This window comes from Lactuca virosa, chromosome 5 (genome assembly GCF_052849685.1).
Source record: "Lactuca virosa cultivar CGN04683 chromosome 5, Lactuca_virosa_CGN04683_v6, whole genome shotgun sequence".
Classification (NCBI taxonomy): Eukaryota; Viridiplantae; Streptophyta; class Magnoliopsida; order Asterales; family Asteraceae; genus Lactuca; species Lactuca virosa.
In genome coordinates this window covers 428,241,549-428,313,185 of record NC_136430.1, presented here as the reverse complement: position 1 = coordinate 428,313,185, position 71,637 = coordinate 428,241,549, and the positions used below count along the sequence as shown (strand labels likewise).

At 38.0% G+C, this 71,637-nt stretch overlaps 7 protein-coding genes, 1 long non-coding RNA gene and 1 pseudogene across 8 annotated transcripts; 4 read left to right on the top strand and 5 right to left on the bottom strand.

The window, feature by feature from the left end:
- Positions 1–17,667: 17,667 nt before the first annotated feature.
- Positions 17,668–20,098, top strand: LOC145114140 (factor of DNA methylation 3-like). Its single transcript, XM_079050141.1, has 7 exons — positions 17,668–17,736; positions 17,930–17,997; positions 18,674–18,855; positions 19,031–19,102; positions 19,185–19,493; positions 19,560–19,763; positions 19,865–20,098. The coding sequence occupies exons 2-7, from the start codon at positions 17,934–17,936 to the stop codon at positions 20,096–20,098; spliced, it is 1,065 nt and encodes a 354-aa protein (XP_078906267.1). The 5' UTR covers positions 17,668–17,736; positions 17,930–17,933.
- An 8,191-nt stretch (positions 20,099–28,289) lies between these two features.
- LOC145114731 (uncharacterized) lies at positions 28,290–28,689 on the top strand. Its single transcript, XR_013711178.1, has 3 exons — positions 28,290–28,321; positions 28,446–28,529; positions 28,611–28,689. It is a non-coding gene; the product is annotated as an uncharacterized LOC145114731 (long non-coding RNA).
- A 1,805-nt stretch (positions 28,690–30,494) lies between these two features.
- Positions 30,495–31,138, bottom strand: LOC145117261 (uncharacterized protein At4g14342-like; annotated as a pseudogene).
- A 7,954-nt stretch (positions 31,139–39,092) lies between these two features.
- On the top strand, positions 39,093–40,196 carry LOC145114137 (factor of DNA methylation 5-like). The gene is made up of 3 exons (XM_079050140.1): positions 39,093–39,560; positions 39,644–39,865; positions 39,987–40,196. Exons 1-3 carry the CDS (start codon positions 39,093–39,095, stop codon positions 40,194–40,196), a joined length of 900 nt encoding a protein of 299 aa, XP_078906266.1.
- A 2,364-nt stretch (positions 40,197–42,560) lies between these two features.
- Positions 42,561–44,346, top strand: LOC145116838 (factor of DNA methylation 1-like). Its single transcript, XM_079053155.1, has 7 exons — positions 42,561–42,602; positions 42,676–42,776; positions 42,911–43,092; positions 43,205–43,279; positions 43,347–43,631; positions 43,708–43,893; positions 44,004–44,346. Exons 2-7 carry the CDS (start codon positions 42,680–42,682, stop codon positions 44,238–44,240), a joined length of 1,062 nt encoding a protein of 353 aa, XP_078909281.1. The 5' UTR covers positions 42,561–42,602; positions 42,676–42,679; the 3' UTR covers positions 44,241–44,346.
- A 939-nt stretch (positions 44,347–45,285) lies between these two features.
- Positions 45,286–47,530, bottom strand: LOC145116682 (factor of DNA methylation 3-like). The gene is made up of 6 exons (XM_079053016.1): positions 47,328–47,530; positions 46,981–47,084; positions 46,463–46,644; positions 46,291–46,365; positions 45,919–46,203; positions 45,286–45,832 (listed from the first exon to the last, which is right to left on the bottom strand). Coding segments are annotated over exons 1-6 (1,071 nt in total). The 5' UTR covers positions 47,330–47,530; the 3' UTR covers positions 45,286–45,409.
- Positions 47,531–61,002: 13,472 nt separating this feature from the next.
- Positions 61,003–61,664, bottom strand: LOC145114136 (uncharacterized). Its single transcript, XM_079050139.1, has 2 exons — positions 61,539–61,664; positions 61,003–61,461 (listed from the first exon to the last, which is right to left on the bottom strand). The coding sequence occupies exons 1-2, from the start codon at positions 61,662–61,664 to the stop codon at positions 61,003–61,005; spliced, it is 585 nt and encodes a 194-aa protein (XP_078906265.1).
- A 44-nt stretch (positions 61,665–61,708) lies between these two features.
- Positions 61,709–62,656, bottom strand: LOC145114135 (uncharacterized). Its single transcript, XM_079050138.1, has 2 exons — positions 62,095–62,656; positions 61,709–62,013 (listed from the first exon to the last, which is right to left on the bottom strand). The coding sequence occupies exons 1-2, from the start codon at positions 62,654–62,656 to the stop codon at positions 61,709–61,711; spliced, it is 867 nt and encodes a 288-aa protein (XP_078906264.1).
- A 23-nt stretch (positions 62,657–62,679) lies between these two features.
- On the bottom strand, positions 62,680–63,408 carry LOC145114134 (uncharacterized). Its single transcript, XM_079050137.1, has one exon. The coding sequence runs from the start codon at positions 63,406–63,408 to the stop codon at positions 62,680–62,682; it is 729 nt and encodes a 242-aa protein (XP_078906263.1).
- Between the last annotated feature and the right edge of the window lie 8,229 nt (positions 63,409–71,637).

The window sequence follows — 71,637 nt, the reverse complement described above, 5'->3', positions numbered from 1 at the left end:
ATTGCTGATCGGCTCCTGAAGTCATACTTGCAGTTATAGTTATTAGACATATCCACGTGGGAGACTGTTGTATAAGGTTTCTAAGTCCATAACTATTTCTGGTATGTACTTGACCCGACCCGGCATGGTCCATTTGGGTTGCATGGCATCATGCATTTGGATAGACTTAATGAGAGAAATAACACTTGTGGTTTATTAATATTATAAGTTCATATATATTAATAGTATTATTTAATTAGTATTGATCAAGAATTAATTTGGAATTAATTAAGTGATCAAAAGATGACTAATTAAATATATGGGTTGATTATGTAAATCATCCATAACTTGTATAGTGGGCTAAAAGGCTCCATGGATTATCAAGTTGGGTTAAACCCATTGGATGCTCCATGAAGGCTCCATGGGAGTTACAAACCTATGGGTCATGGAAATGAAGAGTAATGTCACATTAGGGTTTACATGGTGTAACCCTAGATGTGACACACTATATAAGGAACATGATACTCACCAAAATCGGCTACACTAAGAACAAGAGAGGGCAACCCGATTTTACAAGTGTTATACATTCTCTAAAGTTATTCCAAAGCATTTGGTGTTGTGTGAAGCATTTGAGGCATCACACTTGGGGTGCTAGGCTCTCAAGGTTTTTCAAGGAATCATAACAACTACAAGGTATGTAATTCTAGCCATCTTTTATGATTAAAAGTTCCCCATGTATGCTACATAGGATTATGAACCTTGGAAATCATATTTTGCATGTATTTTAGACAAACGTAGATCCAAGGTTTTCTAGGATTGCATGTACACTTAGGAGTGTTAGAATGCTCAAAACCCATCAGTTGGAAGCTTGATTACCAGAAAATGCAGTAAATGAAGTGTAGCTCCTGGATCCACTTCTTCCCCTTTGAGCCTTCTATCTTCTTCTTCTCCCACAAGCTTCACAATGCACAAAAACACTCAAAAATGGCAATAACCAGCTCAAGATCACTTATGGCGGATTAGGGTTTTGATAATAGGGCTTGGAGGTGATGGAGGTTGGGGTGGAGGCCAGATATGATGTTTAAATAGGGTGCAAAACCCTGAAAATTAGGGTTTCCTCCTGATAGACCTACTCGCCGAGTCCAGGCTCGGACTCGTCGAGTAGACCATTTAAATCCCGCGACCAAGCCAGCACCTACTCGACGAGTTAGGGCTACCAACTCGTCGAGTAGTTCTTACAAAAATGAATATTTTAATAAATTAAATGCATACCAGGAACGGGGCGTTACAGTTCTCCCCCACTTGTCTTAGACTTCGTCCTCGAAGTTTGTTGCGTCTGAAAACAACTTCGGGTAGTGTTCCATCATCTCCTCCTCGGGCTCCCATGTCCACTCTGAACCCTTGCGGTGCTCCCACTGCACCTTAACTAACCTCACCCTCTTGTTCCTCAACTCCTTTGTCTTGCGATCTAGAATCGCCACTGGTCTCTCGATGTAGTTCAGGCTGTCATCAACCTGAATATCCTCAAGGGGTACCACTGCTGAATCATCCACTAAGCACTTCCGCAACTGAGAAACATGGTAAGTGCTGTGAATCTGGCTGAGCTCTGCTGGAAGATCTAACCGGTAAGCAACCCGACCCACCCAGGCCAACACCCTAAACGAACCTATGAACCTGGGGACTAGTTTTCCCCGCTTCCGGAACCTGATAACACCCTTCCAGGGTGACACCTTCAGGAGGACCATATCGCCCACCTGGAACTCCAAGTCTGAACGCCGCTTGTCGACGTAGCTCTTTTGCCGACTCCGAGCAGTCTGGAACCTGCTCCGGACCTACTGGATCCGCTCTATGGTACCTCCGTACTCCCCATAACTCTTTGACCGACCTCACCCCAACAGATTGGGGTCCTACAATTCCTCCCATAAAGCATCTCAAAGGGAGTTCGGTCTATGCTGGTATGGTAACTGTTATTATACGAAAATTCCGCTAACGGAAGATACATATCCCAAATGTCACCGAAATCTAACACGCATGCGTGTAGCATGTCCTCGAGAGTCTGAATCGTCCTCTCGCTCTGCCCGTCCGTCTGGGGATGGAAAGTGGTGCTGAAGTGGAGACAAGTACCTATCTCCTCGTGAAACCGCTTCCAAAATCTGGAAGTAAAACGGACATCTCGGTCTGACACCACCGAGACAGGCACTCCATGACGTGCCAGTACCTCTCGAACATAAATCTCGGCTAACTTCTCAGCCGAGATGCTCTCCTGGATCGGTATGAAATGGGCGCTATTGGTCAACCGATACACGGTGACCAAGATCGCATCAATCCCACGTGCGGTCCTGGGAAGCTTAGTGATGAAATCCATAGTGATATCCTCCAATTTCCACATGGGAATGTCTAACGGCTGCATCTTGTCGTGTGGTCTCTGGTGCTCTGCCTTGACCTTCCTGCAGGTCAGGCATCTCTCCACATACCAAGCTACGTCCCGCTTCATGCAGGGCCACCACTAATCGGGTCGAAGGTATCTGTACATCTTCGTCGCCCCCCGGATGGATGGAGAACCTGGATTTGTGGGTCTCATCCATCTATACATATCGTACTCCGCCCCAATACGGTACCCAGGCCCTCCCATGCATGGTCAAAAACCCCCGGCTGTCGTAATCAAACGAGGCCACCTGACCTACAATCCACTCACACTTCTGGCGCTCTTCCTTCAGGCCCTCGACCTGCGCCTCTCGGATCTGATCCAGCAATGGAGTAATCACTTTCATCCTCAGACAGATGTCTCGAATCGGGTTCGCTACCGCCTTGCGGCTCAGGGCATCGGCCACTACGTTGGCCTTGCCCGGGTGGTAAAGGATCTCACAATCATAGTCCTTCACCACATCTAACCACCGACGCTGCCTCATGTTCAGATTCGGCTGATCCATGGGGTACCTCAAACTCTTTTGATCCGTGTAAATGGTACATCAGACCCCATAGAGGTAATGCCGCCAAATCTTGAGGGCGAACACCACTGCCCCTAGCTCTAAATCGTGCGTCGAATAGTTATCCTCGTGAGGCTTCAACTGTCTCAAGGCATAAGCTATCACATGACCCCGCTGCATCAATACTGCTCCCATGCCTGTGATCGAAGCATCACAGTAGACTACGAAGTCATCTACTGTTGGATAAGGTGTCTAAGTCCATAACTATTTCTGGTATGTACTTGACCCGACCCGGCATGGTCCATTTGGGTTGCATGGCACCATGCAATTGGATAAACTAAAATGAGAGAAATAACACTTATGGTTTATTAATATATTATAAGTTCTAATATATTAATAATATTATTTAATTAGTTTGATCAAGAATTAATTTAGAATTAATTAAGTGATCAAAAGAAAACTAATTAAATATATGGGTAGATTATGTAAATCTTCCATATCTTATATAGTGGGCTAAGAGGCTCCATGGATTATCAAGTTGGGTTCCACCCATAGGATGCTCCATGGATGCTCCATGGGAGTTACAAACCCATGGGTCATGGAAATGAAGAGTCATGACACATTAGGGTTTACATGGTGTAACCCTAGATGTGTCAACACTATGTAAGAAACCCATTCTCCACCAAAATTGGCTAGACATAAGAAACAAGAGGGCTAGGCCGATTTTAGAAGTGTGTATTCTCTCTAAAGTCATTCCAAAAGCATTTGGTGTTGTGTGAAGCATTTGAGGCATCACACTTGGGGTGCTAGGCTCACAAGGTTTCAAGGATCATAAGCAACAACAAGGTAAGTTATTCTATCTTTCATGCAAGTTAAAATTTGCTCCCCATGTATGCTAGATAGGAATATAACCTTGGAATTCAACTTTGCATGATAATTAGACAAACATAGATCCAAGGTTATTAGGGTTGCATGTACACTTAGGAAGTGTTAGAATGCTCAAATCCCATCAGTGGTATCAGAGCCTAGGTTTGTTTGTTGTTTTTTTTTGTGTGCAAACAGCTTGAAATTTTTTTTGTTAAATTACAAGTTTTTTTTTAAGTGTAATTTTTGATTCTTGAAAGTGTTCATATTCATGTTCTTGAACTTATGAAGATTAGATGATCATAGGAATTGTTTGTAACCTTCATGGTAGTTTAATTCATGATCATAATGTGTTTTAATGGAGTCCATAACTTGTCCTCAAGTTATGGAAAACCAAAAGTCTCACTTTTATTAAAGCCATTAAAAGAACACAAGAGTTATAAAAATGAAGAGTCTTCATTTTTATTACTCAATTAATTCATAAGTTATAAGAAATGAAAAGTTTTGGAAGTTTACAAAACTTGCCCTCAAGTTTTGGAACATGTAAAGTCTTGATTAAAACTTTAGTTCCAACCCTTAGAATTTTAAAAGTTAAAATTCAACCCTTATACTTTATAATATTATAAGTTACTAATATATATATGTATAACAACAAGTCGTCTTACCGCTAGTACGCCTCATTCACGAAGCCGGTCTATAAGGGGGGTATAAGGTTGTTGCCTATAAAATGGCAACTTAATGGGTGTCCACTCTCACCCACCGCTTCCTTGATCGGTGGAGGGTCGTTAGCCGAACGGGTAAGACAAGGACTTATAAATTCTCATTAAAAGTATGATGAATATTATAAAGTAACTAAATGCTTTTATTAAATTCCCAATCTTAGTTACTTTAGGAAAATGTGAATAAGGTGCTAATCCATGAAATTACACTTTACACTTTGTTTAAGTCGTTGGTGGAGCGTGTGTGGTTAACCGGCACACTAACTTGGACTTAACAAGGTAGGTAAAGGGTGACTTAAGGTTTACCATAGCATCGGTGGAGCGTGTGTGGTTTACCGGCACATCGATTGAGTGATAAACCTTGAGGGTACCAAGTGATTTGCATGATTACTTCACACCTCGTTTTGTGATCCTCGGTATCCCAGTCACAAAACTTGGAGGGCACACTCGAGATTGAAACATGCCTTTGAAAAGTTCATTGAATCTCAAAAGAATCTAGGAATTTCTAAGAACCAATTAAAAACCTAATATTTATATTTCGTTTTTCATGGTGGAAATTGGTGAATCGTCATTCACCTACCTTTCAAATATGTTATAGCTTGGATTACGGCATACCTCTTCTAAGTTATAATATATTGTGATTGGATCCTAGCCTTAATATTACATTTGGGTGTTTTATTAAGGACTCTCTTAATATCTAAACTAATCTTGTTCTCTTCTTTCAGATGTCTTCAAACAATGCTGCTTCTGGCTCTAATCCTAATGGCTCCTTTACCCTTATGAACTTGTGTGGGAAAGTCACTTTTGATGGATCCAACTTCAATGAATGGATCAGAAACATCAGGATGATTACCCGCTACTAGGACAAAGAATATGTCCTTGACAAGGAGCTTAAGGAGATTGATGAGACCACTGCAACTCCCCAGGAGATCGCTGACTTATGGGCACATGAAAGGGATGCTACAAAAGTGGCATGCATCATGTTGGCCACCATGACAGCGGAACTCCAAAAGTCCTATGAGGACTTCTACCCTTTTGAAATGCACCAAGATCTGATGGAAAGATACCATCAAAGTGCACGACAAGAGAGGTATGAAATCATATGCTCTATCATAACAACCATGATGAAGGACGGGGAATCCGTCACGAGCCACATGCAGAAAATGCAAAGGTATGTAGATCGGTTGCTGAAGCTTAATGTGAACTTCCCTGAGGAGCTTGCAATAGGTATCATTTTGCACTCCTTACCATCATGCTATGATCAATTCCGCATGACATATCACATGAATAAGGAAGAGGTCACACTCAGCAAACTTCAGGGACTCCTCAAGACCGCAGAAACAGGTCTTAAGGGTAAGTCGGTTGTTAACACTCCTACTCCAAACTCCGCCCTGGTTTTGGCAATCGGGAAAGGTAGAGGGAAGAAGAGGAAGAGCTCTTCGAAGGGTACCAAGGCTAGGACCCTTGATGGCTCTTCTTCAAGTGGAACCAAGAAAGGTTTTGTCACTCCTTCTTCTGACCCTAAAGAGGCTGAATGCTTCTATTGCCATGAAAAGTCACATTGGAAGCGGAACTGCCCAAAGTACCAGCAAGATGTGAAGGATGGGAAAGTTAAACCCAACCATGCAGGTATTTACACTATCTTATCTAATAACTCACCCCATTCTAACTCTTGGGTCCTTGATACCGGTTGTGGTATTCATATTTGTTCTGATTTGCAGGGACTAAGAAGAAGTGAGAATGTGGAGCATGGAAGAATAAACTTAATCATGGGGAATAGGAAAGTTTTACCTGTCACCAAGATTGGAGTTTATACTTTATCGCTAAGTAGTGGGTTTAGTTTAGATTTGAATAAATGTTGTTATTCGCCAGAAATGGCAAGAAATATTATTTCCTTTCATGCATTGTATAAACAAGGTTTCACCTTTTCATTTGATAATGAAGTTGGTTCGATTAATGCTTTCTTTAATAATGTTCTTTATTTTAAAGCATTACCTTGTGATGGTGTGTATGAAACTGTATCTGTGGTTGATAACTTAGGAAATAATGTATTGTGTATTGATTCTGTTAATGATAATAACTTGGATAAAGCATCATTATAGCATTGTCGTCTTGGACATATAAGCAAGAAACGCATAGGCCAACTCCAAAAGGATGGAGTATTGGAGTCATTTGACCTAAAGTCAGATGATAGTTGCGAATCATGCTTACTTGGAAAAATGACAAAGTCACCCTTCACAGGTTCTTGTGAGAGGGGTGAAGGTTTGTTGGATCTTATACACACGGATGTGTATGGGCCCTTCAAACATGCCACAAGGGATGCTAATCGTTATTATTTGACTTTTACTGATGATTACAGTAGATATGGATATGTCTACTTAATCAAGCATAAGTCAGAGACTTTTGAGAGGTTTAAAGAGTTTAAACAGGAAGTCGAGAATCAATTGGGCAGGAACATTAAGATGCTTCGATCCGATCGAGGTGGTGAGTATCTTAGTTCAGAGTTCCTCGACTATCTTAGGGAATGTGGGATTGTCTCACAATTGACACCTCCCAGGACACCGCAGTTGAATGGTGTAGCTGAGAGGCGTAATCGAACCTTGTTGGATATGGTTCGTTCCATGATGAGTCGAGCTTCGCTACCAATCTCATTTTGGGGGTATGCCTTAGAGACTGCCGCCCATATCCTTAATCTAGTTCCCACAAAGAAAGTTGCCAAAGGGTTTCTCACAAAGGGTTTCTCACAAACTCCGGGAGTTGATTATGATGAGACCTTTTCTCCAGTGGCCAAGATTAAGTCTATTAGGGTTCTGTTAGCCATAGCCGCATTTCATGACTATGAAATATGGCAAATGGATGTCAAAACCGCTTTCCTTAATGGAAAGTTGGCTGAGGATGTTTACATGAGTCAGCCAGAGGGTTTTGTCAACACAGAGTACCCTAATAGAGTGTGTAAGCTTGAGAAATCCATTTATGGGTTAAAGCAAACACCTCGCAGATGGAATCTTTGCTTTGATGAGAAAGTCAAGGAATTTGGCTTTTCTAGGAGTGAAGATGAATCTTATGTATATGTCAATTCTAGTGGGAGTATAGTTAGCTTTTTGGTATTGTATGTGGATGACATACTACTCATAGGAAATGACATCCCAACTCTGCAGGAAGTTAAGTCCTGGCTTGGGAAGTGTTTCTCTATGAAGGACCTAGGAGAAGCTGCCTATGTTCTAGGGATAAGGATCTTGAGAGACCGGAGTAAAAGACTAATTGGACTTAGTCAGAGTACTTACTTGGATAAGGTGTTGAAGAGATTCGGCATGCAGGACTCCAAGAAAGGAGAGTTACCCATCCAGAGTAATGCCAGATTGAGTAAGACACAAAGCCCTAGTACCGAGGTTGAGATAGTAGTCAAAGTACATACTTGGATAAGGTGTTGAAGAGGTTCAGCATGCCGAGAGACCGGAGGTTCAGCATGCCGAGAGACCTAGGAGAAGCTACCTATATTCTAGGGATAAGGATTCTGAGAGACCGGAGTAAAAGACTAATTGGACTTAGTCAAAGTACATACTTGGATAAGGTGTTGAAGAGGTTCAGCATGCAAGATTCCAAGAAAGGAGAGTTACCCATCCAGAGTAACGCTAGATTGAGTAAGACTCAGAGCTCGAGTACCGAGGTTGAGATAGTAGAAATGAGTCGAGTACCTTAGGCTTCTGCAGTAGGCTCGATCATGTTTGCTATGACCTGCACTCATCCTGATGTAGCCTTTGCTTTGAGCATGGTTAGCAGGTATCAGGGGAACCCTGGTAAGGCTCACTGGACGGCGGTAAAGAATATTCTCAAGTACCTACGGAGGACTAAGGACTGGGTCCTTACCCTTGGTGGGAGTGATGACTTGAGAGTTGTAGGGTATAGTGATGCTAGTTTCCAGACTGATAGGGATAATTTTCGCTCTCAGTCGGGCTGGGTCTTTACCTTAAACGGAGGAGCAATTTCTTGGAAAAGTTCCAAGCAGGAGACAGTGGCTGATTCAACTTGCGAATCAGAGTATATAGCAGCTAGCGAGGCAGCAAAGGAGGCGATATGGCTGAAGAACTTCATTGGAGACCTTGGAGTTGTACCAGCTATTAAAGAGCCAATGGAAATTTTCTGTGATAGTGAAAGTGCAGTTGCCTTAGCCAAGGAACCAAGGGATCACGGGAGATCCAGACACATCGACAGAAAATACCATTTCATCAGACATCGAATAGAAGAAGGACTCCTCGTGGCAAAGAGGGTATCATCGGATGAGAATCCAGCAGATCCCCTCACGAAGGGACTGACTCGGGTTAAGCATCTCCAGCATGCTCGGAGCATAGGGCTGAAGGATGATATTAGATTTAGTAGTTAGATAACCTTGAAATTTGTAAAGTGTAATTGACATTAGATGATGAATAAAAGGTGTTTTATTTATGAGTAAAGTGTTGCTATCTCTTGTCGATCGTTTACTATATTTCTTTTGCATGTTTTGACTTCCAGAATAATTATGTTTGGTATATCATATTATTCGAACCTCCACAGTCGGTCATATGTCGGAAGTAGGTATGAATCAAGACTGTCATGATTGGTTGTAGAGGTCTAAGTTGTTGGACATGGCTACAACACTCATGAGTGCTCATAAGTTCTGAGCATTGGACTCAACCCACGCTCACTGGAATCACTTCATGGAATTTATCTCGAGTGATCGTGAGACGGTAATATCATATAAGTCTTCAAACCTAGATATATGATTTGTTACTTATGAGTTGGTTATGCATTGATTGTACGAAAACGCATTGGTAACTCGATGTTATAAAACGTGCTCTTGTGTATAATTCAATGAGTAGTAGAACAAACATATGAGTCGAAGTTTATCTGTTCCTTCTTGGATTAGAAGCTGATATCTGGCCCCCTCGATGATTTTGTTTTGACCTATGTACCGGGCCCGGTCAGAACTAAGTTGATGTGTTCAATTGAGTTCTATGTCAAACAAATCGGAAATCGGGAAACAAACTGATGGACACAAAGTAAGACACTGTTCCATGTATTTGTCTGGCTGATATCTAGAACAGAGGATTATATGATCACTTATCTTAAATGGCGTATCATCATCTTCTCAGTTCCGAGAGACCTTGAAAGAGCTACGATTGCCGATCGGTTCCTGAAGTATTGCAGTTATAGTTATTAGACTTATCCAAGTGGGAGACTGTTGGATAAGGTGTCTAAGTCCATAACTATTTCTGGTATGTACTTGACCCGACCCGGCATGGTCCATTTGGGTTGCATGGCACCATGCAATTGGATAAACTAAAATGAGAGAAATAACACTTATGGTTTATTAATGTATTATAAGTTCTAATATATTAATAATATTATTTAATTAGTTTGATCAAGAATTAATTTAGAATTAATTAAGTGATCAAAAGATAACTAATTAAATATATGGGTAGATTATGTAAATCTTCCATATCTTATATAGTGGGCTAAGAGGCTCCATGGATTATCAAGTTGGGTTCCACCCATAGGATGCTCCATGGATGCTCCATGGGAGTTACAAACCTATGGGTCATGGAAATGAAGAGTCATGACACATTAGGGTTTACATGGTGTAACCCTAGATGTGTCAACACTATATAAGAAACCCATTCTCCACCAAAATTGGCTACACATAAGAAACAAGAGGGCTAGGCCGATTTTAGAAGTGTGTATTCTCTCTAAAGTCATTCCAAAAGCATTTGGTGTTGTGTGAAGCATTTGAGGCATCACACTTGGGGTGCTAGGCTCACAAGGTTTCAAGGATCATAAGCAACAACAAGGTAAGTTATTCTATCTTTCATGCAAGTTAAAATTTGTTCCCCATGTATGCTAGATAGGAATATAACCTTGGAATTCAACTTTGCATGATAATTAGACAAACATAGATCCAAGGTTATTAGGGTTGCATGTACACTTAGGAAGTGTTAGAATGCTCAAATCCCATCATCTACAACCTCTGGCAGAGTGAGAATCGGTGCCTCGCACAATCGCTGCCTGAGCGTCTCAAAGGCTGCCTGCTGATCAGGTCCCCAACGAAAAACTACCGACTTCTTGGTCAGTCGGGTCAACGGAACTGCAATCTTGGAGAAGTACTGAATAAATCTCCTGTAATACCCTGCTAGACCTAGGAAACTCCGAATTTCAGTTGGAGACCTCGGAATCTCCCACTGCATCACACCTCTATCTTGGCCGGATCGACCAAAATACCCTTCTGGTTGACAAGATGCCCAAGGAACTGCACCTCACGCAACCAACACTCACACTTGGAGAACTTCACATAAAGTCTCTCCCTCCTGAGTGTATCCAGCACCTCACTTAGGTGCTCCTCATGCTACTCCTGAGTCTTGGAGTAAACCAAGATGTCATCAATGAAGACTATTATAGACCGATCCAATATCGGTCTACACACGCGGTTCATGAGGTCCATGAACACGGCTGGAGCATTGGTGAGCCCAAACGGCATCACCACAAACTCATAATGACCATAGCGAGTCCAAAAAGCTGTATTCTGCACATCATCATCCCTGACTCGCATCTGGTGATATCCTGACCGTAGATCAATCTTGGAGAACCAAGATGCTCCCTGAAGCTGATCAAACAAATCATCTATCCTCGGAAGTGGGTAACGGTTCTTCACCGTTACCTTGTTCAACTCCCGGTAATCGATACACATGCGAAGTGACTCGTCCTTCTTCTTCACAAACAGGATCGAGGCTCCCCATGGTGAACTGTTCGGCCTGATGAAACCCTTGTCTAGCAGCTCCTACAGCTGCGTAGAAAACTCCTGCATCTCGGGAGGAGCCAACCGATATGGTGCCTTGGCTATCGGAGCCGCACCAGGGACCAGGTCAATCCTAAACTCAACCTGTCTCTCTGGAGGTACCCCAGGTAAATCTCCGGGAATACGTCCGGGTACGCTCGCACTACCGGTACATCATCAACGATCGCCTTGCCCTTATCTCGGGTATCCATGACTTAGGCGACGTATCCTGCGCAACCCTGCTGGAGGTGGCGCCTCTCCCTTGTTGCTGAACATAAGATCGGTCCGCGCTGTGGCCTCTCACCCTGAATCACTAGCTCTCCCCCACTAGGAGTACGAACCCTCACTATCTGCTGCTCACAATCAATCACTGCCCCATTGGAGCTCAACCAATCCATACCCACTCTGACCTTATTCCCACGCAGGGGAATAGGAACCAGATCTAATGAAAACTGTTGATTGAATAACTGTAGCGTAAATCCTCTATGAATCCTTGCAACCCTGACGGTCCTATCATCGACTATCTCTATATCAAGTGGGCAATCCAGCTCCTCCGGAGCTCTACTAAATCGCTTGCTGAGTGCAAGCGACACAAAAGATCGGGTAGCCCCCAAATCAAACAATACCATAGCTGATAAGCCGTTCACTAAGAACGATCTCGTAACCACATCAGGAGTTGCACGGGCCTCCTCTGCTGTCAACAGGAAGGCTCTGCTCTTCACCGCTGGCGCCTCAGCCCGGCCCTGACGGCCGTCTGTAATCCTCATAGTGGTAGGAGCGGGTGCCACCACCTGTCCTACTGATGCTAGACTCAGACACTGGGACTTCTTGTGTCCCCTCCTGATTGCAATGAAAGCAAATCAGATCAGATCATGTAGTGATGGTGGTAGTAGCAGTACAATCCCTACTGACATGTCCAGTTCGGCCACACTTGAAGCAGCCCGAACTACCCGCCCTACACGGCCCCTCATGCCCTCTGTCGCAGTTGCCACAACGGCCTCGGCCCTGCTGGCCCTTCCCTCGGGAATCTACTTTGGGCTTTTTTTCCCAAGCCCTCCGTGCCAGACACTACCTCTGGCTTCCTCTTCCTCTCAATCTCCAAATCAATCTCCCTCTCACGAGCCCTCGCTATCATATCCTCCAGCGTCCTACAGCTGGACCGGCTCACAAACTGTCCGATATCACTCCTCAGCATCTCATGGTATCGGGCCTTTTTCATCTCCTCGTTCGCCACATACTACGGAATGAGAAGGGCCCTCTCCTTGAACTTGGCAGTAATCTCCGCCACTGTCTCAGTCGTCTTTCGGAGATCCTGGAACTCCCTAGCAAGCTGCTGCACCTCAATAACACGTGTGAACTCGGCTCTGAACCTGGTTGTGAAATCACTCCAGGTCATCACATCCAACACTGCATCATCACCAATAGCTCTCCCAACCTCCTTCCACCAGTCACCTGCCCTGTCCTTCAGAAGACAGGACGCAAGCCTAACCTTGTCCCCCTCGGGACATCTGCTGGTGCAGAACGCATTGGCTACATCAGCCAACCATCTGCTGCTAGCAATGGGGTGCCGAGCCCCATGATATTTGGGAGCTCCACATGCTCTGAACTCCCGGAAAGTCAGTGTGCGCGACCCCATCATGGCCGCTATCTCAGTACGAAAAGCGCTCAACTTTTCATCCAGAAGCTCTAAAATACCCTCCTTGACCGATCCATAGATCACCAGAGTCTGCTCTAGGATGCTGCGTGTAACCTCAGACGAAATAAACTCCCTCGTCTGCTCATCCATCTGCTCGGATCCAGAGCCCGAGCCTGATCCCTCACCTGAAGTGCCCGTCGGCCTAGGACGTAGAACCACCATACTGAAAATACTCCATAACAAACATCAGTATACTCATCAAATATCAAGGGATCTAACATGCTACAAGTTTCCTGGATTCATCTCAGCCTTTCCTGATTCGAGTACGGATCCTCTGCTTTCAGTAGTACGGGCCCACACTACCTTCCACATCTATCCGCATTTTCCTCAAGAACTGACTCGACTCCACCAAGTCCCTTCTACTACTACTACTGATCTCGTACTAAACTCTTCCTAGGCTTGCCCTAGGGTAATCACTAACCCACTCTCCGCCATCAGCTGCATAAGAAGTCCCTGCTATCTCCCCCTAACTAGCTCGCAAATACTATTACATATCACTAAGACTAGATAATTCTTCGAATGAGAGGTTCTACCCTACAACGGTTAGACTCAAACGATAGCTGCGAAATAAGGCTAAATCTAACCTTCTGAATTTATTTAGTCCTCGCAATATGTAACTTAACATATTTGTTTACTAGTTAGTAAAAGATAACTAGAACTCCTAAAAGCACAAAGCAAGCAACATTCGAGCATCGAGTAAACATAATCAAGCATATCTTTCTCAGGCTATCCCTGACTAATCTGTACTAGCATGCAGTTCATAAAGATGAGATACATATAACAGGCACATAAGGCATCCTTCCTAGATCCTTAGTCCTAAACTAGCATGCAATTCTCATAAAGCTGACACACATATAATAGGCACATAAGGCATCCTTCCTAGATCCTTACTCCTAATCTAGCATGTTGTTCTCATAAAGTTGATAATCATATCATAACATAAACTTGTATTGGTAATTTGGGAGTACTTACTTGAGCTCGGCTGATTGCATGCACCACACCCTTTTATCTTTTTCAAAGTTCTTTTCTCTTTTCAAAATTCTTTTCTTTTTCTTAATGTTCTTTTACAAAAATGATTTTCTTTTGAAAATTTTCATACCAATTCCTTAGTTTGAGTTCAGATACACCCGGGAGCGTGCCTGAATCCCTCAAACCAAGACTCTGATACCAACTTGAAACATCCTAAAAATATGGTCCAAAAATTTCGTTTTAAAATCATTATTTAAACCATAAAACATCCATCATCATAATAAAACAAGAACCATGTATCTCAAAACATCATGTCAAATACTGTATCAAATCATATAAGTAATCATCAGAGTCTAAAACAATCCCAGGCTGAAACTGTGGTGTATGCCATGCGATCATCCCGAGCCCTTTCCCTTGCTAATGGAAGTACCTGAAACCAAATCTGAAAACTGTAAGCACGAAACTTAGTGAGTTCCCCAAACTACCACATACCATACAGATGCAACTAGGAGATACTGGCCCCACCCACTCTCATGGAGATTCAGGCCCCGCCCACACTCCGCTAACTAGGAGATTCGGGCCCCGCCCACACTCCGCTGTCTAGAAGATTCGGGCCCCGCCCATACTCCGCTGTCTAGGAGATTCGGGCCCTGCCCACACTCCGCTATCTAACATGCATACAATTATCACACAGAAAACAAGTATAACTACCAAGCAATCACATATCTATACTCAATAATACTATGAGAATCGGGCCCCGCCCACTCTAGGCTACTATGAGATTCGGGCCCCGCCCACACTCAACTACTAACATATCACATATACGGGCCGACCTTGGTGCCGTAGACCTGTTCCTACTGAAGGAAACTCACCTCGCAAGACTGACTGCTGAAAATTCGAGCGAAGAATCCCTGTCTGCTGCTCCGGCGACTCTCCGGCTATCAATTCCATAATAACACTTAATCAGAATCTTCTAATCCTCTCTTAGGGTAAAATAACCATTTTACCCCTGGTCAAAGTCAAGGTCAAGGTCAACTCCCAGTCAACCCAACTCGTCGAGTTATCTCCCAACTAGGCGAGTCCCTGAATGCTTAAACCCGTGGTCAACTGAGTCAACTCGTCAAGTCCCTTAACAGACTCGTCGAGTTCTTGCTGTCATAAAAATCGGGACAACCCGCTTCAACTCGTCGAGTCCTTCTACAGACTCGTCAAGTTCTACTAACTGAAATCGGGACAACACGATACGACTCGTTGAGTTCCCTTATGGACTCGACGAGTCCTTCTGTCTGTTTGGCCATCTTAACAGATTAAGCCCCTATCTTTTAGATCCAAGGTTCTTAGCCCATTTGTCCACTTGAAAGGCCCTCCTAAGGGTAAAGTTTCCAACTTTACTCGTTTACAGCTCTTTTAAAAGGGTTTAGACAAAACCCTAATTCCTATAAAACATGAATCTTGTCCAAAAGGCCATATAATCTCAAATCCATGCATACAAACCCATATCTAAGGTTTTAGCATCTGTTGGACACATAAAGCTCCGAACTTTCCTTCCATGCATGGTCTTTTAGGGCTAAAAAGACCATAAACTTGCTTATATGCTTGCATGGGGCTTCCATGGTCATAAAGTTTGCACATTTATGCCATGAAACCCTTTCTAGATCCTAGATCTGAGATATAAGTCACTTGGGACGTCCCAACCCCAAGGACCAAGGTTCTTGACCCAAAACTTTCATAATATGGAGATAACTAGATCTAAGAGAAGAATTATCAAGTTGGAAGCTTGATTACCAGAAAATGCAGTAAATGAAGTGTAGCTCTTGGATCAACTTCTTCCCCTTTGAGCCTTCTATCTTCTTCTTCTCCCACAAGCTTCACAATGCATAAAAACACTCAAAAATGGCAAGAACTAGCTCAAGATCACTTATGGCGGATTAGGGTTTTGATAATAGGGTTTGGAGGTGATGGAGGCTGGGGTGGAGGCCAGATATGATGTTTAAATAGGGTGCAAACCCTGAAAATTAGGGTTTCCTCCTGATGGATCTACTCGTCGAGTCTAGGCTCGGACTTGTCGAGTAGACCATTTAAATCCCGCGACCAAGCTGGCACCTACTCGACGAGTTAGGGCTACCAACTCGTCGAGTAGCTCTTACAAAAATGAATATTTTAATAAATTAAATGGATACTAGGAACGGGGTGTTACGAACGCCTTCTTTCTTGCTTCCTCCATCGTCTTCCTTTTCTCTCCACCGACTTCTGAGCATAAACCAAATTTCATAATGTGGACAACATTAACATAGAAGAAACCGATGAAAATCTAAAAATAAGAGGTGAAAATTTGAAAGCCCTAAATACAAATATATACAAAGAACAAACCTTCAAAAGTAGAGGAATGGAGGAAATGCAGAGTTAAAGGAAAATGATTGAAGACGAAATGGATAAAAAGAACATAGTCCCTAACAATCGAAAGAACATAAGAGAAGAACATGTATGGGAAGAGAAGCCATTATCGATCCGCTTTTAGCCTGCGCAAATTCATAACTGGTGAGCTGAATCCAAATAGAATGAGCCGGCTTATGAACGTTACTATTCATAAGTCGGTTGTGTTATATATATATATATATATATATATATATATATATATATATATATATATATATATATATACATACTATGATTAAGATAAATGATATATCTTATACCATATTGATTTAGATACTTGTATTATAATAATTAATGATATATGCAAAAAAACACAACTAATTATATATGTATGTTCAAAAAAACTCTTATATTATTTTTATGTTCAAAATGACAATTATATTAATAGTTATCATTCGAGAAGACCAAAATACGGGTTTTTAAGAGAAATTGACGACTACAAATATAATGTCACTTACATTTTTTTTGTTTTTTAATACGAAATCGATGTTAATTATTATAAAAATGATTAGTTAAGGAGGGAAAAATCAATCGTATAATTCTATATGGAGAACACAATCGAACAAAAGTAATTGAAATAAATGTAGGTTTTGACATGTTTTCAAATACAATCAAGAAAATATAAAGGATGTGTATATTTTATCATATTTTAGTCGGTCATTTCTTTTAAAAATTTACAATTTGGTTTTATTTAAAACGTAAATAATAAAATAAGGGTTTTTCTAAACATAAAAATAATATAAATATTTTTTTATATATACATGTATAATTGGTTGTGTATTTCTCTATATATCTCTAATAGTTATAAAGATAAATATAATATAAATAAATATATATAAATATATATTATCGAAATATATAAATCTTTTCAAATAAATAATTTAAATTAATTTACAATAATAATAATAGTTAACAAAGTTATAAATTATATGATGATATCTTAAATGTTTGATTTTTAAATAATCATCATCAAAGTTAAAAAAATATTAAATTAGTAAACGATATGATTTTAATATATATTTATTTTATCACATAAAATGTAATATTAAATTAAAAAATATACTATTTAATTTTATTTACACATAAACCATAAATAAAAATCATGATTTTAATAGATATTTTCTTATCTATTTATTTACACGGACCGCTTGTTATTTATTTTCAAAATTATTTAACCAATATTATTCGCAAGGCGCCGACGTATGAAGATTAGGGAATACGAAACAGTTAAGCCAATATTCGTAACTCATCTTTTTTTCTTTTTTCATCATTATCAGGTTTAAGGGTTTTCAACCGGTAATCATCTTTGCTTCTTCCTCTCAAGGTTCTTGCAGTTTGTTGGTGAGCTCCGATTTTAATAGTTAATTTTAACCTCCTTACTTATGGTTTTACCATTACATGGTCAAAGTTCACCGCCCTTTATCAAATGGGGTTCCGCTCCCATTTAAATGGGTAAAACAGAAACGATTTTTATTTTTGTCCTTTAAACACTCCATAAGAAAAACTAACCATGATTGTTTATTATGGGTATTAGGGAGATGGGTGAGATGGAGAACAGTATTCTCTCCATATATGATGACGTCCTTCCTGCTCATACTTCAGGTTTTATTCATTCCTTAGACTTATGCTTAAACCCTTTTTGGTTTTGAGTAGCTATAATTTATAAAGATCATATATTCTTAACAAACTGAAGGTCTGATTATTAAAACAATGCCACCTTATTCTGCATTAACAATAATCTTTGATCAAGATTCCATCTTTTCTCGCATCAGCTAACCCACAATATATTATAGCCGGCTAGCCGCCACTTAGGGCATCATATCCGTAATGCATTGGATTTATTGAGTTTATCAGATTGTTACATATTCTAGTTTTCATACAATTTTATATATATATTTTTTTTCCCAGGATGCATCGAATTCTATAAGAATTTAGTTAATGAAACCTTTATTTTAAATTTTAAAAAAGGTTACATTTTCCTATTGAAATTGAACTCCATGTCCAACCCGTCATTCGTCCTCATTCAACTCTGTCATTAAATTATTCATTATGGGTGCTTTTAGATGTGGAATGTGTTGTTAAAGAAAATCACTTGGTGAAAATATGTGAAAAAATTTATAGAATATATTTTGATTTTCCCCCAAAAATATGTGACCGTTTTGGTTGCGAAAAGAATCGAGGTTGTAGTTTGTAACTCCTTTGAGTTTTCATGATTCCTAGTGTCTTTAAGTGCCTAACTTTAGAAAAATGTTGTTTTCTTTTTCTTAATTTTAATCAGATTTACAAAGGGTTGATGAGAAGATCACTGCTAACTGTGAGAAGTTTCTTCAAGACTACAAGCAGCGATTTTTGCAAACGGAAGCCTTATGTGAATCTCTGCAACAGCGAGAATTTGAAATAAAGAAAAAAGAACAGAAGCTTCTAAAGGACAAGAGAAAGTTAGAACTCAAGAAGAGAGCGGTATAGGGTGTTGTTTACCATAAAGCTTGTTTCTTGTGTTTATCTTTCTTATATTTCAATATAGTTAATGATTTAATTCACTTCTAGAAAGAATGTTGCATAATACAAACTTTTGTTTAGAGATGTATTTACTTGATCAACATTTTCTTGAATTCTTCTATGTTTATCATTTTAGCGAGAAGTGTCGTACTGCAAACAATTGGTCAACGAATGTTACTCTTCGAGAAAAGCAGCAGAGGGTCTAAAGGTAATAACAAAAAAAACATAATTAAGAGCATGTTTATACGGATGTCAGAAAATAATCAAATGTCATATATTGTTATCTGCAGAGGGAAATAGACATGCTTCATAAAAGAAGAGCTGAATTGGAGGACAAACTCGAGGCTGAGAGTTTTGAAGTTCTTCAAAGTGAGATCATGCAACTTGAAATGGCTATACAGGTTATAGAAGACGATGATGAGCCTATAGACCTTGAGGAAAAGTTGAAGAATTCACAGAGCAATTTGATACAAAAGGATGAACAACTTCAAGAGTTGAAAGAACAACTTCAAGAGTTGAAAGATCGGGTAAACACTGTTTGTTTGGCAATACAGAGAAAAAATGATGAGATGCAAGACGCACGTCAAGAACTCATCCATGTAAGTATTGTTTCACATTAATCTTTTTTATGAAGAATACGAAAATCTGAATCACTTTCTTCACAGGGATTGGAGATGTATCCTTATTGTTCGTACGTAGGAATCAAGACAATGGGCGTTGTAGATTCGATGCCTTTCTATTTTGGGTATCATTCAACCAAAAAAGCAAGGAAGGAAACGAAGAATAATGCAACCAACGTATTGGTTAAATGCAGGAAACTAGTTGAGGATCAAAACTGGCATCCATTCACAGTTGGATCGGATGAAAAGGTATGAATTTGCATTGATCTAATTTTTTTTATCATTTAAATCATGATAGATGTGTTGTAGAAAATGATTGAGAAACACATGCATGCACGTTAATTGAGTAGGAGATTATTGATGAAGAAAATGAGGAGATGGTTAGGTTGAAGGCGGAGTGCAGTGAGGAACAGTATCATGCTGTTGTGACAGCGTTGAAGGAGAGAAATGAGTATGAGATAAATGGGAAGCATCCTGTGCAAGAGCTATGGAACTACAAGGAAAAAAGGAAAGCGAGTTTGAAAGAAGGCATAGACTGCATCCTGGAAGCATGGAAGATTCATAAGCAACAGCATAAAATGTAGTAAATGTTGGATTGTTGGTTACCAATTTGAGCATTCAAATTTGCTTTATAGAGGTTTTTTCAAACAAAAAAACTTTTAAAATTCTAAAAAACTATTGGATGAGTTATTATTTAATTTTTAATATTTTAACAAAGCTTTTTCGAAGAGTTTGTAAATTTAACCCTTTTTTCCATAAGCATTTTCAATGATTGTTTGGATCCTATAGGTTTCACCGTTTCAGCAAATGGCAAACAATTAGCTTATACAAACAACAATAAAAATATTTTAATTCAAGTTAGAAAAGGCTCTCTTATTGCATAGATATATATAATAAGATTATTAAACATTCCAAAAATGAGTTATATATTTTAGGTTGGAATCCCATAATTTTCAATTTGAAATAATATGTTCTTCCTAAAAGTTTTAGGATAATAATAACAAATGTACTAAATATAACTCATAAGATCACCAAAGGGCTACCAGCCTAGCAGTATGAGAAGTTTACCAAAGGGCTATAGATTAGTGTCCCTCAACCAAATCTTGAGGGTTTAAGTCCTGATGTGGACAAAATATATAGATTTACGAAAAATATAGTTCATGTATGCATGTGTAGACCGTTCTAAAAAAACTATAATTGATAAGATCATTTATGGGTATGTACCCAAAACACTAATCTTCTCATTTTTAAGGCTTGTTGGTATACTTGTCACAAGAGTTTCCATAGCCATCCCGGCCGTGCACACCAGCCCAACTACCACAATCATGGTGGTTCGTGGCGTTGACGACACAGAGCAACGACTTATTAAAACCTTTGGCATTTAGTCTCTTTGAATATTTTTTTACTATTATAAAATGGTTATATATTTAAAAATAACCAATCTATTCTTCTATAAATACCAACCATTTTACTACAATTCTTTCGTACTATTTCTTTCTACATTTACTATTCAAACCAAACAACCATCAAACTATCAAACTCTTACCATTGAACAATTTTAACAACCATCAAACTTCCAAATCAAACAACTTTGGGAGGAAAAGGAAGAAACCATGTTAGCTCGTGCTTGGATCTTGGTGTCCGACAACCCCATAAATAGAAGATAAACATTTTGACAATCTATTGGAAACCACTTTCCACAATGATATTGGATAAGGTGTTTATCGGGATCTTGATGAACTTTCGTCAAAATGGTGTCATATGAGGCAAAAAATAAACCAAGTTCAACCGCATTTACAAGGAACTCAAAACCGCACATCCAAATACGAGTAACGAATATGAGGTTTCTAATACTAATCTTATTGTTTTTTCAAGATTTAAGAAAAAATTAGAAAGTTTCTAAAAATATCCATAATTTTGCAAATAAAAAGTGAAAAATTGCTAAATGGTCTGAGAAATCACTAAGACTGAAATGTGTGGTCTCGACACCAGCTTGGCAGCCTTGACAACAAACACCACTCTAGGGCTTTTGGTGGCATCCTCCACGACATGTAGATGTCGAGCCTCTCTCCTCCCATCAGTGGCGGAGCTAGATGGGGCGTTGGGGTACAACTGGATCACCAAAATAAAATTTATATACTCTATTAAACATTCCATATCAATTTTCCATATGTAAGCACGTTTAACCATCTTGCACCCCCAGCTTGAAACATTAAACCGTGTTGTCTCTTTTTTTTCAAGAATGAAAGGGATTGTTGTCGAGAATCTAGAGATGAGAGTGAGATCGGTCATAATCAATTCGATAATTTTTTTTGTTAAAAACTAAAATTTCAAGAGGCTTCTTGTTTTCACCCAGATTTTGATGGTTCGAATGTTGTTTTAAATTTCGATTATGTTTGTACCTCCGTATTAAAATTTCTCTCTCTCTCTCTCTCTCTCTCTCTCTCCCCCACTCTGGCAAGTATACACCAAGTTGATTTATAATTAAAAATGAAGGTATGCTGTATATTAATTTGTCGGGTGTTAAGATATATAGATACTTCTAATTGACACTACTAGAAAAAGGTTAATAGAGTACAGTTGAAATTATGAATATAGTACGTACATAGAGGGCGTATTAGTAGAGGGGTGTATTAGATTACATGCATAATAGAGTACGACTATTTAACCGTACTATATGTATCCTATACCATCGCATACAATCATTACATACAATCACATCTAATACGCCATATATACACATCTAATACACCGATACACAACCGTACTTGATGTCTCAAGTATCATCTAATACGCCATATATACACATCTAATACACCTACGCAACCGTACTTGATGTCTCACATCCCCATTCCTTCCAGCCTATTCTGGCTTTGCATTCCAGCCTTATTCCAGCTTTATTAATCAGCCAATTCCACTCCATGGATGTTGCGGAACACATAGATCACCATTCCAACTATTCCAACTGAAACAAACTCTTCGATTTCTGCAAAGATTTTACCATGTGAATTGTAACCGAATGATCAATCTCTACAAAATACAAACCTACTATATGATTCCATTCCAACCATAAGAAGTGGGACATCACTGATCATGTTTTCATTTTAAGAAACAGAAAAAAAAAATTACAATAACCATTTAGTTCATTAAACATAAAAACATTAATATTCTTTCAGACTACAGTCTAAAAAATCTAAAAGACTATCATTTGTATACCTAGTTCATTAAACATAAAAACATTCTTAAAATTGTTACTGTCAAACCTCTGACCTATCTTTCCCCTTTGTGGCTAATTCATTGTATGCCTACAAAAACAAGAAAACTTAGGATTCAAAATCTCAAATAACTTTTAATGAAGAAAACTCAAATTATAGGACCTTCCTGCCATTAACAACTTCATCTATAGCAATGCAAGGGTGAAAACTTCTCCACAACATAAAAAATATGAGCAAATACAACATGAAATACAAGGGATGTTTGTGTACCTCCATAACAGCAACCTCCATAACTCGAAATCTGCAAACTTCCACAATAAAACACAAAATATAGCATCCTACTTTTATATATCTCATTTTCCAAAAAAAAAAACTTTCATCCAATTCCTCACTAGAAAATGGTTTTTTGTCCTTCCAAATGTTCTACAAACAAATTAAGATAAAAAATTTGTTATTTAACAAAGGTGAGCCTTTAGTACAATAAACAAAAATGCAAAAAAATATCTAACAATATACTTACTTTCGGAAATCCATGTTGTCGAAAAAGTACAAACTCATTCATCCAGTTCATAACGTAGTAACCACACTCCCAATCGGAATATTCTAAATGCATCTTTCTACTCAATAGTGCAAAGGTGGCGACTCAGGGGAGAAGAAACTCTCTCTTCATTTCTGATGATTGGTATGTAAATTGCCTCATATTCTATAAGAATGTGCACGTGTTCAACACCTGTTGGAATTAGTCAAATAGTTTTTCCTGGTCCTTTGTATTTCGTTAGTTAGCTCCGTACATGTGGGGCTCCTTACTTTTATCTTCCTGTATAAATACAGTGTATCTCTATGTTCTTGTATACAAGATAGCAATACAAATACACAACAGTTCCTACTTTACATGGTATCTAGAGCCTCTTAAGTTGTTTTTTTTCTTGTTGCTGTCTTCTCTATGGCCAATTCTAGTTCATCGCTTTTGGCTCATGCCACCGCCTCATCTCTAAACCTTCAAATTCCTAATATCACTGTCAAACTCGATCGAGATAACTACCTACTGTGGCGCTCTACAATCATCTCTGCTCTCGAGACTTTTGATCTCGAATCCTTCATCCTACATCCCACTCCTCCACCTGAAACTGTTCTTCCCACCATCACTGATGCTGACACAGAAATTGAACCTCGCCCTCAACCCAATCCCGACTACATCACCTGGAAGAAGCGCGATCGCTTTGTGCTGCTTTGGATTAAGTCCACTCTGTCTGAACGGGCTCTTGCCCTAGTTGTGATGTGCTCCTCGTCTCACCAGGCCTGGACCAAACTTGACAAGACCTTTCACTCTCAAAATCGGGCCCGTCGCATGGCAATGAAGGTCCAGCTCCAGTCGCTTACAAAGGGCTCACTATCAATGATCGAGTATATTGAACGCAAACGGTCAATTGCAGATTCCTTAGCCGAAAATCAAACCCCAATTCCAGAGGAAGACTTAATCAGCTACATACTCACTGGACTTGACTCGTCTTATGCTGCCTTTACTACCGCTTTTATGCTCAAGTTTGATCTATCTACTGTTGATGATCTTGCCGGGTTTCTTCTTCAAGAGGAGGCTCGATTGGAACAGGAACATCATCGTCATGTTCCCACCCTAACACCAACCACCACCCCTGTTCCACCTGTCTCCGGTTCTTTTGCTTATGCCACCCATCGTTCATCTCCACGTTCCTCCACCAATTTTGGCAGTCCTCACAACGGCTCCTCAAATCGCAGCAACGAAAATCGAAGACGTTGTCCCATGTGTCAATTGTGCAGTCGCCCTGGACATGAGGCTATCGATTGTTGGCAACGGAATAATCAAACTGATTATCCCTCTCGCCGCCTCAATCCATGAGATCCTACCAGATAAGCCAATGTCGCTCAAGCCGCTACTTCTTCTACGGTCATGGATCCCGCATGGTACTTGGATTCCGGAGCAACAGATCATGTCACTCCAGACATTCGCAAGCTTCACATTGCTGAGGAATACACCGGTGACGACAAGATAAGGGTCGGAAATGGTAATCATCTGTCTATTTCACATGTGGGTTTCAATTCATTGCATGGTCTTCGCTTGCCATCTATTTTAGTAGTTCCTAATCTCACCAAAAATTTACTTAGCATCTCAAAATTAACTGCTGATAATAACGTTTACATGGAACTCTGGCCCACTCACTGTTCTATTAAGACATTTCAGGGAAAAACTCTACTTCAGGGGACGTTAATCAAGGCTTATATCGGCTTCCAAACATCACAAATAAAAAGTCCTCCAAGATGGCTCTAACTGGTGTCCGCACATCTGTTCATGGCTGGCATCGACGACTTGCTCACCCTCACGAGCCTCTTCTCAGACGCATAATCTCTTCATTCCAGCTTCCTGTTTCCTCCAATAAGTTCCCAACTGTGTGTGATTCGTGCCAATTGGGAAAAAGTCATAGACTCCATCTACCACCTTCTCATATTAGTTCTCAATCACCTTTTGATTTACTGTACTCAGATGTTTGGGGGCCCTCCCCGTTGTACTCACTTAATGGAAATCGTTACTTTATGATTTTTGTGGATGATTGCACTAAATTTGTCTGGATTTATTTCATGTCCCAAAAATCTCAGGTTTTTTCCATGTTTGTTCATTTTAAACAGATGATTAAGACTCAATTTAATCGTGACATTAAGGCACTCCAATCCGACTGGGGTGGAGAGTATCGCAATGTTTCCGCATTTCTTCATACCCATGGCATTCAACACCGAGTCTCGTGTCCGTATACACAAGAACAAAACGGTGCCGTGGAACGACGCAATCGAATAATTATTGAAAATGGTCTTACCCTCTTAGCACAATCATCCCTTCCTCAAGTCTTTTGGGAGCATGCTTTTAAGAACGCCACTTACCTCCACAACCGAACAATCACTCCCAATCTTGACTTCAAATCACCATACCAACTACTTTACAACAAAACTCCAGATTACACCTTTCTCAAATCATTCGGTTGCTTGTGCTATCCGTTTCTTCGCCCCTATAATAATCATAAACTTGATTTCCGTTCTCTCCCTTGCATCTTTATCGGTTACAGCACAACACACAAAGACTATCTACGTTTTCATCAACCGTCTTCCCGCATTTACGTATCCCGCCATGTGGTTTTCAATGAAGAAATATTCCCATATTTGCCACCCTCTTCAAATATCATCTCAGGTAACTCTACCTCATCCTCTGATGTTTCTGCTACTTTACTTTCTCAAGCAGCTACACTCTCGTCTTTACCACCACCATCTACTCCTCCTCAATCTCTTCCTCCTTCATCATCTCCTTCCTCTTCTTCCACCTCACCTACCTCTCAAACTCCACTTCCCTCCACTACTACCACCCCACTGTATCAACAGTAAACCATCAGCTCTCGAGCCAAACAAAATCAGCCATCTACCTCCCATTATCGTGCTGCCCCTCAAAATACTCATACAATGGTCACTCACGCTCACACTAACTCTCTAAAACCAAAGGTTTTCCACACCTTTGTCTCTACTCCATCTGACTTTGAACCACACACTTTTCAACAAGCTACTAAACACCCCTGTTGGCAGCAAGCAATGCAAAATGAATATGATGCTCTCATCCGAAATAACACATGGTCTATTGTTTCTTGTTCTACTAATGTGAATGTTGTTGGCTATAAGTGGATATACAGGATTAAAAGACGTGCTGATGGAAAAATTGAGCGTTATAAATCTCGATTGGTGGCTCAAGGCTTCAGTCAAGAGGCAAATATCGACTATTTTGACACATTCAGCCCCGTCATAAAGCCAACTACAATAAGGCTAGTCCTGTCCATTGCACTCTCTCGTGGTTGGTGTATTCGACAGCTTGACATCAACAACGCATTCCTAAATGGTGACCTTAAAGAAGTGGTGTATATGAGACAACCTCGTGGTTTTGAAGACCCATCTCGCCCAACTCACGTGTGCCGTCTCCACAAAGCCCTCTACGGCCTCAAACAGGGTCCTAGAGCCTGGTTTAACAAACTCAAACATTACCTGGTTGATCAAGGATTTCGTGCGTGTCTATCTGACACTTCACTCTTTGTTCACATTCACTCAAATTATATCATTTATCTTCTTGTATACGTTGATGATGTCATAATCATAGGAAATAATGAAGCTCAGGTTCAAAGATTCATCCATGAACTCAATAAAGTCTTTGCTTTAAAAGACCTTGGACCACTACATCATTTTTTGGGTCTACAAATCACCACCACCTCTACTGGACCTGCTCTATCTCAACAGTCCTATATTGATGATATACTTCACAAAAGCAAGATGCAAGATTCCACACCCCTCTCCACACCTGCTGATCCTAATTCTCGCCTTACACATGATGGTGAACCGTTTCATGATCCCACATTCTTCCGCCAAATAGTAGGATCTCTTCAATATGTCACCATTACACGTCCCGATATAGCTTATGCAGTGAACCGCGTATGTCAGTTTATGCACTCTCCAACCACCCATCATTGGCAGGCTACCAAACGCATCCTCAGGTACTTAAAGGGCACATCTCATCATGGTCTACAATTCAAGCCCACTACTGCAAATTGTCTTCTCGCTTACTCTGATGCTGGGTGGATCTCAAATCAAGAGGATAGTCGTTCTCAATATGGTTATGCCATTTTTCATGGCCCTAATCTGATCAGTTGGACTTCTAGGAAGCAACGGGTCGTGGCACGTTCAAGTACTGAAGCAGAATATCGTTCATTAGCCTACACCACTGCGGAGCTTTTATGGTTACAACAGTTGATTCAGGAATTACATGCGCCTATAACAAAACAACCAATACTTCTTTGTGACAATGTTGGAGCCATTTTCATGAGCAAAAATCCTGTCATTAGCACTCGTTCAAAGCACATTGCTTTAGATTTCCACTTTATCCGCGAGCAAGTCGAGACCGGTGCACTCAAGATCTGTTACATTTCTTCTGTTGACCAACTAGCGGATATTTTCACCAAGCCTTTATCCAAGGATCGAGTTACATCTCTTCGCACCAAGCTACAAGTACATCCCGTTCTTGAGCTTGCCGGGGGCTAATAAGAATGTGCACGTGTTCAACACCTGTTGGAATTAGTCAATTAGTTTTTCCTGGTCCTTTGTATTTCGTTAGTTAGCTCCGTACATGTGGGGCTCCTCACTTTTATCTTCCTGTATAAATACAGTGTATCTCTATGTTCTTGTATACAAGATAGCAATACAAATACACAACAATTCCTACTTTACAAAAATCGACTTTATTTATTAAAATTCTGACATGGAATTTTATAAAACATTTTAGTAATTCAGCTGTGTTGACTTGTTTTCGAGCCACATGTGGATGGAAAGGGAGCACACGAGTAAATATTCTCATTTTTCACTACTTTTTTTTCTTCATTTAACTGTTATATTGACCTAATATTTCTCTTATTCTTTAATTTCAGGCTTTTGCAGATGTTAGATCAAGTTACAAAAGGATGAATGCACTCCCTAAAGTGAAAAAAAATTAAGGAACTCACAGAAGATGAATTGAATTTGGAACCTTTGTGCAAAGATGTAGAAATCTTTTCTCCTATTCCCTTTTCTTTTTTACTTACAGAAGGGTAAAATGGTCATTTACTCATTTACTCACATTAAGACAGTTGATATTATATGATTATATCTTGTATTTGTGAATCAGTTACTTGAATATTTTTCTGAAAGAATGATATCTGAAGAGACATTACGGAGAAATCATGTCATGCAAAGAAGATATGAAAAACAGGTAGAAAGAATTTACTAATTTACAAAACTACCCTTCTTCTCCATGTACTCTTTGTTAACTTTTTTCCAATTGTGTATGCAGATTGTTATTGCATTTACTTATAGAAGAAAAAAAGAACTTGTTAGTTGCAAATACAGAGATATCTCAAAGAAATTCTGGCTGGTGAAAATCGATATATCAAAACTTACTATTTATGGTAAAAATCGGTTGACTAAAGTCAAAATTGACATTTTTACCCTTTTAGGAAAGTGATACTGAAAAGATATTATATGGACTTGATGATATATAAGGAGCAAGTGATATCATCATAGTAAGTTTTCACTTTTTCATCTTGAAATACATAATATTTTTTGGTGTTTCTAATTTTGATTCATCAAAATATTATATATTTATATATATTTTTTTTATAAAAGGTGGAGGGTGAAATGGACAAACTTGCAATGGAAGAAGCTGGTTTTAGAAACCGTGTGAGTGTTCCTGATGGAGCTCCTCCAAAAGTAAACTAACACATATGGGCTACTTCTTGCAATATAATAGTAACCATTAGTAAATAATGTTGAAAAGAGTGATCATTCCACAAGAGAAGGTTCTTACTTTTACCTTTGTGATATCAGGGACAAATAAGATCCATGGTGTTCTTCATTGATATCCACCTTAATAATCAAATAATCATAAGCAGAAGTAGGTTACTAGAAATTAATATGATTATGATATCATAGACCAGTTGAAATTGTCGATTACTAGAAATTTTTCTGATTATATGGTCTAATAAACCAACAACTGAGTAGCATATATACTTTTACACAGTATAACCATTATCGACTCCTATCCAACTAGCAGCATTGCATAAAGTCATAAACACAACATTAATATGTCGTACAAAGAAGACATTGTCATAAACAGAACATTAATCAAAGAAGGCCGATCGTACCTGTAAACAACGTGAAAGAAGGAGGAGGCGGAAGACCGGAGTAGGAGACTTCGTCTGTGTCGTCGACCGAAGACCGGAGGCGGAGGCGTCGTTGGCCAGAGGCGGAGGCGTCGTCGGCTGAAGGCGAAGGCTTCGTCGTTCTCGTGATAAGCAAAGAAGTATACGCAAAAGGGAACGTAATTGCAAATTTGACTTTTGGGTCAATTTTGTTAAGTTTGCAAATTTTGACCGATGACGAATTGAAAATGTGCTCATATGGGCTAGACTGATGGGCCCCTTCAATATACACATCCATATAAAAGAAAAATAGGATTCACCTCCATATATATATATATATATATATATATATATATATATATATATATATATATATATATATATATATATATATATATATATATATATGTAGAAAAATTCAAATTTTTTTTTTTGCTTTTGTTTCTTGTTTAATAATATACATAGTATTATTTTTTTTTTTTTTTGGTTTTAAATTTGATGTTTGTGTATATGTACAAAAACATAATGTATGTACAAAATTGTTCAACTTGAATCAACACATTTTTTGGAGAATTTTCAACCTTTTTTTTTCATTTTTTTTGTTTTTTATATTGGAAATACATAATACAACTTCAAACATAAAAACACAAAACATCCAAATTGTCAAACTAATACATCTTCAAATTTTCATTTTTTTTTGTTTTTTACACTTGGGTTTTGATGTCTATTTTGGTCTTTTCATCAATTTTTTTTGCTATTTTTTAATAAAATTATACAATTAACAAAATTTACAAAAAAATACACAAAAATTAATGTTCATCACTTACCACGTGACACTTACCAACATAACCACCCCATAAAATACACAAAGATTAATGTTCATCACTAAAACATGACTTTGTATAATATAGAACATATTACATGTGACATAAACATCAAAAACTCAACATAGTTTTTTATCCTTGCATCACGTTGATACTACACAAGTTTTTCATAATGCAATCATAGTAAATCTCCCCATGAAGAACCTCATTGCGCTATTCCTCTTCTCTCTCTGGTGGAAGACCACATGACAACAACATTTTCTGCAAAATAAAAAATAAAAAAAGAATTACTTGAACTCCTATAACATTCACAATAGCAAAGTACTTTCATTGATTTGTTTCTTATAGCATCTTACTTAGCTTTTTTTTTTTTTTTTTTTTTTTTTTTTTTTTGCATTTAGCTTATCAAAAAGGAACAAAGAGAATATATAAAAAGTAACCACTCTATAGAAGGATAGTTGATGTATGATTATAATGATTATATAAAGAATAAATATATGCATAAAATTGTAGCGTTCTCTTCCAATTGATTCATTTTCTGCTATTGCAAAATATTAAAAGTTAAAACACTTTATCTCAATAAGTGAGAAAAAAATCAATTTGAGGTGAAAATCAGTAAATCACTAATACTAATATTAAAAAATAACATAGATAAAAATGTCACTCACAATCTGTTCATGTCTGCATGCCCTGTTCCCACATACTTAGCTTGAAGATGCTCAAGTTGAGAGTTGATATTAAACCTGTCACTAGCCTATGAACCAATCAAATAAAATTATATTATTTTAGAAAATAAATAATATGCACCTGCATATTGCCCTTGTTGGTATAAGTTCAGATTTTCAGATTGTCCAGATGATGTAATGTCAATGGGGGCAAGAAATGCTACATAATTACAAAAATACCTGATACTTCCTTCTATATTGCTTCAACTGCAACTATCACTGTTATTGTCCTTCAATTTCAAGGATAATTTGGTCCTGATAAAAGATTTAACTAAATACAAATCAAAAAGATTCTATTAAACAGTTGATTACATTGGAATTGATACCATTATTAGAAGAATATGATAGAAATGAAAGAATAACCATTGTTTATGAGGTACAGAGGGAATCTTTATCCTTTCAGTTGATTGCAAACTCAAATGCTTACAGTAAACAAAAAAACAACAATTAACCACCAATTTTATCATTTCTTGAAAGATTTTAGCCAAAATTTCAAGATTATTAAGCAGGTATACATATTATGTTTGCACTATATATGTGTGTATTATGGAACTTAATCTGATATTTTGACAGGCTTGATGAAATAGGGAATGTGGTCTCTGTGAGTAAGAAGTTGATATATTGAAATTGATTGGTATGAACTTAGTACTCAAGGACTGTTAAGGACTGTCAAGTAGTATTTAACAAGAGGGTGTTTGAAGTAGTATTTAACAAGAGGATGTTTGAATTTTAAAATTCTAAGGTCATCTGGTTAAAACTAAACAATAAGTTTTCAAAATAGAGATCCTACCATTTGATTTTGCATCTCGATCACAGCCAAAACGCTTCCTTATCCTTCGTGAACAGTTGTAGTTCCTTTGTATTTCTGCCCTTGTTTTTCTGTTGCAAAAATAGAAATCAAAGCTTTTACCTTTAAATTTAAACCGCTTGTGGTTAATTTGTATGATAATGATGGTCCGGTGGTGGGATTTTCAGGTTGGTTAAATTATTGGAGGTGCGAGGCAAGGTGAGGCTGGCCGGTGATGATGGTGTTGCGACAGGGGAGATGGAGATGAAGGACCGATTTGGTGTAAAGATGGAGAAAGGGTGGTGTTAAGGTGTTTGGTTGGGAGGAGACAAGTGTGGGAGGAGGAAGGTAAGTATGTGAGGAGGAAGCGTATTCAATTTAGGTATTAGACGTACTTAATCAAAATGGGGGCGTATTTTATTTAGTTATTTCATCTTGTTTCTAATACATCTCATTAACCGTATTAGATGTTGCAATTGTGCGTATTATATTTATTTATCCCATTATAATACGGTTTTTATTTACAACAGTATTAGATATGGGTGCATTCTATTGCCTATTTTCCAGTAGTGTAAGTTGATGTAAATTAGGCACCAAGTTAATAAAAAATTTTGATGGCATCTTTTATTACAATCTGATGTACATTAGGCACCAAGTTAATAAAAAATTTTGATGGCATCTTTTATTACATTTTGGATAACATTTGATCGTTTTTACCCAATTTATTTCTTTTAAATAAAACTTAATTAGATGAGATTTGACGTTTCAAAAAAAATTATTAAAAAAAACCTTTGTTTTTAGGGTTTTTGTCATAAAAGCCCCCAAATTTACATAAAAAAACCGGTTATGCTCAAAATCGATTTTTTTTTGCCACAGATGCCTAACATTTGCCCCTCATGTTTCATTTTAATGTTTTTTACCGTTTCCCCTTAACCAACCGGTTACATCCCCATTTGCAACCGGTAACATTGTTAAGCCCCTCTCCTCCGTTAACACTCCATCTGTTGAAGCATTCTCATTGTCTGAAGCTAGGGTTTTTCAAGAGGTAAGAAATTAGGGTCTGATCATGGTTTTTACGAGAAATCATCTCCATTAATTGCTTACTTTTCATGATAATGGTTGCGATTATGCAGGGGTTAGAAATGGGTTCTTTAGACGATGGTTACGACGACCCATTTGCTAGAATTTACGAGCCATTTTCCGGGTTAAATGAGATGGATTTTGAGCTGCATGGGATTTACATGGATCATGAACCACGACAGGAGTTTGTATCAAGGCTTGATAAATGTAAGGATCATTTTCTTAACATTCTACTTTGTGATGCGAACATTAGAAATGCAAGTATGACTGATGAGGTGAAAGATCGAGTGGACCATGGTAATGATTTGCAAAATGATGAGGAGGCAGAGGAAGAAGTGACTAACAAATACAGAATACATGATCCAAATGTTCGGTGGGATAAGATGGAACCTAAGTTAGGGGACGTGTTCGAATCACCTGCACAACTGAAATTCTGTGTGACAAACTATGCAGTAAATGAAGGGTACCAAATATACTTTCACAAGAGTGACAATAGAAGAATTGTTGCAAGATGTGGTAAGAGACATGAAGATAATAAATGCCCTTTTTTACTTTATGCAGCTTGGATGTATAATGACAGAACCTTCCAGGTTAAGGCAATGAATTCTGAGCATCTTTGTTCTAGAGTGTTTAAATTTGGGTCTATTGTTACCCCAGAATGGATTGGAAGACACTATGTTACTGAGATAGCAAATAAGCCCAAAGTTAAACTTAGGGAGATGATCAGTGACATCAAACAAAGGTATAGATGTGTGGTATCTATAGGACAGGTTAGAAGGGCAAAACAGTGGGCAAAAGAACTGATTGAGGGTAAATTAAATGAACACTATGCAAGAATTTGGGATTATGCCCAAGAGTTGTTGAGATCAAACCCTGGGTCTACATGCAAAGTTGGTGTTACTAACAATCCAGATGATAAGAATTATTTTAAAAGGTTTTACATATGTTTCAAATCTTTAAGTGTTTGCTGGAAATTAGGGTGTAGGAAGGTAATAGGGTTGGATGGATGCTTCTTAAAGGGCCAGGTAAAAGGTGAATTACTCACAGCCATAGGTAGAGATGCTAATAACCAGGTGTTCCCAATAGCTTGGGCTGTTGTTGATGTGGAAAACAAGGATAATTGGACCTGGTTTCTGGAGCTTCTAAAGGATGATCTTGACCTTGGTACTGGTGTAGATTTGGTTGTTATTTCTGATCAACATAAAGTAAGTTCCCTAATAATCATAGTATATTTCAATTTGATTATTTCATTATGGTTATAAATACTAAGATAATATGTTTGTTCACAGGGTTTGCTTGAATCTGTTAAGGTTATTTTGCCACATGTGGAGCACAGGCAATGTGCTAGACACATTTATGCAAATTTTAATAAAGCGTTCTCTGGATTGGAGTTGAAGAAGTTGTTTTGGGCTTGTGCAATGAGTTCTGTTGAAGGTGACTTCTTGAGAAACATGGAAAAAATAAAGACCATAAGCCCTAGTGCATATGAGTATCTAATGTCAAAAGAACCCAAAACATGGTGCAGAGCTTACACGAGTGTAGGGTTTGCTTGTGAGGCAGTGGAGAATGGTATTTCAGAGTGTTTCAACTCCATAATTGTAGAAGATAGGAAAAAACCTTTGATTACAATGCTTGAAGAGATAAGGATATACATAATGGACATGTTTTCCTTTATGAATGATGAATGCATTGTAGGAAAATGCCTGGTAGGCCCAGAACCAAAAGAAGGAGGCATGCAAGTGAGAAAGAGAGTAAGTTTAGTTCCACTTCAAGGGTGAAACCCCCAAGGATAGTAAGATGTGCTAATTGTCTTGAGTATGGGCATAATAAAAAAGGCTGCAAGAATGAAAAAAAGGTACCAATTCCTATGCCACCAAAGAAGATTGGGAGGCCTAGGAAATGTGATGTAGCTGGATCCAATCCACATGTTTCTATACCCACTCAGTCTAGTCAACAAGCAAGTCAATAGGGCAGTCAACCACCTATGACATCAACTGCAACTACTCAACCTAGTCAACAAGCAAGTCAACAGGGCAATCTACATGCTTCAAGTTCTAACACTGGCAAAAAAATGAGGAAATTAGGTTTAAGAGGCCCAAGTTTCAGAGTTGGTGTCAGTGAAGGTGTCAGTGAAGGTGCCAGAGCCAGTTTTTAATGAAGTTCATTTGGTCAATAACCAAGTTCCAGTTGTTAATGATATTCCAAAAAATGTTGCTCAAGTTCCTACTGTTAATGGTGTTCCTTTGGTGAATGAGGTGATAGAAGAGGAAGATGACATTATGATGCTAGAAGAAGAAGAAGTTATGATGCTAGAAGAAGAAGCAGTTGATGTTCCAGTAAAGGTTGCCCAAGATCTAAAACAAAGTCTTGATGAAGTTGGAGATGCAATTGATCAAATTCGTGGTTCTGGAAATGAATCAGATGCATCTGATGTTCCATTGGTGAATGAAGGTGGTGAAGAACCTGAATTCACTGAAGGACATGCATCAGATGTTCTCCCAGATAAAATCAAGATAAGTGTTGAAGAAATAGCAAATTTACTTGAAGCAGGATATTCCATGGCTGAAATTGAAAGCATGGGGTGGTTGGAAATTGAACTTGATGACACTCCACCAGTTGAGATGGTAATTTATTAACCTTGTAATTTTAATTTTAAATATATGTTTTTTCCCATTTATATGATATGGTAATTTATTAACCTTGTTATTTCTTGCATCAGGACTTAAATGAGGATGAGCCTGATGTTGATGAAGGTGAAGCTGACTTTGTAAATGATGTTCTAAATGATGGTGGTGTGATTGAAGGTGAAGGTGAAGCTGACTTTGTAAATGATGGTGGTGTGATTGAAGGTGAAGGTGAAGCTGACTTTGTAAATGATGGTGATGTGATTGAAGTTGAAGGTGTTGAAAATCAAGATGATGGTGATGTGATTGAAGGTAAAGGTGTTAATCATGGGAATGAGGCTGCTGGTGATGTTCTAAATAATGAGGTTGCTGATGAAGGGAATGTGGTTGATGATGAAGGTCATCTGATAGTGCCTAAGACAAGGAAAAGAAAGCCATCAGAGAGGATCACTAAACTAAAGCTTAAAAAGGCAGTTTTTGATAAAGATGGGGGTGGTTCCACATGTTCAAATCCAGTGAATCTGGAGTAGTTAGTTATGTATATGGGGGATTTAGGTGGGGATGGTATACTTAGGCATTTGCACAGCAAGCCCTTTTTGGTATATTTTGTACATCTTAGTTTATACACCCACTAAGTGCACCTTTCATCCAGTTGTTCTCATGTACCTTTTGGGTTGCCTTTTTGGGATATATTTTTGGCAATTTGGTACAAATGGATGGATGGTACATGTTAGTTGATCTTTTGTAATCTTTTGTAATGGTACATGAATATGATGTAATGAATCCCCTTATTATGGTTATAATATGTTTGTTAAGTTTGTTATTTAATATTATGTTTTTTTGATCCATACCATTGGCATCTATATTATGTATCATTTGTAACTACAGTTAGCCAATTTCAGCATTGTACTTTACCATTTAGCAATTTAATCTATATTATGAACCATATGTTTGTTATGTTTACCATTTGCATTTCACAGATAATTTATATTTTACCATTTCACAGCATTGTACCATTTCATAGCATTGTACCATTTCATTGTACTTTACCATTTCACAAAATTGTACCATTTCATCATTGTAGTTTACCATTTGCATTTCACAAATAATTTGTATCTAAAATCTTCATCCAAAACAACAGTTACTAGCCAATTTCAGCATTGTACTTCCATTTGCAACTAAAATCAATCCAAACATTCTACCAAAAGCCAAGTCGATCCAAACATTCTACCAAAAGCCAATCCAAAATAATTTACATCTTCAAAACAACTATTGTCACCATTACCAAAATAAGAACTAAGAGACCTACAATTATTTCTACCAAAGTCTTCAACTGTCCATGCTCCTGCCCCTGCCCCTGCTTTGTGTGAGTTGGGTCGATAATGTGGCCATCTTCTTCATCGTACCATTTGAAAAAACCACAGTCCTCTTCTTCCACCTAGAAAAACAATAATTTGTATGAATTACATACCTTTTTTCAAAGTTTCTCAAGAAATTTACAAATTAGGGCAAATTGTTTACCTTGTAATTAGGGCACCCGTAAAACTTCTTTCCATAGTTCTCAGGTGTTCGAGCAACAGATACCTTGCACACATCTCCACATCCACATCTAACTATTCTTTTCTTTCTCGATGTTGGACCACCTTGGAAGCTTGATTTGGCAGACGAAGTCGACATTTTACAGATACTTAGGGTAGAAGACGGGGGAGAGAATAGAAGACAGGGGAGGGAAAGACTTTGGATCGATGTTAACGGAAGACGATGATGTTTGGGGGTTAAAAGGGTGGATGTAACCGGTTGGTAAAGGGGAACCGGTAAAAAACATTAAAATGAAACATGAGGGACAAATGTAAGGCATCTGTGGCAAAAAAAATCGATTTTGGGCATAACCGGTTTTTTTATGTAAATTTGGGGGCTTTTATGACAAAAACCCTTGTTTTTATAGTTAATGTGTTAAATATAGAATTTAATCCATACGAAACAAAATCCAATCCGCTCTCGAATGCTATTATGAAGTTGGAGAATACGAAAAGTCACTCAAGCCATATACTCTAAGGCATCTAATTTTCTCCAATGTTTTAAAAACCGATTTGAACCGGCCGGTCGAACCGGTTGGACCGGGAGCCGGGGGAGAGAGCGGTTCAACTATCACCGGTTTTACACTGATTTCTGAACCGGATTGAACCGGCCGGTTTTTTGAAAAACCCGGTTGAACCGGTCAAAATAAACCGGTTAAACCGAATAAAAACACATGAAAAATAACAATTACATAATAAACTTTGGTGATTGTTTTCAAATCTATTTAATTTTCTCTAAATAAAAACATATGGTAAATGTTATAAAGTTTTTTTTATGTGTTTTGTATTCATCTAAAACTATATTTTGTTTCGGTATTATACTTTATTTTCTTTTTCACGTATATGGATTAATGTAAAACATTAAAACTTATGGTTATATGTTATTTTAATATATTTGGATTCATCTACAGCTTAATTTGATGTGTATTTTTAATGTTTGAACTTGTAAACATCAAATTCATGATTTATATATGTATGTATGTGTAAGAAAATAGAAAAAAACATGAAAAATATAGAAAACCGGTTCACCCGGCGGTCGAACCGGTTAAACCGGTTGAACCGGGAACCGGTCATCATACCGGTTCAACTAAAAAACCGGTTTTTAAAACACTGATTTTCTCCTTCATTCTCAGGTTTTCAACTGATAATTTTCTTCGGCTCTTCCCTTCAAGGGTTCTTGCAACTTGCATGTTGGTGAGTTTCCATTTTTAATCTTTAATATTAATTAAGCGCTGCTTTCTTATTATTATTATTATTATTATTATTATTATTATTATTTACTATTCCATGGCCAAAGTTCACTCCTTTTCCCATTTCAAGGGGTAAAGTTCACTCCAAATGATCTTTATTTTTGACTTTCAGCTTTTTGAATAAGAACAAAAAATAACCCGGAATTGTTGTTTATACTTGTGCATGTCAGGCTGGACTTGATGGAGAGCACCTACAATGAAAATATCAAATCCCTGAAAAGCATACACTCAAAATATGATGAGTTTCTTCATGCTCATACTTCAGGTTTGATTCATTCATTAGACTTAATTAATAGTTTAACCCTTTTTTTTGTTTTTGTTTTTGAGAAGCTATGCTTTATCAAACCATGCATACCGTAACAAACGGAATATCTGAGTACCAAAAGAATACCAACTTATTTTGCATTATATAATTAATCTTTGATCAAGATCCTATGAGCTTGAATCCGATGTACAAACACACCACTGAGATGTGGGCTGGCTGCCGTTGAAAAGAAATACTTTTTGTGATGATGGAAATGTGTCCAATGTGTGCAAAAGTTATAGATATATTTTCACTTACCAAATAAAAGATTGACCATATTGGTCGCATATCTATATATCAGGAGTTCAAGACCTTACACACATAAAATGCCTATCTAAAAAATGTTGTTTTGTTTATCTTAAATTTTGACTAGATATGAAAATGGTGATTGAGAATATATCTGAGGATTGTGAGAAGTTTCTTCAAGATTCATTTTCTTTATCACCATTTTCTTGAATTCTCCCATGTTTACCATTTTAGCGAGAACAATTGTCGTCCTGCAAACAATTGGTCAACCAGTGTTGCTCTTCGAGGAAAGTAGCAGAGGGTCTAAAGGTAATTACAAAGACACTGGACACCATGTTAACTATAAGAATGTCGGAAGATTAGTTATTACAAATAATGTCGTCATATATCGTTTTCTGCAGAGAGAACTAGACATGCTTCATAAAAGAAGAACTGAACTGGAGGACCAACTCAAAGCCGAGAGTTTTGAAAGTCTACAATCTGAGATTATGCAACTTGAGATAGCTTTACAGGTTGTAGAAGACAATGGCCGAATTGACCTTCAGGAAAAGTTAAAGAATTTACAGAGGGAGCTGATAGAGAAGGGAGAACAACTTCAAGAGTTGAAAGATCAAGCAAAAGTTGTTGGTTTGGCAATACAGGGAAATAATGATGAGTTGCAAGACGCCCGTAAAGAGTTCATCGATGTAAGTATCGTTTCACTTTCACATAAAGCTAGCTGAAAAGGAACCTAGTTTTTATGAACGTCTCTTGACTCTTGTCTTGACAGGGATTGAAGACGTATCCTTGTTCTACCTACGACATAGACATCAAGACAATGGGCGAGCTAGATTTGATGCCTTTTTGTGTTGGGTGTAATTCTACTAAAAGAGCCAGGAAGAATAATACTCTGATGAATGCAATCGATTTCTGGTTGGAATGCAAGTATCTAGTTGAGGATCAAGGCTGGCATCCTTTTACTGTCATCACAGTTGGATCGGACATAAAATCCGTTAATCGATTCCAGCCAACTAGCTATTACATATTTACATCATGTAAAGCATGAAATAGAACAGATATGTATATCCGTATATGTTTTAGCAAAATGATAAACACACGTGTTAAATATATAGGAGATTATTGATGAAGAAGATGAGAAGATTGTTAGGTTGAAGGCGGAGTGCAGTAAGGAACAATATCATGCTGTTGTGACAGCACTAAACGAGAGAAACCAGTACAACTCATCTGATTGTATGCAAGAGATATGGAATTTCAAAGAGCAAAGGAAAGCGAGTTTGAAAGAATGCATAGACTACATTCTCAAAGAATGCATGGAAGATTAATAAGTAATGGAAAATGTATACTAAAGGTTCGATATGCAAGTTCTTGACCATTCAATCCAACTTTTTGCATATTTTGCATGTATGTGGCGCACAAAACGCTATTTTGTAGTAGTAATGACTATATGTGTTTGATTTTGTCCTTCGGCTCAAATATGTTCATTTAAAGCAATTGTCTTATGGAAATTGAATATATATATTAAAAGGATCCATTAGAAGGTAACTGCTGAGTTAATTGAGGCCTTTAAACACGGAATTAGATACCATAAATTACAAGGAAAAAAAAAGCAGCATGACTTTTTGAGTCAAACTTTTCACTTCCTGTAAAATATATTGTGTTATAAATTTCAAATATGTATTCTTTTCTCTTTGCAGTCATGCTCAGGTATTAGAGCAAAATCGAATGTTTCTTTGAAATATAACATTTGGTATCACCTTTTGAACTTTGAAGTTGAAAGTCAATATGTTTGATATATACTAAAAGTCAATTATGTTTTGTTTAGTTAAAACTTGATCGAGAGTAAGAGGCAATATGATCGGAACAATGTTTTAAAAACCGGTTTGAACAGGCCGGTCGAACCGGTTGGACCGGGAGCCGGGGGAGAGAGCGGTTCAACTCTCACCGGTTTTACACTGATTTCTGAATTGGATTGAACCGGTCGGTTTTTTGAAAAACCCGGTTGAACCGGTCAAAATAAACCGGTTGAACCGAATAAAAACACATGAAAAATAACATTTACATAATAAACTTTGGTGATTTTTTTCAAATCTATTTAATTTTCTCTAAATAAAAACATATGGTAAATGTTATAAAGTTTTTTTGTATGTGTTTTGTATTCATCTAAAACTATATTTTGTTTCGGTATTATAGTTTATTTTCTTTTTCACGTATATGGATTAATGTAAAACATTAAAACTTATGGTTATGTGTTATTTTAATATATTTGGATTCATCTACAACTTAATTTGATGTGTATTTTTAATGTTTGAACTTGTAAACATCAAAATTCATGATTTATATATGTATGTGTAAGAAAAAATAGAAAAAAACATGAAAAATATAGAAAACCGGTTCACCCGGCGGTCGAACCGGTTAAACCGGTTGAACCGGGAACCGGTCATCATACCGGTTCAACTAAAAAACCGGTTTTTAAAACACTGGATCGGAATTAAATATTTTGGACCATCCCTTTATCCATCATGCAACTAAACACTTGAATCCGAAAGCGTCGTTCAAATAACTTAGTGCATTCAGTAAGAACATTCACCACAAGTTTCCTAAAAGGCTTTGCATAGCATGCACTATATTATAGCAATCTAATGTTACTAATATTTACAAAAAAAAAATCAGTTTGAAATGTACTGTCTTGACTAAAGATGGCAAAAAAACTCGTAATCGGGTAATTAAACACTGTTTGTTTGGCAATCCAGAGAAAACATGCACTAATTCGTTTTCTTTGATTTTTTTTCCATGTGCTTTTGAATATGATTTCTTGATTGGGTGGACATATATTTCCACTTTTGTGAATAACTATATATTATAGTCTATAGATAAAGAAAAGAAAGATACTGCTAATTTCAATTACTATTTTTCGAAGAATTAAACAAAAGTTAATAGGTTTCCAGAAATAACCATGAATTTCACAATCAAGAGTGAAAAATCACTAAATGGGCATAGAAATAACTAACTACGACTGTGAAATTGATTATAAGTGGTCCCCCATATAAGGCTAATTTCTTTTTCTTTCATTTCTTTTTCATTTTTACACTATTTAAAGTTCTTCGTTTGCTATGAAAATGCTCTTTGAAGTTCTTCGTTTTCTTTGATTAAAATTAAAATATAAAGTTTTTTTCCTTTTGGAATTGGGAATTGTACCTGAAGATTCTATCAAAAAATTCAAAGAAATGTTTTTTTTCTTTTTTCCACGGATAAAACTGTATTTTTGCAAGTCAAACCTGTGATTATTTTTCTTCTAAAAAAAGACGTCATTTGGTGATTTTTGTTGAGCTTTTTCAATCGTTTGGTGTTTTTTGTAGGGCTTTTTTCGTCGTTTTTGTTGATTTTTGAACCATACAAATTGATAGCTATTTTCATAAACTTTTAATTTTGTTTAAAATTTGAAAAATAATAGTAAATGAAATAGTCATGATTATGATTTGACATTTCGTTTCATTAATATTTAATAAACTTAAATGATATATTCGCTTACACTAATTAAGATCGATTCATTTGCCATCGGTTTATGTACGGAAAAAGTGAAGTTTCCATTCTCGTATAAGAATCACCACCTTTCATTGGGTCGTATGAATATGGACAAATACGGATAGTCCTGTCATATGCTCATTATTACTCCTCTTTTAATTTATTTCTTCATCTTTCTCAGGTATCAGATTTTTCAACTGTAAAAGGTTCTTGCAATTTTCTGGTGACATTTTTTTTTTGAAAGAGAATTTTCTGGTGACATTTGGTTGTTCGTGTTAGGGAGATGGAGCATATGGAGAGCACCTCCGCTAAAATGACCACATCCCTAAAAGCCAGTATTCTCTCCAGATATGATGAGGTCTTTCATGCCCATACTTCAGGTTTAAATCATTCACTAAACTAATGGTTTAACCATTTTTTATTTGAGGATCTATCCATCTCTAAACAATGCTACTGTTGAGATCAATAATGTTGTGTTTTTTTTTTTTTTTTTAATCTTGTTAATCTTGGTTAGATATAAAAAGGGTGAATGAGAAGATAACTGTCGACTGTGAGAAGTTTCTTCAATATTATGAAGACAGCTGTTCGCTCATGGACGACTTAACCAGATCTCTGCAACAGCGAGAAGATGAACTAAAGAAAAAACAACGGAAGCTTCAAAAGGAAAAAACAAAGCTAGAACTCAAGAAGAGAGTGGTATGAATATGAATATGAATATGATTAATTCGCCACAAACTAATAAAGCTTGTTTCTTGTGTTTGTTTCTGTCAGTTTTCTTGAATCATGTTATATATGTTTACAATTTCAGCGAGAAAGATTATCTTCCTGCAAACAGTTGATCAACGAAAGCTGCACTTCTAGGAAACTCGCTGAAGATCTAAAGGTAATTACAAAAAGTCAAAAACACAAGACCATAAAAATTACTATGATATATCATTAATTATCTTCAGGGTGAACTAGACATGCTTCATGAAAGAAGAGCTGAACTGGAATCCCAACTGAAAACTGAAGATTATGAAAACCTAGAAAGCGAGATTATCCAACTTGAAACTGCTTTACAAGTCATACACGATGATGACTGTATAGACCCTGAAGAAAAGATGATGAATTTAAAGAGAAAGTTGATACTGAAGGATGAAGAACTTCGAGACATGAAAGAACAGGAAAACTCTTTTCGTTCAGCTCTTCAGACAAAAAACGAGGAATTGCAAGAAGCTCGTTTGGAATTTATTGATGTATGTTATGTAGTATCGAATTCTAATTAATGGAGTTAATAGATACCATAATTACTTGATTATGATAACTTGACAGGGTTTAAAGGCGTGTTCTTTTGGTGGTGGCATAGGCATTAGGAGAATGGGATTGGTAGATTCGACGCCTTTCTTTATTGGAAAAAGGAAAGAGAATGCAGCCAAGTTTTCATCACTATGCAGACATCTTGTTGAGGATCCAGAGTGGCATCCTTTTACGACTATCACAGATGGATCGGATCAAAAGGTATGTTCAATTAATAATTGAAGCTAATTAATAAGTTCATTAGGGTTAATTATAAACGATCGACATATGTTTTTTTTTTTTTATATATTCTGTGTGCGTGAAATATATAGGAGATTATCAATGAAGAAGATGGGAAGATGGTTATTTTGAAGTCGGAATGCAGTGATGAACAGTATCGTGCTGTTGTAACAGCGTTGGTAGAGAGGAATCGGTATCACAAGAATGGAAGGGATTTGATGGAAGAGGTATGGAATTACAGGGAGAATAGGGAAATCACTTTGATAGAAGGTATTGATTACCTTCTTAAAGAATGGAAGATTCAAAAGCAACGGAAAAGACGCTGCTAATTAAAGCTTTAATTAAACACCATTTCAATCTAACTTTTTGGCTTATTTTATGGAAAGGAAAAATGCTTATCCTTTTCTTGCCTTTTTTGGTCTTTGTATAAACATTTAGTTGAAATTGCCTTTTTTTGTCTTCATAATAGTATCTTGGAGCCTATCCATTTCTTTTGTTTTGGATAAAGTTATACGTTTTACGAATCAACTAAATATTAAAAAGGGAAAACTCAAATACAAATTGCAAGAATCCTTGAAGAATTGGAGAAGATTACCAGTTGAAAACCCTTACACCTGAGAATGATGAAGAAAAACTGACGATGCATGGGTTACGAGAATATACTGTTTACTCTTCCTATTCAACATCTTCATATATTTGATTTGGCTTAAATTTTACTTTTTACAGTAATCAAAGATTAGAAAGGAAAACTCACAAATAAATTGCAAGAGTAATTTCTATGGAGCAGTAACCACCAATGTAATTTCTCCAAACTATAGGAATGGTTCTTGTCCTCTTTTTAAAGGTTGGAAAAAAAAAATACGAATTTGACTAATTTACGTACTCTTATGAAATTTAGGATAAATGACAAAGTTAAACGATGAATTGGAATGGCATGATTCAACCCAACTATTTTTATCATGAAGTATTATTATTTATAACCCTTTTTTAATTTTAAGATTATAAAAATATAAAAGTGCTTATTTTATTAGAAAAGTAATATGAACTCGACAACGAACGATTATGCTATATGTTACACTTCCAATTTGTGGTCCATTGACCAAATCAACAATACATTGGTATACTTCATAAATTTTTGTTTTGTGTGTTTTATTTTATCTTTTATGAAATGAAATTGTTGGGTTGAAGCTATACGAGTAAACATAATGATAGAGGGATTGAAATTGAAAGAAAGAAGGGGATGTATTGTAAACACATGTTTTAGAATTCCAATGCATTTTATTCCTAGAGGACAACAAAGAAGAGACAAAAAGAGGTTTTTTTTTTGAGAAAAAGACAAATGATTCAATATTTCAGCCAAATCTAAAGGTCTCCAATTCATCCATAACATTTACTAATATATAATCATATCCATAAGACAGTCGCTTTAATTAATATTTTAGCCAAATCTAAGAAAACCAAGTAAAGGATTAAGAACATGCAGATTAAGCTTCACTACCTACCTTTTCCGCTGCTTTTGAATCTTCCATTCTTTAAGAATGTGATCAATGCCTTCTATCAAAGTGGCTTCCCTATTCTCCCTGTAATTCCATACCTCTTCCATCAAATTCCTCCCATTCTTGTGATACCGATTCCTCTCTACCAACGCTGTTACAACAGCACGATACTGTTCATCACTGCATTCCGACTTCAAAATAACCATCTTCCCATCTTCTTCATTGATAATCTCAGATCCATCGCTCTTCCTTGTAAACGGATGCCAATTTGGATCTTCAATCAGATGCTTGCACAGTGATGCGAACTTCGTTGCACTCTCCTTCTTCTTTTCACTGGAAGTGCATCCAACAAAGAACGGGTTTGAATCCACCAACCCCATTCTCTTCGTTCCTATGACACCACCGATTGGGTACGTCTTCAAACCCTAATTTAATAACACCGGATTTAATCATTAATATCTTATCTAGTTATCTAATTGTTACAATTTATAACTCCTTACGACTTACGTACATCAATAAGTTCCCAACGAGCTTCTTGCAATTCCTCATTTTTTGCCTCTATAGCTGAACGAAAAAAGTTTTCCTGGTGTTTCTTTTCTTCAATTTGTTCATTCTTCTGTATCAATTTGGTCTGTAAAATCTTCATCTGTTCTTGAAGGTCTATACAGTCATCATCTTGTATAGCCTGTAATGCAGTTTCAAGTTGTGTAATCTCACTTTCTAGACTCTCATAGTTTTCAGCTTTCAGTTGGGATTCCAGTTCAGCTCTTCTCTTTCGAAGGATCACCAGTTCATCCTGAAAAATATGGATATGTATCATATTAACTCCATTTCTAAAATTCTTACAAATTAAACATGGTCCTGAGTTTTTGGAATAAATTACCGTTACACCCTCCAATAGTCTCTTAGAAGTGCAGCTTTCGTTCAACAGTTGTTTGCAGGATGACAATCTTTCTCGCTAATTTACATGAGTAATCAATAAAACGTTAATACATGATCAATAAAGTAAAATTAACACAAGAAATTAATTAACAAGATTCTGATTGTGTATATACCACTCTCTTCTTGAGTTCTTGTTTTGATTTTGCCTTTTGAATCTTGAGTTCTTTTTTTGTTATTTCATGTTCTTGTTGTTGCAGAGATTTAATTGAGGCTTCCATTTGCGAACAGCTATCTTCATAGTATTGAAGAAACTTCTCACAGTTAACCGTTATCTTCTCATTCACCTTTTTTATATCTAACCAAGTTTAATTAACAAGAAAAAGAAATTGTCAATGGAAGATTCAAACACCTTTCCGATTTAAAAATGTACATGTAGAACTTAATTAGGCTATTTTATTTTTTATATAACGAGTTCAACATTTACCATATTATATATAAAGGCCAACGCAGAATTATTGGAACAACGAGAAGGATTAGATTAACGTCAATAAACATTTCCAACCGTTGCAAAGATCGACACATTTCTATCATCTCATCAAAAACTATTGTTAACAACATTTATTAGATGATCAGATCTTCGATTTGTTAAAAGAATATTTAACCCATAAGTGTAATGAGTGAAGAATGAAACCTGAAGTATGAGCGTGAAAGACTTCGTCATATTTGGAGAGAATACTCGCTTTTAAGGATGTCGTCTTTTCATCATCGGTGGTGATTTCCATCTCCTTCATCTCCCTAACACAAAATACCAACAATCATGGTTTATTTTTTATTTTTCAAGTGTTTTAGGAACAAAAAATCAAGATCATATGGAGTTTATATATAGTGAGTAGAAACCAAACTAAACATGTCTCGATTTTGCCCTTTGAAATGGGAAGCTAGCTAGAGTCGGATCGAGCTCCATTTGGTAGTGAACTTAGACAATATAACAGTAAGAACTAGGGATGAAAAGTTGAAAGATTAGAGAAGGATACTCACATCAAATTGCAGATTTTGAAAGAACCCTTGACCTTGAGAGGAATCGGGATATTAGGAGAAGAAAACCCTGAAAAGTGAAAAGGATTAATGGTGAGGAAATAAAAGATGAGTTGCAGGTATTTATTTGACTGGACATTCCCATCCCATCTTCATGCGACATACAGATCCCCAGCTGGCAACGCCTCCAAAAGGTGGTATTCATATACAAGAATAGAAACTTCATTTTTTTAAAACTAAATAAATCCATGTAAACTAATGAAAAGGGAATATTATTTACATAGAAGAAGACAAATCATTAATCTTATTTATCCTTTTTTTTTCAAAATTTAATAAAGAATTGTTTACATAGACAATTTGTTTTTTAAAAAAAGAAAAAGATAGAGGCCAATATCATTTATATATTATTTTTCAAATTTTAATAAAAATTATCAATTTTACAAAATAGTCATGAATTTTGTTGCTGGTTATTGCAAAAAAAAATTACCATCTACGGAAATCATGTGCGGCATATCAAAATTGATTTAGTATTTAATAGGATGAATCCAAAACATTTTCATATATGTGAGATTTTTGTAAATAACATTTGTAAAAATCTCTACTACCTATCTATGTGTTTCTTCAAGTTGGAAAGAATAGGTTTTTCCATATGTCATTTGCAAAAACCTAAAAAACAATTATTTTCTAATAAAAGCTATATTATAAATATGGCTCAATTTCTAGTGATGCCTATTTATTAACAATATTAATTTATGTTGATAAATTGGGTGCATTAAGTAACTGCAAGGAAGTTACATATTAGGATTAAAGATACGTGTGATAGATATCTAAATGTGTGTGCAAAAAATTGAGTGTGTATTTTTTTAGTGAACTTCTGTAACCTCCACAGTTTGATAATAAATGGTGTCCATGTTGCTTTGTGGATGTAGGCTTATTAAAAGTTGAACCACGTAAATCATTGTCTTTTTGTTTTTATTGTTTCACTTGCTGTGATTTTTGATATTGTTGTGTTCCTCTGTTGTGGGTTAATTTTAGAGTGTTAGAAAGCTTGATTTGTTAACAACTAGTATCAGAGCCCATGACAGACGATGCATGGGCTGAGTTTAACCCTTTTGGTGGGAGAGGATCTCATGTGACAAAGACAATCGTTCATAATGCAAAGTTTGAAGTCGAAAAATTTGATGGGACAAATAACTTTGGGATGTGGCAGTGTGAAGTCAAAGATGTTTTGGCTCAACAAGATTTGGATGTTGCTTTGGAAGGAAAGCCTGAAAATATGTCTGATGTTGATTGGAATAGAGTAAACAAGATGGCTTGCTCAACAATCCGTTTGTGTCTTGCTAAACAACAAAAGTTCAATGTAATGAGAGAAACATCAGCAAAAGAACTATGGCAGAAATTAGAAGACAAATATATGACCAAAAGTGCTGAAAACCGTCTTTATAAAAAGAAGATGTTGTTTTACTTCAAATATAAAGAAGGTACAAAGATGATTGCTCATCTTGATGCTTTTAATCAATTAATTGCTGATTTATTGAACTTGGATGAAGAAATTAAAGATGAAGACAAAGCTTTAATTTTGTTAAATTCTCTGCCTGATTCATATGCTCATTTACCCACTTTGTTACATGGTAAATTAACTATTAGTTTTGAAGAAGTCTCAAATGCTTTGATGAACTATGAGATCAGGCATGCAAATAAACAAATGAATGGTTCCACATCAGATGCCTTAGATGTTCGAGGTAGAACATTTGAAAGGAGAGGTCAAGACAATAGAAATAAATTCCAGTCTCGTAGTAGAGGGAATTCTAAACCGCAAAAAGCTTAGGGAGAAACGAGTGTGCTTTTTGTCATGAAATTGGGCATTGGAAGAAGGATTTTCCAAAGCTAAAAAACAAGAACAAAAACACTCAAGTTAATGTCACTTAGGTGAAGATGAATCTGGTTAAGAATTTGTATTGGCAGCCACATCGAATTCCTTCACTAATGTGTGGTTGATGGATACAACAGCTTCTCAACACATGTGCCCTAATAAGGAATGGTTCTCTACTTTTGATTTGAAGTGTCATGGTGTTGTATTAGTTGGTGATGATTACAACCTAGAGAAAGAAGGGGTCGGTACTGTGAAGTTCACGCATCATGATGGAGTGATTAGAGAATTTTCAAATGTGTGCTATGTTCCTAAATTAAAAAAGAATCTAATTTCTTTAGGAGCATTGGAATCTGGAGGTTACAACTATTCCTCTTCAAATGGTATTATGAAGGTAAAACAAAGGTGCTTTGGTTGAGATGAAGGCGATAAGAGAGCATAACGTGTATGTATTGCAAGGAAAAACTATTATGGGTGTTGCAACAGCGGTCTCAGAATCTATTAATTGTGATAAAAATGTTGATTCTAGTACTTCAAGGCCGTGTCATTTGAGGCTCGCTCATGTTAGAGAAAGTGCTCTACAAGGATTAGCAAAGCAAGCGTTGTTAAAAGGTGTCAAATCTGGTAAAGTAGACTTCTGTGAGCAATGTGTTTTAGGTAAGCAAAAAAAGTGAAGTTTGGTACAACAACACACCAAACAAAGGGCATCATTGACTATATTCACTCAGATGTATGGGGTCCAACAAAAACAGCTTCCAAGGGTGGTAAACATTACTTTGTAAGCTTCACTGATGATTTTTATAGAAAGTCTTGGGTGTATACAATGAAACATAAAGATGAAGTCTTAGATATTTTTTTGACTTGGAAGAATATGAATTAAAATCAAACCGGAAGAAAAATTAAAGTTTTAAGAACCGACAAGGGTGGTGAGTATACTTCTGATCCCTTCAATGAAGTATGCAAAAAGGAAGGAATAATAAGACACTTTACTGTACCAAGAAATCCACAACAAAACGGGGTTGCTGAATGACTCAATAAATCTCTTCTTGAAAAAGCAAGGTGTATGCTATTACAAGCTGATTTAGACAAGTCTTTTTGGGCGGAAGCAGTCCTTTATGCAAGCCATTTGGTCAATCGTTTACCATCTGCAACAATATATGGAAAGACACCAATTGAAGTTTGGATCGGGAAACATGCTGTAGATTATGAAAATTTACGTATTTTTGGATGTGATGCTTATTTCCATGTGATCGAATCTAAACTTGATGTTAGAGCCAAAAAGGCTATATTTGTTTGTTTCAGTACATGTGTGAAAGGATACAGATTGTGGTGTCCGGAATTAAAAAAATTGGTTCTTAGTAAAGATGTGACATTTAATGAGATGAACTTACTGAAAGTGAAGAATCATTATGTTGATGTAGAAAATGATGTTAGCGTTGTGCAGCAGGTGGAGTTTGAAAGGCAAAATATAAGTTTTCCATATCAAGAAAATTCAAATCCACAACAAGTAACTCAAGTCAGAGTTGGAGAGTACCTAAATGATAATGAAAATGTTGTTTTTGGCAAAGAAAGTGAAGGTTTGGAAAGAGATGATGAAGAAAATGTTGAACCCTCATATTCAATTGCAAAAGGGAGAGAAAGAAGAAGTATCCGGAAACCTGCTAGGTACACAGATTGTGTTGCGTTTGCATTTCTTGTTGTTAATTCAGAAATCCCTTCAAATTTTCGTAAAGCAAGTGAAAGTCCTGAAAATAAAGAATGGAAACATGCTATGAATGAAGAAATGGATTCACTTATAAAGAACAAAACATGGAACCTGGTTAGTCTACCGGAAGGAAAGCAAGCTATAGGTATTTGCAAAGAAAGAATTCCCAAATGAAAATAAAATAATATACAAATCAAGGCTCGTTGCGAAGGGTTATGCTAAAAAAGAAGGTGTTGACTACAATGAGGTTTTTTCACCGGTTGTGAAGCAATATTCTATTTGTGTTATGTTAGCTTTATTTGCACAATTTGACCTTGAGTTGGTGCAATTAGATGTCAAAACAACATTTTTACACGGCGATTTATATGAAGAAATCTATATGTTTCAACCTAATGGGTACAAGGTTAACAGTGACATTGTTAAAGATGGAGATACACATGTTTTAAAGATGATGTACATATTACAGAGAAGTACTTTCATTGGTGGATGACATATATATATATATATATATATATATATATATATATATATATATATATATATGTATTTATATACACACATACACACACATACTTCCTTTTAGGGAGCAAGTATAGTTTTGTATATAAACACAGTTTCCGAATCGAAAATTTCATTATCTTGAACCAAAATTGTATCATTCGAATTCCGGTTCATGGGATCTCGGTGGGACGTGGTCGTTGGTTGTCCATGGTGCGACCACATCGATTATATGAGGGTTGCAACTGTTTGGTGCCCACGACACAGTTAGTGTCTGCCCATATCGTGTCAACTGTCTCAGCCCAAAACACTAAGTTTCGGGCCTTTAGCCCTATTTAAAGGATGTGATGGCTAGGGATTCCTCAACCCTCAGCCTCGATCATCCTTAGAGATCCACTGAAAACCCCAGCCTCCCTTTTAGATTTTTAGCTCATTCTCACTTGGATTATGCACCACGGAAGGAAAAAAGTGTGCATTTGAAGTAAGGAAGCAAGAAGCTAGCTAATCTCAGCCCTTAGAACATTATCTAAACCATTGTAAGTGTAACATCCCAAAAATATTGACATAAAATTTCATTTTAATTATAGAAGAAGTATCATCAATTACTTGTTTCAAAACTGATACATTACAATCTGAGTATAAATCCCAAAACAAAGTCAAATTAGGAGCATAAAGTGTGTGTGCCATGCAGTCAACCCGAGCCCTTCCTTTTTGAAAACTGAAGTACCTGAAACATAAACTAAAAATCGTAAGCACAAAGTTTAGTGAATTCCCCAAGATACCACAAACCACACATACATAAATCACACATGATGCCCCCGCCCTCCATCGGGCCTCGCCCGATCTCGAGTCCCACTCGACCTCGGGCCCCGCTCAGATTACAAATCTGTCATTCACCAGGCCCTGCCTAACATTGGGCCATGCCCGATACACACATAATCATATAACCATATAATCATATAAACATACAACCTACTAGCACATGAAATAATCACAAAGACTATAGCATTCCATACAGTCATCGAGCCTCGCCCGGCATCGGGGATCGCCCGGTAATCATAAGACACATACTGATAATTGACATACGATATCCTCCTCAGGCCTCGCCTGGCATCAAGCCTTTCCCGGTAAACATATCATATAACACACGCAAGAGTTGAATAAACATCTAGCATCCTAACATAAGATCATGGTCCGACATTGGTGCCTTTGACTCGCTAAACCTAGTGAGGTGACTCACCTCGCACCAATGAATCACATAGACGATCTCTTGCTACTAGCTGATAGATTCCCCGAACTGTCAATATCAAAACAACACCCAATTACTAATTGGTTTCCAAACCATAACCATAAATCCATACTCAGAGTAAAAAGACCATTTTACCCCTAACCTAGCTTGATCCAAGACCAATGCCCAAACTCATAACCTGAAAGGCCCAAAAGTCAAATAACCAACCAAGGCCCAATTATGGCCCAATTTTACAAATTGAGACCAAACCCCTTACATGGGCCATACTCTAAAGCACAACCAAAATTCCTAGTCCAAGACACTCATACTCAGATGGCCCATTAAGAACTCAAACACCCAAGCCCAAAAAGGAAGCCCAGCACGACGCCCAAAAGGCCAAAATCCTCCTAACTGAGTACGCGGGGCGTACCTAGCTGTACGTTGCACGTACACGCTTGATGGCTTGTACGCTGCGCGTACAGACTTGTACGCCCATCGTACTGCTCTATTAAGCCAACTTTGGCCATTAAGCACTTAATGCTTAGACCAAAGGTCCAAACCACAAATCTAAGTCCTAATCAATGTCTAGACCCATAAAGTCACTAATTTGGTGACTTTGCATGCCCCAAATGATTCCAAACTCAAAATATAACCTTCTACTTTCATGAAAATGGCCCTAATTCATGCATGGATGGATCTAAGCCTCAAAAATGGCAACTTTATGACTCAAGGACCAAAATAACACCAAGAGTGGCAATTCTAAGCTTCAGAAACGATATGAACGCATAAGATCTCATCAAAGGGGCCAAAATGTAACACTTGTTCCAGGTATTACTTAATTTAATTAAGATTTAGGGTTTTGGTATGTGGACTCGGCGAGTTGGGAGTCCAACTCGTCGAGTAGAGGACATTTCAAGGACGCGTAATCTACACCCTACTCGACGAGTTGGAAGGTCGACTCGACGAGTAGGAGCTGTAATGATAAAACCCTAATTTTAGGGTTTGCACCCTATATAATCTCCTTATGAGTCTTGAGGCTGACCTCCCATCAGCCTCCAAACCCTAAGAACGTCTGTGCTAACCCTAATCCCTATTATGTTCCATTTTGTGAGCTAGAATGGCCTTTGAAGCTTAAGAAGAAGGAGTTAGTGAGAAGATTCAGCAAACCAAGAACCCATCCTTGAGCTTAATCATCTTGTGGACTACTGTAAGTCTTCAAGACTCGGTTTTTATCATAGAATATGACTAGATCTTGAGTTTAGTCTTTATTTCCTACCCTTCTTATTGAATGCATGCATGGGATTCATAAAGTTTGCAACTTTATGAATCTCCAGAGCAAAATGGTCCCAAGGTGGGCTAGATCTGGCCTTTGGATGAGCAAGGACACCATGCAAGGGTTTTAGGGCTTATTTCCCTCTTTTTGGCCATTTTGGCCTAGGGACATCTATTGGACATGCATGTCCATAAAGCCTCCATCTTTAGAATGTTTTGAGCACTAGAAAGCTTTCTGGAAGGTAGGGATTTCAGATCCCTAGAGTTTTGGACCAGATGGAAAAGCTTTGGAGCCTTCCAACCTTTGTTAAGGGCCTTGGAGCATTTGGAACGATTCTAGAAGGTAAAGTTGGAAACATTATCCTTCTAGACACCTTAGGGTTTTAGATCTAAGCCCTGGAGTCCCTGGATTCGATGTATCATCTCATCAAGCAAAAGGAAGGGGGACTCGACAAGTTGCTCTAGGAACTCGACGAGTCGAATCGAGTTTCCCCGCTTTCTGGATATCAAGTGAACTCGTCGAGTTGATGAAACAACTCGGCGAGTTGACTAGGGTATGATCAGGTTGTCTGGACTTGGTAGGAACTCGACGAGTAGCTAGATGCACTTGACGAGTTGAGGTCAACATGGACTGTTTACCTTGACTTTGACCATGGTTGACCAGGGTTGACCTTAAGGGTCCAAAAACTCATACATACTATATCTAGGACATCAATGATCAAGTTCATATATTTTTACCTCACACAAGCTGGAAACGAAGCCCATAATCCATATCCATAAGCTCCTTCTTGATCCCCATCCTTGCACCAAACTCCATCTTCTTGGAAATGGACCAAACACACCAAAAATGGATTCCGTGAGCTCAAAATACCATCATGAAGGCTTAGAGAAGATTTCTAGGGTTTAGGGAACTTGGAGGCTGGTATAAGGACCAACCAAAAAGACTTAATGAGATTATATAGGCTACATCATCGAAATTAGGGTTTTCATTAAGATGCGCGTACGCCCCGCGTACACCATTGTATGCCCCGCGTACGTGCCCGAAGGCGCGATCCAGCTTTGCATTTGTACGCCCTGCGTACACCATTATACGCCTTGCGTAATGGCTTTAGAACTAGTACGACATGCGTACATATATGTATGTCCCGCGTACTGCTTAAGCCCTTAACCCTAATATACTCCGAAGGTCATCACTTCTTTGATATACATCCGATTCCGACGATCAATATATCCATGAAAAGGTAACGAGAAACTCTCTGCTTTAAAGAACTCGTACCCACCTTACCATATCCCAAACAAACATCCAATTTCCATAGAAGCCCGAGTTGAAAAATTACCGAAATACCCTTTAACTCCAAAACACAAACCGAATACCCGAATCATCCAATATACATCATACACCTCCAAATGAGGCCAAAACTAACTTCTTCAAGGATCCTAAGCCTGCTAATACCCAATCCTTGATCACCATCCTGAAATGGAAATGATCTGAAACCGGGCGTTACAACTCTCCCTACTTAAATTAAATTTCATCTTCGAAATCAATCCTTACCATTCCCGACACACCAAACAACCTTAGCAACACGACCACAACCTCGAGCATACCCATGCCTTCCCCAGGGAAATCGAAACCAACCCTCGCAGGGCTCCCCAACCCGTAGATGAACAAATCCTTTCACTACCTGAAAATAATCCCTTGCAAAATAACCATATCTACTCAAAATGAGACCTAAAGTCTCGAGATGGTCTAACTCCATGACAGATCACCCATACTGAACCATTGTTGAATCCATCCCACTTAATTTCCCAATTGACTACTCAACTTCTGATACTTGAGATTCCCATTAGAAAACATAAACACATATCATTTATCCATGTAGAACACTTATACTTGACAAGGGCTCAGATAATCCTTCGAGTGGGAGACTCATCCTTGCAACGGTTAGACTCAGACGAGAGCTGCGTAATAGGATCAAAATCATATACTATGAGATTATCCAATCCCAACTGCAAGTGACCTAACATCTCCTCCGAATAACAAGCTACCCCACACATAATTTCCAAATCAATAAGACTGTCCTGACTTATCTGGATGCCCTTCACCAATAAAACCAATCCAATACACAATCCAGAGAGCTTGATCTATCATTAAAACTGAATCTATTTGTTACGCTTGAACCCTTCGACTGGTGCCCTCGACATATAGATACCCCAATCCTTATTCCACTTAAACGAAATTCGCGCACAAAACACTTGCAATACCTGACTTGAGATCTCAACCAAAACCAATCTGATGCTTAACTCATAACCCAAGATCAACGGATTTAAACTTGCATTTCACCCAAAACCTTCCGATTCACGACAACCCTTTGTTAGACCGAGATATAAAGGTTCCAAACCATCTCCGAGACTACCAGTCTCGCACCTGGTCCAACCACCAAGTTCCCAAGAGTCTGATTAACAAGGTCACCCCGCTTAAAAACCCTCTGCGTCACACGCTGACCACCCACTTAATCCTGCAACTCAAGATCCCAAAACCTTGACCCAACGGTCTCTTACCAGGTCTCACCTGTATTGCCATAATCACACGGGCCTCGCCCACGGGTCCCACCCAGCTAGACCACGGAGCAGCCTCACTCACGAGTCCCACCCGCCCAGAGCTACACGTGCCTGACTCCGCCTCAGACCCCAATGGTCCTCAACCCAAAACAGAGAAAAACTCCTCGACAATCATGGCCGGCGTGCCCAAACCACGAATTGATTCCCCCTTTACACTCATGACCACCTCTAATGATTGTCTACTTTAGACTGGTGAATACTACGATCCCATCGTAGTCTTTCAATACTTCAAACCAACTACGGTTACCACCCATGGCCTAACCACACCCTAATCATCGCACCCCACTCACCCTTAGCCGAAACTTGCATCCAATTGCATCCAATCAGGTGTTCGGATCATACTCTGAATTCTGAGGCCCTCAGCCTGGACTCCACCACAAGCCTGCTATACATAATACAGAAGACGCCTACCAGCAGTTGGAAGTTTCCTGAACTCCCACTACACAACCTCAATACAAATGGCCACTTGAGCCGTCTCCCTTCTTGGTCAAGATGTGAAACTCGCCCTATTTCACACCCTTCCTGACTTCCGAAAGACCTGATCGATTCTCCCCCACTTGGATTCGACGAAGCTTTCTCACTCCTTAAATCCGATGGATTCCCAACCCATCAACCTTATATAGCATGAACCGCCTATGAATTATGCTTATCAATACTAACGTTCCATCGTTAGCCAAACTCAATGATCGCTCAATTCTTGAAATCCTGAAGAATACTCTCGAAATCTTAACCCATCGGATAATCCAAGCACTTCCCAAGATACCATGCAAATTCCTTAAGTTCTTATGCTCGCGACTGATAACCATAACCCTTGCCACGCACTGACGAACATCCACTCCAATTTCCATCCTCAAAGAAATCACTGAACTCTAACCGACTACAGTCCATGTGAAAATACATCTCCCCTGACACATCCAATGATCAAACAACTCACGCAACTGACACCACAATCTTCCTGCTACCGCTCCTCTCCTAACAACAGTAGTGCTTCGAACCCCAAGGTTCTTCCATTGGCAACTGCCGATCATACCCGAACAGATGATAAAACCATTAAACCCTGACTTCACTGGAGAACTAACTGCTAACCCTGACAAAGGTCCTCCAAGCAATACTCCTAAATTGATCCCGACAAAGACCTGGAACAACAACGGGATATACTGAACCCACTCAACAATATATGACCATCTGAAGATTCAACGGAGACTCCCGGCATGCAGAATGGCATATCACAATCCTTGATAATATAATCCAGACACTAGCAGAGAACCAACATGAGGTATAACTTATCCCAAACCGGCAAAATTCTAATGCAATAAAAATTCCCGATACAACCCAGAAGAATACAGAAATTGACATACCCGCAAAGCATCCGAAGAACTCCTGACCTACTCCTCCTGAATTACCCCAACCAACCTGAGGACATGGTACAAAACTCCCTTTTGATCCCAGATGACAAGAACTAAGAATAGGATCCTCCTTCCTGAAGGATTCTAGAGGTTCACAAGCTTTAGGCTCCAGACGAGCCCCCAACTGCCCTAATACAACCTCGACCCAAAGGCCCCGGGATGACCATCCAAGAGCTCCAAAATCCCTTCCTTGGCTGAACCATATACTACCAAGTTCCAATCCGAAACACTGCAAGTAATCTCCAATGAGATGAACTCCCACGACCGCGCTTCGATCGGCTCAATACCTGCTGTTGAGCCAGAACCAGAATCTGAACCCCATTCCTGAGTGCTCAACACCATACCAAAACAACATGCAAAAGATCCGAATATACCCAAGAATCCTCATCCCAAAGGCTTCTTAGATTCTCCAAGACTCTCCCTAATTCGAGTATGGATCATGTGCTTTCAGTAGTACATGCCCAATACTACCTTCCACACCTATCCATACTTTCCTCAAGAATCCTCCTGAATCCTCTAAGTCACCTTCTCAAATCCATACACCAAACACTCGCGACCCAGTGCAACAAAACCCACCGAAGCAATCCCTAGGCTTTCCTAGATTCCTGATCTCACCCTGCCATCAGCTGCTGAAGAACTCCTCATAATGCCAGTTACCCACGTCGTGAATATAATCCCATGCAACCAGGCTTAGATAATCCTTCGAGTAACAGACTCATCATTACAACGGTTGGACTCAGACATGAGTTGCGCAATAGGGTCAAATTCATCACTCTAAGATTATTCAACCCTTGTTACATGTGACTTGACATATTCACTTAATAGTTAACTCCCATCACCTAATAGTTCCACAAAGCACTAAGCAAGCAACATTCGAGCAGTAGCACTCCAATCCCACATACTATAATTCATAAAAGGAGTTCCCACTCCCGCTACTGACTGCCTGCCTATCTAAATCATACCCATTCCTGCACCTCATGCTTCCTATGCTACCAGGCATCACATATCAGGCCAACCTATCACTGGCTAATTAGAACCAACATACAAGTCTACAAGCTCATACAATAGGCATACAAAGGCATCTCTCCTAGCATTCTAGCATGCAAAAACTAAGCAGATCCTTAGCCCTAAGTAGCATGCGATTCCCCAGATTCACAGATCAAAGCATAACAAATAACATGTATGGGTATTTTGGGATAACTTACTTGAGCTCGACTGATTTCATGCACTACGCCCTTTCTTCTTTTAGAAAAATCCCTTTCTAAAATATATTTCTTTTTGAAAAACTTTACCAAACCCTCAGTTTGAGTTCATACATACCCGATAGTGTTCCCGAATCCCTCAAACCAAGGCTCTGATACCAACTTGTAACATCCCAAAAATATTGACATAAAATTTCATTTTAATTATAGAAGAAGTATCATCAATTACTTGTTTCAAAACCGATACATTACAATCAGAGTATAAATCCCAGAACAAAGTCAAATACGGAGCATAAAGTGTGTGTGCCATGGAGTCAACCCGAGCCCTTCCTTTTTGAAAACCGAAGTACCTGAAACATAAACTGAAAACCGTAAGCACAAAGTGATGAGAATTAATTTCTATAAGATCGTTTAGATTCGTAACAGATTTAGACAAACACGATAAGAGCAATGAACACACGATGAATCAAACAAGCGCTGAATGATTAATATGCTCCACTTCAGAAGAGCTCGATAAAGAACTTCTACTGTAGAGGTGTGCTAGGGTTACAGTACGATGAAAAGAATGATTATCAAAAGCGTACAGAGAACGATGCATGCATGCATCTTATATACTAAACCCAAATGACAAAAACATGGCTGGACAGGCCCAAACCGTGATAATAATGGACCGAAGTAACAGGCCCAATGACGCAACTCTTAAACCCAACAATCTCCCCATTTGCGTCAATTGAGGCGAGAGATCATTTCGGTTGAGTGAGAGTAGATTTCTTCACAGTCTTGAATAGCTTCGGTATGATGGCGAGAAGAGTTTGAAGGAAGTCAATATACCACCGAAGCATATCCGAAAATTTTTTCTTATCAGCATCACTGTTTTGCTTACACCTGTGAATGATATCAAGAATGTGCTCCAGACATGTAGTGGAGAACAGGTGTTTATCATCAAGAGCGAACAAGCACTTTTGGCCTTCGGCTCTGGTGAACATGACTGTGTGATACTTCGGGTCAATTCTACCCATCTGCATCTTGTTCACATCGTTTGCCTTCCTAATTGGTCTGATTGTAGGCTTCTTCCTTAAGGCAGAGGCGATCTCTTGATCCATCTTGGCAACCTCATGAATGTAAGAAACTAACATTCGCTTGATGTGATCGATGATAGGCTCGTACTGCTGTTGACCAGTTAGCAGAATGTTGTTCAAGAGGATCCAGTCATGTGATTTAAGTTTGACAGATCAGCAAGAGAAATCATATGAACCGAGTTGTCAGATCCTCGGGTCACCTTGAACTTCACATTTATAAAATTCCCCGCTTAAGTTGGTTTCAATACCTTGACTGTTGTGATATTTTGTGCGCTCCAGGTCAAGTATTGTGGTTGAGAGAATGCGAGCTAGTAGTCAATTAATTCTCGGTCAACCTTCGGGTCAGGAGAAGGAATAGTGATGATTGGCTCAAAGCAATGAAACACGAATGCCTTTCGGGTGATAGGCATGTCGAACTGAGAGTCTTTCAAATTTTCACGATCAAACGAGATGACCGGTTCAAGTAAGTGAGTGCTAGGAGACTTGATTGCTTCTTTTAAAAGTTTCTCCAACAGTGGCGAATCTAGGATTCAAACTAACGTGTGTCCCATAAATGAAATGATAAAATAAATGGGTCAAAGAAATTGGTTATCGAGTCGGTTTGTCGGTAATACCATCTTAGGAAAATATTTATTAACTTGAATACCAAAGATCAAACTAATTAAAAAAATCATAAATTTCTTACAATTGTTCACGACGAGTTTTCATATCCCTAAAAAAATCTATAAGTATGTCGTTGCTAATACCATCTAACACATCTTTCTCAATATATGAAACTAGAGAATCATTCATAAATTGATCACCCATTTTTATTACGCAAATCGTTCTTTATCAACTTCATTGCAGAAAAAGCACGTTCCACTGTGGATGTTGCAACGGGCAATATCAATGCTAATTTTAGTAGAAGATACACCATTGGATATATCGTATGTTTGTTCGTTTCAACCATCATTTTTGCCAAGTTTCCAATTCCTTTCAAGTTATTAAACCTTGCATCTCCACGTACATCCACAATATAATTTTGAAGACTTGCTCTAAGTGTTCCAATGTCATGTTCTGGGAACTCGTTTGGATAAAAGGTTGCCATCTGAAGTAGTTCTTCCACATTAAATGCTTGAAAAGACTTACTTGGACAAAAAGAAGCCATAGAAACAAGTAATAGTGTGTTTACTTCATTAAATCGATTGTTGAGCTCTTGAGATTGCATATCTATGACCGCAATAAATACATCAATTTTATAGTGATGTAAGTGGTTAATCTACGAATTAAATAGAACAACGGGTTAATGATTAATTTAGAAACTTGAAGAAATAGATCAACTTTATAGTTGCTAACCTGTGAACCTTTGCGACGACTTGCTCCATTGTAATATGGATCTTCCATATTCAAAATTTCAATATCACATTTTTCGCAAAACAAAGTAACATCATTTAAGAGTGGTTCCCATCCTTCATCTCGCATTTGTTTAAGTCTGGTCTTAGAGGATCTCACTTGATGCATTGCATTTACAATATCTTGATCTTTTTTTTTTGCAACGTGATGTTCAAATCATTTGTGACCCCTAAGATATCAACCATCAAGTGTAAGCAAAAAATAAAATCAAACGTTTGTAATGACTTCAAGAGACGAAGTGCTTCTGCTCTATGATCTTGACAATAACTATCCACTTTAATGTCTTCAAGTACTTCACAAATTGAAGAATACGTTCTCTTGATATTTAAGAGTGAACCAAAATGAGAACCCCAACGAGTATCACATGGTCGTTTGATACCAACTTCTTGATTCAAACCTGTACCACTTTGAATGTCACCTAAAATTAACATAAAAAATAAATTAGCAAAAAATATATATAAATTACCATAAAATAATAAGAAAATAAAATAAAAGAAACCTGTGGCCAATGCTTCCACCACTTTTGTTGCTTGTTTCTCTATTAATTTGTCTCGACGTTTATAAGAAGAACCAATCATGTTTAACAAACGAGAAGTCAAATCAAAAAAGTCATTGATGTCAGGGTGATTCTTTGCAACAAATACAAGTGCTAATTGTAATTGGTGAGCAAAACAATGAATAAAATGTGCAGATTTCTCTTCTTTCATAATAAGTGTCTTCAATCCATTAAATGCACCACTCATATTACTAGCTCCATCATAACCTTGTCCTCGGATCCTATGTGGACTTAATCCACATTCTGTCAGAAATGAATAAATTGTTGCCTTCAATGACAAAGCTGAAGTGTCACTGACATGCTTTATGCCAATAAAGCTCTCCACAATAACCCCTTGGCTATTCACAAACCGCAAAATCAATGCCATTTGCTCTTTACAAGACACGTCACGTGATTCGTCTACTAATATGGCAAAGAATTCATCCCCAATACCTTTCACAATAGTCTTAATAGTTTCTTTTGCTGCAGCATGTACAATATCCCTTTGAATTGAACTACATGTCATTTGTGAATTTTTAGGAGCATTCTTTAAAACAACACCACCCACTTTATCATTTCGATCAGCATAGAACTGAAGAAGTCAAGAAAGTTGCCTCTATTAGTCGAGTCTTCACTTTCATCATGACCTCGAAAAGCTAACCCTTGTCGCAGTAAGAATCTAATACAATCTATAGAAGCATTTAATCTGATGCGTTGGTTGGTCTTCATCAAATCAGTTTTCTTATCAAAAGCAGTAGCTATGGATTGTCTTTGGTTCATCAGATTTTGACACTTTTGGATTGCCATATTATGTGGACTTCCATCTTCGTGATGATTTAGACTCGTTCTCTTGTTCCAAGTATTAAATCCATTTTTTACAAAATGATCTGAACCACCTTGGTTTTTAATCTCATATTTAAATAGATAACAACATAAACAAAATGCGGCTTCAAGTTTAACACTGTACTCTAGCCAGTATTTGTGATCATCAAACCAAGAGGGAACAAATCTACGAAGTTTTCCTCCAATCTCTCTTTGTTGGAAAGAATGAGTTCGCAGTTGATAAGGCCCTTTTTGTAAGTAGGATCTTCTAATCTCATCTCGTTGATTTACATGATAAATTTCCATGCTTGGCCTTTCTCCGGGATCCGCAGGAAGTGTGTTTAAATCAACTTTATATTTTGAAGAAGGTGTTTGTTGTTCATCGTTTTGTTGTGAATTGCCATGATCATGAGATAAAGAGCTTGTTTCACCCTTTTTTTTATAATACCTCAACATTATGCCTAAAATGATAAAATAAATAATTACTCATCTAAATAAATAATAATTACAACTGCTACAAATAAATATATAGATCTAATAAAAATATATTACAGAACATGTTATATAAATGAAATAAGCTATATAAATATATCTTATATAAATGACCTTCTTTCATCTTTTTTTTATAATACATCAACATTATGCCTAAAATGATAAAATAAATATTTACTCATATAAATAAATAATCAAAACAACCGCTACAAATGAAATATGTAAAAGTTATATAAATAAAACAAACTATATAAATGAAATATGTAAAAGTAATTTGATAATTGAGATGCCTAGCCTATTGGTCTAATTCTTTATTAAACAAATAAAGACAATTTGCCTGACATACACAATAACAAAAGCAAGAGCAGGTGAACAAACTATAACTTTTCCATAGAGGCATAGACAATGACTTCTCATATATATACAGTGACCTATGCCCACTTTATTGTTTCTAGTTTCTACACCATATAACAATTCTAAATAAAACGAGATATAAAAGACTAAAAGGTTTACCCAAAAGTAAATGGAATGCTGAGAAGAAGTCGACGGCCGCATGTTCTTCAATTCCGTCTGGTTCGATAACGGGCCGGCGACGAAGATCGTATGGATGCAACCGGCGACGAAGGTTAAAGACAATTAGAAGTCCAAACCTTTGACACCAAGAACTGTTCAAGACAGTTTGCGGCCACTAAAGAACAGAGGCGACCAAAACGTGATTATCGGCAACACTAAAGAAGTCGGCAGTCGGTGGCAATCCAAAGTTGAGAAAGAAGAAGGAACTTTGACAGCGGCTAATCCACAAAATCGTAATTTTTTTTTTAGGTTTTTTGTTTTTCCATTTCTATATTTTTCTACATTTAAATTAGATTAGTCTTGGGTTTGAAAGAATATTTGTTATTATATTTTCGTAAAATATTTTGTTGCTTAATCAACCCCTATTTTTTTGCTCTTAAGTTTTTTAAAAGTTGTAAAGATTGAAAATAGATTATGATTGTCAAATATCGTTTATTTTTTTTCTTTGTTACTATCAAGGGTGTCCAATTTGTTTTGCCAACAGGTGTCCCAGAAAAATTATGCTATATCTAGTAAATAAAATTTAGAACTAAGGGGTGTCCCAGGACACCCTTTAGATACAGGTAGACTCGCCTCTGTTCTCCAATGTCCACAAAGGAAATAGAGTTTTTCTACTTTCCAATGCGTCATGAGCTTCTTTTCTTTTTCTTTCCCTCTCTTCTTCTTCTCTTGCGATGCGAAGATTTTCGTCAAGCTCTCGATCACGTTGCTATCTTTTGAGAGCATCTTCTTCAGTTTCTTCCTCATCACTGTCACCAACTATCTTTTTGTTTTTGTCCTTCACACTAGAACCCGAAGCTTCATTACCCTTCGGTTCGGTGGTGACTTTCGGTTGTGCAAAGATTTGAACAGGTTTGCTTGTTGAAGGTTGTGGGGGTTGATTCTGACTTGCCTCTCCCCCTTGTTTCGGAGGGACAACAGTCTCCGGAACACCTTCTATTCGTCTCAACATTTCAAGAGCAGGTCTCAGCTTTTCAGCTAAGTGTCGTCGGACGGTGAGAGTAAGAACCGAATCATGTGCCTCTAGGAGGTTGGACAAAAGAGAGTGCACATCACCAACACAACTTTTGATAACTGCTCTTTCGGATTTGAGACCATCAATTTCCTTGGTTGCCAGAGTGAGCTTCAAGGTCTGAGTTTTGAGTTGAGCAGTGCGACGATCCAGTTCATCCATGACTTTGTTTTCCACAGCTAGCTCGGTCTGGAGTTGATCAAGACGAGCCTTAACTGAAGATACGAATTGTGCATTATCAGCTTGAATTCCCGTTCGAATGCTTTCAAAATGCTTATGCTCCTCCTGAAGTGTAGAGGTGAGTTCCTTAATCGTAGCATTCACCATATTGGCATTCTTTTGAGCAGCTTCCTGGAGAGAATCCAAAAACACTTGAGCATCTGAAATTATTTGTGCGACATTTTCGGTCGCTTTCTGACAAGAAGAAGTAGAAGCATCCACAGCTTTAGTAGCTTTATCTATTGAGTCCTGATGCTCTTTGACCAAAGTAGAGAACAGAGCTTTGACCGCTGCTTCTGAGTATTCAGTAGTAGAAGAGGAAGATGCAGAAGCAATAAGATTGTCAGGTTTCACGTTAAGATCCTTTAAATTCCGTTTCGTTACAGGAGCATCATCATCATCATCACTTTGAACTCTGCAGGGGCTAAAATAGAAGGAATCAAAGTCAGCATCCTCCCCACCGAGAATGGTGTCAGATTCGTTTGAGTGAGGTGGAGATAGAGGTGTAGAGGTAATCAGGGTTTCAGTCCCTGAAGTAGGTGCCCCCGTATCAGATATGTTGACACGAACTTGAGGTTCGGTTGGAGTAGTGGTAGTGGTGGTAATTTCGTTGAACAAGGGTGTTGGTATTGGTATAGAAGTTGCAGTTGTAGAAGAGATTGGAGGAGGGCATGGATCAATAGTTATAGGAACAGAGCGAGTAGGAGAGAGAGGAGGTGATTTTCGGTTACCCTGATGAGCCGGTGAAGGTAGAGGCGAATCTTCTCGGAGCGAACTCTCATCTTGAGAATGTTCACTATCGCTTGACTCTTGTTCAGGTTGTTGGTCAGAGGGAATGTACTCTGAATCACTTGATGACGGAGCCTTTGGCTTGGGCGCCTTTTTCTTGATCTTTCGCTTCTTAGGAGCGGAAGGAGCTGCTTGTTCTGACTTTCACTTTTTAGGCGCAGCGGGTTTAGAAGATGGTCCTTCCTTCTCGCTTTTTTGTTGCTCGCCCTTCTTCCCTCGTTTCGCTGGTTTATCAGCGGCATCCATCGATTGTTGCATTTCAGGGGAGAGCTGCCTTGGACCCGTAGGAGGAAGCTTCTTGTATTCACGAATGAGCTTGCTTTCCCCAGAAACACAGTGGTACATGGACTCAGGAATCGAACCGATGAATAGAAATTTGGTTGGATCTGAGACAATAATCTTTCTCGTGTGAAAAGTGGCAATTGATGACTTCAAAGAGTCTGCCATTACTGGAATGTGAAATTTCTCCATTGCCTATTGAGTAACCAAGGTCCAAAACCTGCCACAAGAGATTTCAGAATAACGAGAAGATGAGGTTAGGCTTTATACCAGTTGAGTCCAGAGAATAGACCCATAATCCATGTTGATCCCATAGTAATGACCATAGAGGAGAGTCATAAATGCTTTGCTTGCCCCGTCAGACCCTGCAACCCTCTCCGATAAACCCTTGAAAAGAAGAGTAAATAGACCATTCCATTGTGGAGGAAGGCATGACTTCTTGAATTTTGTCACTGTTGTAAGAACTTCAGTGTACCCCATATCGTAGAACATGGTGAAGAGCTGAGTCGTGCTGATCGAGTCTGGATTGATCATGGAGTGGTTGATGAGAAGCCCTAGTAATGAGCAAAACCTAACCTTTGAAATCGAAGTCTTCTGATCAAAAATCTCAAAGAAAATCATGTCCTTAGCTTTGTCGTATGAAGCCGATGAATATATTTGAGACAAGAGAGACATCGGAACAGATTCAACCTTGGTGAGAGCAATTACGAGTGGTGAATATTTGAGACATTCAACCACCTGAAGCATGTAAGGATCATACAGATAAGGAGAAAGTTCGATGATCAGGTTTTGATTTGGCTTGATGGTGAGAAGCGTGGAGTGTGCGCTTTGTTCTTGAATGGAGGAAGAGTCAGCCATTATTGAAGCTTGAAGTGAAGAAGATGAACAGTAGAGAGAAATCGTCATTTAATGCTCGAGAGGATTTTGTAAGTGGTAAAGAGGTAAAAGTGAGGTGAGAAAACCCTTTATACGATTACCATGAGAGAGAAAAATCTGGAATGATGATTGCGTGATTTTCTAAAGCGACGCCTAAAAAAGCGTGATTTGACAACTGTTACCCCGAAAAGTGTGTCAATTGTGTCAGGCGGCGTAAGAAAAGGAAACAGTTCAAATTCACGCGCCTTTTTAAAGTCTTATCCATTCACCGCCTCTTGAATTTTAAAACTGTTCAAATTCCCTTTGAAATATGAACTCACCATTTCACTTTCATTGGTATTGACTAGCCTTCGCTCCCAACCATAGTCTAACATCATAACATATTGAACCGAAACTATAGATCTGATATATAGCCATTAGTACCATGATTAAGACTTGTGGAAAATCATAAAGATCTTCGTGCAAGAGTGTGCCAAAGAAAAGGAATAAAACAAAGTGTATGTGGGATATAAGTGATGTCAATTAAGACACAAAACTGTGGATCCCGGGCACGAATCTCTTCCTTCAAAGTCAAGAGAGACTTAGAATTGTCTGTGTGGTTTCCCGTTAAAATACAATCATATGCTTATTAAGAAGCATTGAAAGGCATCTTTTCAGTATAAGGTTATTAGGGTGGCTTTCGCTTCAATCGAACTACGGAACTTGATATAAGACCGAAAGTTAGATGAAGTACTTGTGAGACCAGTGTAGCCTATAAAACAAGTAGGTTTGATCAATTTTCAGTGACTTGGTGATATTGTAGAAATCTCGAAAACAAAAATAAACTAGATCTCTTGGGCAGAAAAGTCTTGGTGTGAGACAATTTCATAAAGATGGCTCAAAAATAAAAAGAGATTTCTTGGTACCTCCCACTAAAGTGGTTTCGTTAATATGTGGGTGAAAGTTAGAACGTGTGATTGTTCACCATCAATTCATTGTAGGTGTTGGATTTTTGGTTTCACTTAGATCGTGGTTGACGAAACTAAGATCATAAACACAGATGTTGTGTAACCATAAACCTCAGTGGTAAATTCTAAGAGTCTCAAGGGTTACGATGATGAACCGAAATGTGATGGAGAAAAGTGTGAAGGTGGTTAAAGAACCGAAAGTACCTCTGCTAAATAGTAAGGACCGAGCAGAAAACTCTTAACCTAGTATGAGAAGAGTAAGGTAGCTCATGACTTGAGTGATTTTAGCAGCCTTATTGGGAAGAAACATTTTGTATATATTGAATCAGTAAGGCTTCACTTAGAGTCGTCGAATCAGTAAGGCTTCACTTAGAGTCGTCGAGGCTTTGGACAACATGCAACAACATGCTTCTAGGGACACGTAGCTAGTACAGAGATAAAGATTGTTATACCTGCCCCAGTTCCATCAGTGGTAGTCTTCCAAGAGTCCTTTCAGTGTGATATTTTTGGTATTTTGATTTTATTTTGGAAAAGAAACGAAATAAAACTAAACACAAAGTAAAATATTTTTGATCATTTTGAATTTTTCTGAAAAAGAAATAAAAACAGAAAAGAAAATATTTTTGGATTTTATGATTTTTCTGAAAAGAAAATAAAAACAGAAAAGAAAATATTTTTGGATTTTATGAAAAGAAATGAAAAGCATAAAATGAATTGAGAAAAGGTATACATAGTGTACAGAGTATACAACCAAAACTTTACCTTTGGAGTGATGAAGCGAAATGGACCGAGCGTTCGGTGCATTTCGGTTCCCGAAAAATCTGGAACTGAAATAGACCGAGCGTTCGCTCTATTTCACTTGTCCAATTTTAATTAGGCGAAAGTGGTTTCGGAACTGATTCAGCTTCCATCATTCCCAAGACTTGGAGTATTTTATTAAAGCTTGCTTCTGGTAAGGCCTTCGTGAAGAAGTCAGCTAACTGATCAACGGATCGAACAAAGTGGATTTCAAGGTTACCATCTTCTACGTGATCCTTGATGAAGTGGTATCTCAGTGATATATGTTTCATTTTAGAGTGTTGCACTGGGTTCTGACATATCCGAATAGCACTTTCTGAGTCACAATAGAGGGCAATTTTCTTCATGTTTAGGCCATAGTCTCTAAGTTGACTTTGTATCCATATTACCTTTGAAGTGCAAGACGCAACGACGATGTATTCAGCTTCGGCCGTAGAAAGAGAGACGCACGTTTGTTTCTTGGATTGCCAGCTAACGAGTTTTCCATCAAGGAATTGACACCCGCCAGTTGTGCTCTTTCGGTCTAGACCACATCCTCCAAGATCGGCATCAGAGAATGCTTGAACAAAGAAACCTGATTTCGCGGGGTACCAAAGACCAAGAGACGAGGTTCGCTTCAAATATCTGAAGATATTTTTCACAGCCATCATATGAGGTTCGCGTGGATTAGCTTGGAACCTGGCACAATAACAGACGGAAAACATAATATCTGGTCTACTAGCTGTTAGATACATTAGAGACCCTATCATTTGACGATAGAGGGTCATATCAGCAGCTGGTTTATCCAGAGATGGTGTTAGCTTCGTTCCGAATGCCATTGGAACCTTTACTTTAGAATCTCCCATCATACCGAACTTCGCCAGTAGAGTCTTCGTGTAATCCTCCTGATTAATGAATATGCCTTCTGGTCCCTGTCTTATGTTCAGTCCAAGGAAAAAGTTAATCGGACCCATTGAACTCATCTCAAATTTAGTCTCCATCAACTTCCTGAATTCAGCCGTTAAGCTAGGATTCGTAGAACCGAAGATGATGTCATCGACATAGATTTGGACGATCATTAAATGGTTACCCTCTTTCTTGCAAAAGAAGGTTGGGTCAACCGAACCTTGTTTGAATTTTGACATTTTAAGAAAGCGAGTTAGTGTTTCATACCAGGCTCTAGGAGCTTGCTTTAGACCATAAACCGCTTTATCCAGAATATAGAAATGATCAGGATACTTATCGTTTACAAAACCCGGTGCTTGCTCCACATATACAGTCTCTTCTAGTTCTCCATTCAAGAATGCACACTTGACGTCCATTTGAAAAACTTCGAAATTCTTGTGAGCAGCGTATGCCAGAAAGATCCGAACTGATTCCAACCTTGCTACAGGGGCGAAGGTTTCTTCATAATCTATACCTTCTTCTTGACAATATCCCTTGACCACTAGCCTTGCCTTGTTGCGTATCACGTTCCTTTCTTTGTCCATCTTGTTCCTGAATACCCATTTTAATCCAACCACAGATGCATCCTTTGGTGTAGGAATCAGTCTCCAGACTCGGTTTCGCTCAAACTCATTGAGTTCGTCTTGCATAGCCTATACCCAATCAGAGTGATCAAGTGCAGTGTTCACTATTTTCGGCTCAATCTTGGAGACAAACAAATTAAACATGCAGAATTCCACTTGAGAGAATAGAGTTGTTTGCTTCGCTTTTAGTTGAGAGCGTGTAAGAACTCCCTCAGATGATTCACCAATTATTTGAGTTTTCGGATGATCTTTTGTCCACTTTGTGAGAGGAGTGTAGTTAGGATAATAAGCAGGATCCAATTCGGCATTGACTTCTTCTCAAATTCTGACTGAGCATTGTCATTATTCGTATTGCCATTCTCCCCCTCGAATGATGAAGCAAATTCAACATCAGGGTCAGAATTCTCCCCCTCGGTTGGACTTTCATGGTTCATTGTTGGAGATGGGTTCTCCCCGTGAAAAGGCGAATCAGATCGGTTTGCTGTAGACGAACCCTCCCCCTGGAAAGTGGTGTGGTTATTTGTGGGTTCGCTTGGACTTTTGGGTTTGCTAGGACCTTTGGGTTCGCTAGGACCTTTGGGTTCGCTTGGACCTTGAGGTTCGCTTTCCATGGCTTTTGCAGCTTCGTTAATTATCTCCTTCAGGTTGTCAACCTTGTTATCATCCGCTTTCGCTTCAGAAAGAATTGCATTCTCCGGTTCATCAAAGAGAAACATGTACTCTTCAAACAAATTTGATATAGGAGCCATGACTTGACCTGTTTGTGGAAAGATCTCCTCCATTGGACTTTCACTGGATTGAAGTTTCTTCACATAATTGTCATCAAATGTGACATAATAGGTTTCTTCTATCTTCTTTGATCTTTTATTTAGAACCCTATATGCCTTGGAGGTAAGAGAGTAGCCAAGAAAAATCCCTTCGTCTCCCTTCATGTAACATCCCAATTACACGCCCAAAAATTTCATTTTTTATAAATTACTTTAATTAAAACATTCGGAAGGAAAACATTGTCAAATCATAACATCTCATAAAACTATGTATAATGTCTGAAAATCCAAATCATAAATAGTGATAATGTCAGAGCACAATCCCAATGAAACTCATAATGCGGAATCTGGGGTGTGTGTATGATGTGCAGCTACCGCGCCGACTCCTTCCCCTTCAATGAAGAGGTACCTGAAACAAAACTGAA

Excerpts from the sequence above, each read along its gene's own strand:
- LOC145114135 (XM_079050138.1), bottom strand. The coding sequence starts at position 62,656 with ATGACATGTAGTTCAATTCAAAGGGATATTGTACATGCTGCAGCAAAA. Across the intron at positions 62,014-62,094 it reads GGTGGAAGCATTGGCCACAG|GTGACATTCAAAGTGGTACA; the intron begins GTTTCTTTTATT and ends TGTTAATTTTAG.
- LOC145116682 (XM_079053016.1), bottom strand. Across the intron at positions 46,366-46,462 it reads AAGAACTCAAGAAGAGAGTG|CGAGAAAGATTGTCATCCTG; the intron begins GTATATACACAA and ends CATGTAAATTAG. Across the intron at positions 46,204-46,290 it reads GACTATTGGAGGGTGTAACG|GATGAACTGGTGATCCTTCG; the intron begins GTAATTTATTCC and ends CATATTTTTCAG.
- LOC145116838 (XM_079053155.1), top strand. The coding sequence starts at position 42,680 with ATGGAGCATATGGAGAGCACCTCCGCTAAAATGACCACATCCCTAAAA. Across the intron at positions 43,093-43,204 it reads TAGAACTCAAGAAGAGAGTG|CGAGAAAGATTATCTTCCTG; the intron begins GTATGAATATGA and ends TTACAATTTCAG. Across the intron at positions 43,280-43,346 it reads AACTCGCTGAAGATCTAAAG|GGTGAACTAGACATGCTTCA; the intron begins GTAATTACAAAA and ends AATTATCTTCAG.
- LOC145114134 (XM_079050137.1), bottom strand. The coding sequence starts at position 63,408 with ATGTTGAGGTATTATAAAAAAAAGGGTGAAACAAGCTCTTTATCTCAT.
- LOC145114137 (XM_079050140.1), top strand. The coding sequence starts at position 39,093 with ATGTTTACCATTTTAGCGAGAACAATTGTCGTCCTGCAAACAATTGGT. Across the intron at positions 39,561-39,643 it reads CCCGTAAAGAGTTCATCGAT|GGATTGAAGACGTATCCTTG; the intron begins GTAAGTATCGTT and ends TTGTCTTGACAG. Across the intron at positions 39,866-39,986 it reads TTGGATCGGACATAAAATCC|GAGATTATTGATGAAGAAGA; the intron begins GTTAATCGATTC and ends TTAAATATATAG.
- LOC145114136 (XM_079050139.1), bottom strand. The coding sequence starts at position 61,664 with ATGCGAGATGAAGGATGGGAACCACTCTTAAATGATGTTACTTTGTTT. Across the intron at positions 61,462-61,538 it reads GTCGTCGCAAAGGTTCACAG|ATTAACCACTTACATCACTA; the intron begins GTTAGCAACTAT and ends TTTAATTCGTAG.
- LOC145114140 (XM_079050141.1), top strand. The coding sequence starts at position 17,934 with ATGGGTGAGATGGAGAACAGTATTCTCTCCATATATGATGACGTCCTT. Across the intron at positions 19,494-19,559 it reads CACGTCAAGAACTCATCCAT|GGATTGGAGATGTATCCTTA; the intron begins GTAAGTATTGTT and ends CTTTCTTCACAG. Across the intron at positions 19,764-19,864 it reads CAGTTGGATCGGATGAAAAG|GAGATTATTGATGAAGAAAA; the intron begins GTATGAATTTGC and ends TTAATTGAGTAG.